Genomic DNA, 72,089 nt, shown 5'->3' with positions numbered 1-72,089 from the left:
TAAAAAAAGGTAATGTTTTCTCCAATCATTATATTTGTCTCTAAAACTCATGCAATCCTATCGTACATAAGTCTCCCACTAATTCTAATAAATAAAAGTTATTGCCATTATTATTATAATTATATTTATTAACTTGTTATTACTAATATTTTTCAAAAATATATTCTGGTTGTTCAAGTATTTTTTTCTCATATCAGTATACAAATATTGTCAACAGTCAGTGTGCACCAAGCAGAAATATTTATAAACATGCTGCAAAATACAAGATATATAAGATACAAATCATATGGGACCTATTTTTGTTCCTTTAACTTGAAACTTAATATTTTTATCCAAACATTTTAAAATTAAGTCATGGGAAACAAAAACGGTGTTTAACTTATTATAACTCAGTTATAATGAATAAGATTATGATTATGATCTATATAATAACTATTAACTTCTTTTAGTTATCGTTATTTATGTTAAAGTTATAACTTTAACTTTGAACTTGATAGCGTTATCAAGTTAATTAAAGTTTGAAAGCAAAAGTTTATAGAGCACTTTGTGCTTTGCACAACAACTCATAGACTAAACTTTGCTCCGTTTTAAAAATCCAGAATTCGTTCAAAAATCAAAAGTGTTTTTTTTTTAATTTTACTGTTATGACAAACATATTAGGATAAAAATTAAAAACAGGAAAACAGGTAGCAAAATACTGCTGTTTCCTGTTTTCCAATTTTCGCTAAAAACCACTGTTTTCCAGTTTCTGTTGACATGACAACTGTTAGAAACCCTACTTTTATTTAATTTATTAAAACTTTTTTCTTTGTAAAACAATCATAACTTTAAAAAATATATATTTAAATTACTGTATATATATATATATATATATATATATATATATATATATATATATATATATATATATATATATATATATATATATATATACGTGTGTGTGTGTGTGTGTGTGTTTCGGAGTTATAGAGATGAGAGAGAGAATTATAACCACAAGTAGCCTCCTCATCTGCAGTGGCGTTTTCGTCCTTGGAGAGAATTATAAATATATATATATATATATATATATATATATATATATATATATATTATATATATGTATATATATATATATATATACATATATCTATATATATATGTATATATAAACATACATACATATATATATATATATATATATATATATATATATATATATATATATATATATATATATTTAGTTTTTATTTATTATATTTCCATAATATAGTTTACATAGTTTACATTTTTATCTTTATAACTTGTTTGTGGTGAAAATGTTTACTTGCAGAACTTGTGTGTCTTATATATTTAATATATTTAAAAAAATAGTTTCCGCTGCCTTTTTTATTAAAATCAATTTATTTATATACATATCGTATAACAAGATATGACTTTTAAAGATACATATATATATATATATATATATATATATATTTTATGCAATTTTTTGGTTGGTATTAGACAGGTATTTGCATTTAAAACTCAATACTAAATACGTCATCTATTGGTCTAAAAAACAAACAAAAACTGTATCAGCTGTTATATGGAGTATATCAATGTTACTAGGAAATATATGTCTATTTTGTGACATAAAGTTCTGGCATATTTTAGTTTGTTATGATATGATTATAATTCGTTTTACCGCATTTGTCTACACTTTGCTTTAATGCTACTTCACAAACAAAAGTCTGGTTCTAATCAACATGGCAGAAAAATAAATAAAGGTTATTTAATTCTAAGTTTTACTTTAACGATTTTTATTACTTTGGTTGCAACACCTGACTTAATATTAATGTTTAATGATTATATACACTTAAATAGAAATTTGCTTGCTTGGTATGTTCACATATCTACTTCTATATCTTTTCGGACTGACGCATTTATCTATATATTTGCGACTCCCAAAGTAAGATTTTTAGTTATAAAAAGATTAAAATTTTTTATTGGCGAACGAAGTGCATCTAAGATAGATATGATTACAATTGGGCAGGGACCAATCTCTACAATTTCTTGAAATGCAATATATAAACTCAGCACAGAAGAAAAATGCATTTAAAAAATAAGCAAACCTGAACATATTCTAAAAACAAATAAGATTGTAAAACAAAAGTTTTATACTTCCATAAATAAAAATGTAATATTGCAGTGTTTTATATAAACAAAGAACAAAATAACTATATAAAGTTTTATTATTTTTATTTATAAAACATTTACAACAGGATTCCTACTTTATCTTGTTTATGATATACATTATATTTAAAAGTTTGTTAAGTTCAAGGGCGATTCTATGAATAAAATGAGGCTGCAAATGCTTAAATAGTGCCGACTGCTTTCTAATAATAAAAAAAAGGCCCTTAAAACTAAAAATCACCTGATTAAAATGTATCAAATGCCCAACTAACCAACTATACTCCTCAAATAACCAACTAAACTTAAAAACCACCTACTTTGGAAGGGCACCCAACACACCCCTGTAGAATTGCCGCTAGTAAAGTTTTTTGTTAAGCATAGGTGTTTGTATCCACTTGTTTTTTAAAAAAGGTTTTTTTTTCTTGGTATTAGTTTTAAACATTATAAGATTAGCATTATAATTTTTATTAGCTATCAGTACATCAAAGAAACATGCAGTTTTTAGCTATAGAAATGTTCAAAATTAAAGATGATCCTAACGAAAGCTCACTAAATGACATTCTATTCGTTAATAAGAAAACCCTCAATACACGAAATAATGTTTACTTTAGTACCCCTCGAATTAAATCGGAATTGTACGGAAAACATTCACTTCGCTATCTAGGGCCATTAATTTGAAGCTTGATCCTAAGAGACATTTCTTCCTCAACCAACATTATAAGTTTAAAAAAAAAATTAGAATGTGTAAAGCAATAAAATGCAAAATACGTCATGAATAAAATTAAAATAGCTATTATAATTAGAACATTTTTACATGTGGTAACCATGGTCACCATCATCGGTTTATATAGTTCTGTATTTTACTGTTACTTAGTTTATACAATATATTTCTAATATCTACCGATGTTAAATAAAGTTAAATAAATAATAAATAAATAAGCATTAAGCATTATTTTATATCAAAATAATGATATAATAAATGGTATGAAAATAATGATATAGTAAATGATTAAAATCGAATCAAAATAAATTAATAAAATTGAAATAAATAAATTAACTTTTTTATAATTATTTGAACACTGCTGTACAAATGTAATATATGAGGCATTGCAAACGAAAGAGGCACACCAACCAAAATCAAGTTTTGAGTAAGCGCGCGAAATTACACTTTTTCCTACCACGTGGTAGAAGGGTTTACACCCCTCCTCCCCCTCTGTGGTAGTTGTGTTGGTTGCTGTGCCTCTTTCGGACGAACGTTTTACTCGTTACAAAGTGTGTTTCTTCAGATTTTATCACGTGTAAATAACAAGGGATTTTCAGTCAGAAAGAGGCCCACTGACACGTTGATCTTGTGTTATATTGTAGATGACAGACTAAAGTAAAAAATGGTTAAAGAAAACGGATTTTCAAAAATTGGTTGGTGTGCCCCTTTCGTTCGCAACGCCTCATATTATCGCACTTTTGTGACACTATAAACACTGGAAAGTGGTCAGAAATGTCAGGTTTAAATATTCCTGTTTTAATTTTGGTATTTATGAATTCATTTGTGATTATTTGATCAATTGCAGTAGCACTTTCTTTGGTAATTCGAGTGGGTTTATTAATTAGTGAAATATAGCCATTCTTTAAAATATAGTTGAATTAATGCCTCAAAAATGAAAAGAACAATTAGAGTAATAAATGAAACTAATATAAATTATTTTCATAACCTATTATCTTTTATAAATTGGAATCGTCTTTAAAAATTATAAACGTTAATAAAGCATATGACATGTTTTTTAACAAGTTTCAAAAAGTTTATGAAAAAGTTTTTTCGGAGACCTTATTCATGACATAATCGACTTTAGATTTGTCCAATACAAAAAAAATAACATATCTAACCCTCACTTATCTTAATATGAAAAAAATCAGAGGTGGGGAAAAGTTGAACCTGGCGGTCTTTATGGCTCACTGTGCTCGACTCTTTATTTGAAACAGTCAATAAGGAACTCATATAAATTTAACTGAATGGTTCAAGTCGAATAAATTATTCTTAAATATAAATAAAACCAAATACATTTTTTTTCATAGACTCCACGAAAAAAAAAAATATTCCATTAAAACTTCCCTTTCTATGTATTAATAATTATAATATTAAAAGAGAACACTCGTGCGCGAGTATTTCTCGAAGAAAATTTTTCATGGCGCGAACACATAAGTATAATAGAAAACAAAATATCAAAAAATATTGGTTTATTATATAAAGCTAAAGTTTAAAAAGTTTAAAAAACAGTTTTAAAAGTTTAAAAAACATATACTTTTCTTTTATTCACAGCTAACTTAAGTATGAGAATATTGCTAGGTGCAGCACCAACGCAACCAAAATAAAAAAGTTACTCAGTAGACTCATATATATGCTTTACTTATTATTTGAAACATAAATAGTTTAACGCCCTTAAAAGGTTTATTTAATAAACTAAATATACTCAATGTTTATCAACTAAACAATTATTAGATACTTACTTTTATGTACAAAATTGATAATAAAATGACACCTGTAATATTTAATACTCTTTTTAACAAAATAATTCATTTTTACTCTACTAGATTTTCAAATCAGAACACCATTCAACCCAAAACCTATTATACGGTCACCAAATTCTCTATTGAAAATAGAGGACCCAAATTATGGAATTCTAAACTTAAAAGCGACATCAAAACTTCTTTTCATACATTTAAAATAAAACAAACAAAAACTTCTAACTATTGACAATGAATAAAGTTATTTCTAAATCTCTAAATTTTCAAAAACTTACGCAAAAACTTACCCAAAATTTAAGGCGAATATTTTACAACTATTTGTATAAAGGAAGTAGTTAGTATTACTTATTCTTTTTTTATTAAGACACACAGGGCAATGTGACCAAGCAGTGAATGTTTCTTTTTTAAAGACAGGGCTCAAAATTACTTAGAATTATTTTTTGCTGTTGTTGTTGCTATATTTAAAAATGTAGCAAAACCATAGAGGGGCTATTCAAATAATACGTGACATTTTTATATAGGGTGGAGGTGTTTGAAAGTGTCACCAAGTATTACATGGGAGAGAGAGTGGTTAGCCACAGTGTGACATGACAAAATTTTTAAAAATTTAAATTCTAATCACAGCGGAATAGTAAACCTTTAGCATAAAAACTCAAAGATATATTTGTTTAAAAATAATGTCACGTCACAAATAGGGCGGGGTGAGATTGTTTAAAATGTTACATATACAAAGAAAGGAGTCTAAAAACAGCAAAAAAGTGTTTCGTATTATTTGAAAGCCCCATATAGCATATACGTGCAATTACTTTTAAAAGTAATAGCATATATAGCATAAACATTCTTTCAATCTATTTTGAGTATCAATTAGCAAAATAATCAAAATTATTAATAATTGGATTAAAAATGGAACAAATAAGAGTCGGTCGGTTTTTTAAATGAGATATCGATTATAAACAAAATGCTACACATCTATTATTTTATATACAAACATTACAAGCACTCATTAAGAATCATATAAACATTACAAGCACTCATTCGGGCATATTTAATCAAATCTAAATGGGTAATATAAAGTGTATTATCCTGGACTTATATAAGATAATTATTCGGCTTCCTGTATGATGTCATCAGTGAATGCCCATTGGTTTTATTTAGCCCTAACTCTAAACCTGCTGCAAACCTTATTTGTAAACATTACTGGCTAAATAAACTAAAATATACAGAAAACTAGCATTTGAAAGAACTTTTTTTTCTATTTTTAATATAAAAAGAAAAAGAAAAACAACATGAAATTATTATTTTGAGCCATTTTTTTGGCGCCCATACCGGTCTTATAGTACCTAAAAAGGTCTGGATTCATACCTGATCAGATCATGCAACTTGTCTTGCATTGCTTCAGGAAGTTAAAACAAAATACTTTAGTTTAGCATAAAATTTCACGTTCATAAAATAATGGAAGTGCTAAACTAAAGTGTTTTAATTTAACTTCTTGTTTTCATTCTTACTTCTCATACCCTAGGGTAAAAGAAAACATCATGATAATTGTTAAATTTTCGTTTCAGTGGTCTTGTTTTATTATATAATTGACTTGAATCAAAAACACTTTTATTTGCAATAGGGAATGACAGTTTCATTAAATAAAGAAACTGCTTCAATAAATTCAAGAAATACATTTGATTGCATTCTAGTATATTTGAAACTATTTATAAACAAACTTCTATTGTCAGAAATGTAACGAACATTTTGAAAACATAAGCAAAAGTTCAACAACTTTTCCATAACATAATATGAAAAATACATTGTATTTTTCATAACATGTTATGGAAAATGTTTCAATTGTATTAACTAATAAAAGTTGAGTTTGAATTAAAACCCACTTGTTTTTTGTACGTTTTTTTTTCAGTGATATTTCAGATTGAATATTTATGGTACCATATTTGCACGAATAAAAACATGATTTTTATATTTAATGGATAGCGTAAAGTTAATTCTGTGAATCAGGTACGTGCAGTATAAAAAGTGACAGAGCAAGTATTGATTAAATCACAACAACAAGTATTGTAGTAGGTTTTTAAGACACCAAATATAGTACAATCTAATAGCTACAACCAGTGTGAACAATATGCTGTCATCTCAAGAGTTGTAATACTATTTTCAACAGCAACAGATAATAATTCTACTGAATTGTGAAAAGCACTTTCAATCCATTTGGACTAACTGGTGGATCAAGGAACTCTTTATGGAATTTCTGCTCTTTGCAATAATAAACTACAACAATGAGATTTCATATAAAATCTACCAAAACAATTTAAACTATTACAGAATATGTCTATTATTTGCAAGTAACAATAATATTTACCAAGAAATTAGGCTTTAAAAAACAATGCTCTTTTTTTGAATAATTTAAATTATACGTAGATATTAATAATATCTCCTGATCAGTGCCGTGGCTTGTGGATTAGGGCCCCCCCCCAAAAAAAAAACCAGCCATTACGGCCCCAATTCTTTTTTTTTTTTAAAAGTGAATAAATTTTTTAGGTTACTTCAAAACAGATGGGTACCTGACATATTTTAACGTCGCCGTTCATAAGACTAAATGCAATCAAATTAACGCTTAAATTCAAAGATATATTTTATAATTGTTAAATTGATATAGAGTTACTAGTGAAAAGTTTCTTTAACTACTGTAAATGCATTACGCAGATAATAGAAGTACGTCGCAAACCATCGAAAAAAGGGTTTGCGACGTGTTTTCATGCTTGCAAACTCATTTATTATGCCTTCATAACTTAATGTTCTTGCAACCTCGTTCTCAATAGACAGCATTGCTAAGGAAGACAAACGTTCATCGACCATTGTTGACCTATTTAAAAATACAAAGAAATAAAGCTACAAAAAAGCTACTTTTTCCTCCTTTATAACTATGACAAAACGTTTTAACTCCGATTCTAAATCCTCAGAATCTATATCAGCAAGCTTTATTCGCAAATTTTTGCAATAAACAGACAGAGAATTTTCATTACAAGCTTTGATAAGACTCTCAGATCGGTAAAGAAAGTCATAAAGCTTTGTGACAATGCTGAACTGCTCAAAACGCTCTTTTACTGATGCAATTGATATATCAATTAGTGGCAAAAAAAAATCTGCTTTATACTGATGTTCAGGTTGCTAAGTGTGATCAACACACTCGTATAAATAAATAGATTTTTTTTTTCGTGAACGCACCATCGAAAAAACCTTTTCAATACCCAATACTTCTGCGATTTCTGATGCCTTAACACGTGCGTCAGAAAATCCATTTTCGCGATACTCATAAAGAAACGCTTTTGTTGCATTTATTTCACTAGCTAATATGTCGAGAGAGGTTGCAGAAGACAGAAGTAGCTTACTTGATTTGTTAATTTGAAATAAAACGTCATACCAAATAATGATTGATAATAAGAAAGGCCATGTTCTAATATATTCTGTCAGCGATCGAACTTCTGTGGCTGTTGCTTCATCTCTATTTTCTAAGGCATGTTCTTCCAATTTTTCAAGTGCCTCTAAGATTTCTTTTAAATAGAAGCGAAGTGGTTTAACACAGTTTATTCTACTTTCCCATCTGGTATCTGATTGTGGCTTGACTGGAACTGCCACGCATGATTTTAAAATTTCCCATCGAGGAGGAGACGATGAAAAGAGCGTGTATAACCTTGAAAGAACACCAAAATAAGAAATTGCACTGATGGATGACAGTGTACCATCAACAATAACAAGATTGATTGAATGATTAGCACATGGAACATGTAAAGCCTTAGGATTCATTTCCAGAAACCTTGTTTGAACACCTTTTACTTTTCCTTTCATATTAGCACCATTATCGTAAGATTGACCTCGACAGTCTAAAATATTTAGATCCCAATTTTTTGCCTGATTTAAAAATGCATTGAAAAGCCCTTTTCCAGTGGTATCATTTACTGTGAGATATCCAAAGAAATTTTCGGAAATGTCGATACCTACTCCATGAGTACATGTTACTGATCGCAGAATAATGCTCATTTGTTCTTTGTGCGAAACGTCTGGCGTACAATCTAAAATAATAGAATAGTATTTTGCTTTTTTTACCTTAGAAAGGTTTTTGGATTCAATCTCCCTCGCTAAAAGTCTAATCAACTCGTTCTGTGTATCAGTGCTCAAGTAGTGCTCCTTGGTTTCTTTGTCCTGAATTCTTTGCATAAGCTCATTGAGAACGGTATCATACTTAGCCAGTAATTCAAACATCCCAAGAAAGTTTCCATTGCTCTTTGAACCGATGGCTGTGTCTGAACCACGGAATGCAAGATTTCTTGCAGAAAGAAATAAGGTAATGTCTAGTATCCTTTCTAACACAGCCCTCCAAAACATCCGCTCTTTATGAAGCAACTTTTGTTGTTTCTCGTCTATGGTAGCTTGATTTGCAATGCCTGCATTACCAAAATTGAGGAAAAAGAAATTAATTAAGAAAAAAAAAGTAACAAAGCAATAAATTGAAGAAAATATCAGTTAACCTTTTCGTAAAGTCATCCATTGTTCAAAGCACTTGAAATGTGCACTGCATGTTTCGTGCTCTTTAAGTTTTTTTGACAAGCCTTCCCAAGTGTTCATTCCTTGCCGGAATGGTGAAGAAGTTATCCCAAAAAGTTTGCAACAAAAACAAAACACTTTATTGCTGTTCAAAGAATATAATATTCGCGTAGTTTATATGACAATGTATAAATGAATAATATAATTGTGTTAACTGGTGTTTACATAATATATTTTTTGCTTTATAGAGAATTCCGATGCATTTAGCGATTTTATTGGAGGTATTATCAATATGATTTCTCCAAGATAGATTCTCATCAATATATACTCCAAGAAACTTAGTAACTTTTTTTCTTTTTATTATTATATTATCAATTAAAAGGTCTGGCACGATATGAGGCAGTTTCTGTTTTTTTGAAGGTGGATAAAAAAGTGTCCATTTAGTTTTTTCTATATTTAGAGACAATCTATTTTGTTTAAACCAAACAGATACTTTTTTTAATTCATTTGTCATATTAGTAAAAAGCATATTAATATCTTTATGAGACAAAAACAAGTTAGTGTCATCTGCAAAGTTTATTGTTGTTAAGTTTGATGATTTATGAAGATCACTTATCATTTATGTATATTAAAAAAATAAGTAAACCAAGTATGGATCCTTGTGGAACACCACATGTTATATTCATTAATAGATGAGATATAGAATCTTTATTGTAAACAAACTGTTTACGGTTAGTAAGATAACTTTCAAAACATAATAGGGTTTTATCTTTAATACCATATGATATTAGTTTTTTTAACAGAATTTGATGATTGACAGTATCAAATGCCTTAGACAAATCAATAAACACTCCTAGTGTAAAACAAGAGTCTTTAAAAGAGTCAGTTATATTGCGCGTTAGTTGAAGAATGGCATGCTCGGTTGAATTATTTTTTTTGAAACCAAATTGGTTTTCGTATAGAATTTTATTTTCAACAAGATATGAGTAGATTCGGTTGTACATTATTCTTTCCAAAATTTTTGAAAAAACTGGAAGAACTGAAATAGGGCGATAATTTGTTATATTTGTACGATCCCCTGTCTTAAAGATTGGAGTTACTTTTGCTATTTTTAGTTTATCTGGAAAAGACCCTTGTGCAATGGATGCTCTGAAGGTTTTATAAAGAATATCTTTTATAACATCGTAGGAATCAATCACAATATTTGTGTTAATATCATCATACCCAGTAGCTTTATTACGTTTTAATGACTTAAAAGCAACCTCAAATTCATTAAAAGTTAACTCGGTAAAATTTAGATTAGAGCTTATTGATGTTTCGAACTCATCAACAAATCTTTAATGAATGAAATACTATCGCTTAATTTTGTACCGATAGTGGTGAAAAGCTTATTAAATTCAAATGCAATATCATTTGAGTCATTTATCAATTTGTTATCAATTTGTATAAAATTTGGGAGTAAATTTTTATTTGGTTTAAGTTTTCCAGACACCTCCTTCATGATTTGCCAGACGCATTTTGAGTTGTGCTGATATTTATTAAGCAAGTTTGAATAGTAGTTTTTTTTTGCATTTTTGCGAAGCTTTTCAAATAAGTTTATAATTTTGTTTATGTTTTTCAGATTTTGATTTTAGGTATTTTATGTAAAGCTATTTAAACAAAAGAAATGCTAGAAAAGATTTTCGAGGTGGCAAAAGTTTATTTAAATTAGACCATCTTTCCAATATTCGGTATCACAATATCAACTCTGACTCTGAGTATTGCTATTTTTTAGCTTATTGTTTACCTGAACAAAAAAGCAATAATCCTGTTTATAATGTTTGGGTATTGATTAAAAAAAATCCAGGTACAATAAAATCTGCAGATTGTGGTTGTGCAGCTGGGTATCTTTATTAAAACTTATTTCAAAGTAATATGTTTTTGCTAAATTAAATTTTTTGGCAATTTTTTGGTTTTATGTCACTCTGAATAACTAACTTTATTTTATTGATAAATAAATATTATTTCAAAATCTTTGTTATTGAAAATTTTGCTTTTGAAAGACCAAAACGATAAGATAAGTCTTCATGGCTACACCCCATTCGAATCTTCATTAAAGTCAAAAGCATAAGATCTTTACCATTCATTTGCTTCAATGGACCAAACATTTTCATGGTGGTTAATTCATTGTTTAGTGTGTTGTTTGAAGAAGAATCACGGTAGTTTGTGAGAAATGGAACTTTATGTTTAAAGTGCTTGTATAACCAATCATACATTAAACCTGTTTGTATACCCGTCATACTTTTCAGTAATGTATCATTTTTACTTATTTCAGAATAGGATAATCTTTGCAACTTTTTAATTTTTTCTTTTAAGCCAATGATTTCTTTATTAAGATGTTTTATTGTTTTATTTGCCGAGTCTAGTTGGTTAAAAAAATTAAGACAATCATCTTGCTTTTTACGTAAAAGTAAACAAAGATCTTCTTGAAACATCCTGCAACAAGCACTGCTTTCCGCATAAGTAACACAATAATTATGAAAATCATTAATCTTTGTAGTCTCTGTACATACTTCTTGTTCGACTGTATCAAAATGAATAGTGCTGACAAAATGGGATGATGTATTGAGTTTTTTTAACTTTTTTTTGGTGGCTCTCTAATAGTCAGTGGTTTACGTTTAACTCTATCATTTGTTTTGTTGTATCCTTGCATGTATAAAGTTGGTACGTTGAATTCAGTCTTGTAATAACCTACAGCGATATGGTTAGAACAGACTTTAGTAGATCCTACACGAGCAACAAAATTGTTTTTTTTGCCGTTTCTATCCACAACAGTTCTATTTATGGATTTGATCCATAATTTTGCATCTTCAAGATTTTTGGGAGAATGTCATCGCAGTATTTCGTAGTATAATAGTTAGAAAACTGATAAGTGTGATTTCATCAAACCATCAAATGTGAAGTCATGATTTCATCATGATTGACATATATATATATATATCTATATATATATATATATATGTTTATATATATATATATATATATATATATATATATATATATATATATATATATATATATATATATACATATATATATATATATGTATATATATATATATATGCATATATGAATATGTATATATATATATATATATATATATATATATACATATATATATGTATATATATATCTATATATATATATATATATATATATATATATATATATATATATATATATATATATATATATATATATATATATATATATATATATATATACATATTTATATGTTTATATTATTAATATTTTATATTATTTGTATAATATAAAATTTTAATAATATTTTAGTGCAACGCAGTAGTTAAAGTAGTAAAGCTAATGGTAGTACTATTGGCTTAACACAAGACGAACACGCATTACGTTATTGGATGATTGCATGGACCAAAGTATCTAGGTTTGTAGAGTAATTTCAATTTGGGATGTATGAGGTCAATGCAGATTATAAATATCGTGATCAATAGGAAAATATTCAGACAGCTTTCAAACATGATGTAAATACTTTAGTTGATACATTAGTTGATATGGGCAACTCATTTCAAGATAACATTGAAAATCTTGTGGTATTACATAACAGGCATATTGTGAGCTGTACTACAGCCAATATTAAATCAGTTCTTGATGTAAGCCAAACTCAGTACAAAGAATTTGTTCAAGATTGATTTGTTAACAGATCTGCTAGTGTATATGCAGCCCTAAAACGCAACAATCTGTCCCCATTTACAATTTGGCATTTAGCAATCGCTTCAAATGTTAACAAACGCTTAAAATCAACGCAAAGCGACTTTGAGTTATTTTCCAGATTATACAATTGTTGTCAAACTAGAGACAGGAGTTTGGAAACATTTTTTGAGCATGAAAATTAGTCATATCCCTCTTCAATCTCTGAATTTGGAACTCTACAATTTGGAACCAAGTCTGATTTAATTACATGCTTAGAAAAAATTACCCAAAGCAACACTGAACTAAGCACTGATCCTTCTACATTTCATATGATGGCTCTTAATGGAGCTGCAATTGTTTAATTATTAAAGCCTGTTACAGCTAAGACATTTGCAACTTATGCGTCAGACATATTTCTGCCTTATCTCCGTTTACAAATCGCTACAACGAAAGGTTAGATTTTGTTTGGGACACTTATAAAGCTCAAAGCTTGAAATCTTCTACACGTGAAAAGTGAGGAACTAGAGTCGGAGTAAATGTTGGACCTTACGTGCCTGTCCCACATTAATGGCAAGAATTTCTGAGGGATGATCACAACAAAACAGAGCTCTTTTAATTTTTATCTGAGAAAGCAGTTTCAATTCAGTTACTCGAGTCAAAAGTTAAAATAGCCACTGTCGAAGAACATGTTCTTTATACAAGCTCTTGTACCTTAGAAAATCTTGAACCATGCTCTCATGAAGAGGCTAATAATCGCCTCATTTTACATCCATATCATGCAGCAAAGGCTGGTTACAAGATTATTGCAATACGCACAGTAGATAGAAATGTTCTTATCATATCAATATCCTTTTGGCACAAAGTGTTATGCAATCAGCTGTGGGTTGCATTTGGCACTGGAAAGAATTTCCGTTATATTGAAACACATGAAATAGCCAACAGTCTTGGACTATTAAAATCAAATGCTTTACCGGCTTTCCATGCACTTACTGGTAGCGATTTAACCTCAGCTTTTTGTAGCAAAGGTAAAAAAGCAGCAGGGTCTACTTGGCTTTCTTTCAATTATGTAAATGATGCCTTTTTGGCACTTTTTGCAGCTCATGATCCAATGACTGAGTAAACAATTTTGTTACTAGAAAGATTTGTCATTTTATTGTATGACCGAACTGCTGAGCAAACAAGTGTAAATTCTGCATAACAGTATTTTTTTACTCAAAAGAACTGGCAGTTGGCAATATTCCACCCAAGTGTGATGCACTAATGAAGCATGTAAAGCGTGCTTCTTGGGGAAAAGGGCCGTGCACCACTCTCCTCCCCCCTCTTTAGCGCTTTTGCAATCAATGTATACTTGTTATAATTTACATTCTCTAAGATTTTGGCGAAGATTAGTTAAACAATTTAAACTTTAAGACAAAGACAAACTTATCAACGAAAAAAGTATCTATAGTTATGGATATTCTAAAAAAAGACGGTTACACAGTTCCAACGCTGTCTCAACCTGGTGTGTATAAAGCTTTATGTAAAGAAGCAGAATTTTTATCCAAACATTTCAAAATTTTTCTTCGTTATTAAAAGTGGTGTTTGCATTTTGATGGTAAACATCTGGAAGAATAAAAGGAAATTGTTGTTTTAAAGAACTCTATGCGTGAAATTCGACTTGGTGTTCTCTCACTAAAAAATGGAAAAGCTGACACAAAATATTGATAGTTTAATGGCTGTTTTAACAACGTATGAAGTATTGGATGCCATTAAGATTATTATATGTGAAACAACGAACACAAATACGGGCTTCAAAAATGGTATTGTTTTGAAAATCCAAAAACATTGCATGCAACAATACATAACCAGTTCCCAGTACGTTGGATTTCATCATCACATTTTAGAGTTTTACGGCTTGCAATAAATGCAGTATTTCAAATTATTCTTCAAATATTTCGTATCCATTCATTTTTTAAATCACCACAAAGTATAAAGATTTAAAAAAAAAAAAATTTTCTCAAATAGATATCCCAGAATTACCAGACGTAAATTTGGGGTGGCGTGATGACATGAAATTCTTGTACAACTTGTCACAAGCGTTCATATATTATGAGAAGTATCATAAATTTCCCAATATTCATTTTCAAAAACTACCAGCAATTAGTAATGCTTGATGGAAATCCCGCGCAATTTTTAAAGTCCTAGCCTTCATATTCCTCCCTTTGACTTGTAGTGATCAATTCATAGAATTATGCAGCTTTAATGGAACGCCTTGGAGTGAAATACGGTTCTTAGGTTTTTTTAAGGGCTCCTTGCTGTCAAATTTTGTTACTTAAATGCTCATATTATTTTATAGAATAACCCAATTTCTATGAAACTTTCACTTTTATAATATTAAATTTATGCACTTTTTAATGATATATAATAATGTAAATTATTTTAAATTTTTACACATATACCTAAAAGTTGGAATTAGTTTCAACAGCATATTATGTCCAAACAAGAGCTTAAAATGGAATTAGTATGATTTTAACAGCATATTATGTCCAAACAAGAGCTTTAAATGTTATAATTTTTTTTCCTTCAGGTTTTTTTTTAATATTTAAAGAAAGTTTTTTTTTTTTTACGAGGGTGGTCTGAAAAGTTTCTGATCTCGACATGAAGATGGCAGCACTCGTAAATAAAAACAAGTGATTTTTGTTTGTTCATATGTTGATAGTTATTCACCAAATATTCAGCCATTTTGAACGCGCAGTTGTTATAAAACAGTTGTTTGAGTGAGTTTATTGAGTAATTTTGTGAAAATGGAAAAAATCGAGTATCGAGCTGTCATTAACTATTTGTTGAAAGGCAATACACCTACGCAAATCAAAGATGAGATGGATTCTGTGTACGGGGACTCTGCACCACCATTTACCACAGTGAAATTTTGGGCAGCTGAATTCAAACGTGGCCGTCAGAGCTTGGGAGACGATGAACGTTCAGGACATCTAAAAACTGCAACTACCGATGAAAACATCGCAAAAGTTCACCAAACGGTGCTAGACGATCGCCGAATTAAAGTGAGAGAGATAGCAGAGGTTATGAACATATCAAAACAACGTATTTGTCATATGTTACATGAAATTTTAGGCATGAGAAAGCTGTCTGCGCGTTGAATGCCACGTTTGCTCACGTTGGATCAAAAACGTGTTCGAATGAACATTTTCAACGCTCTGATGACGCTGTTTAGACGCAATAAATCCGAGTTTTAGCGACGATTAATTACTGTAGATGAAACTTGGGTACACCATTATACGCCCGAAACAAAAATACAGTCCAAACAGTGGGTTGCAAATGGGGAACTGGCTCCAAAAAAAGCAAAAACTGTTTTTTTGGCTGAAAAAGTGATTTTTGAGATCGTGGAGTTATTTTAATTGATTATCTTTAAAAAGGAAAAACCATTACAGAAGCATACTACCCATCATTGTTTGACAAGCTAAAGGAACAACTTGCGGAAAAATGGTCACATTTGCAGAAAAAGAAAATCCTGTTTCACCAAGACAACGCACCGTCTCACACCTCAGCGGTTGCCATGGCGAAAATTCACGAACTACGGTTTGAACTGCTTGACCATCCGCCTTACTCACCAGATCTGGCCCCAAGTGGCTTCTTCTTGTTCCCTAATTTAAAAATACCGCTCGGAGGTCAGAAATTTTTATCAAACGAAGAAACGATCACCTTTGTGAATAATTATTTTGCAGAGAAAATTGCCGAGTACTATTTGGACGGGTTACAGAGATGGGACCATCGCTGGGAAAAGTGTGTAGAATTACAAGGAGATTATGTTAAAAATTAAAAATAAAATTTCTAAAAAATAAAATGCCTCCTATTTTTGTTAGGTTGGAAACTTTTCAGACCACTCTCGTATATATATAATTTTCAAAACCTTTTTACTACTCCTCTTAGTGAATCTAGGAAACACTATTTTGGAGTCTTTAGATCGTTTTCAAAATCCGACCAAGAAAGAGCTTATAATTAAGAAAATTGCCAATAAACAATCAGAATGGGTCGTATTATTTAACTATGATGTTTATTTCACCTAAAAAACTTATTTGTTTAAAATCTTATTCAAATTTGGACAAGCGATTATGAAGATTTTTTGCTATAAACTTTTATTTTATTTTATGATGCCGCAAAGTTTATCTTTTAAATTTTTTTCGTCTTTTGATAATTTACAGACCTGATCATTTAACGGAAATATGTCGTAGTCATACGACATATTTCCGTTAAATATCATACAGACGCTATAATATTTTAAAATTGCCTTAACTACACCGAGTATGTACTTTATGGACGACCCCTAATGTAAAGTAAAAAATTAAGAACTTAATTTTAAATTAAGAAAAAAACTAAAAACTAATTACTGACCAAGCACAATAACTTATTTTGTTTAAAAACAATATTAAGAATATAAATGAAACATTATTATATTATTTAAACTTCATACACAAAGCTCAAAGTTTTATAGTAAACTAACTTGAACAGTAAACGTTCCACAATAAGTTCACATTTTACGGCATTAATCAAGCATTAAAACGAAAAACAGGATATGACAATAACATAATCGGATAAAAAGATTTGAGTCAGTTTAAAGAAACTTAAAGGCAAATACTTTTTAAAAATTCAGTTATTATTATACTTTGTTTTTGTTTGAATTTCATAATGATGACGTATCTATCAGTTGTTAAAATATTTATCCGGATACCAATGTTTATATTTTGAAATGTTTTCAGTAAAATTTATATATACATAGAGAGCGAGATAATATATACATAGAGATACATAGATAATATATACATATACATAGATAATATATACATAGAGAGCGAGATTATTTATACATAGAGAGCGAGATAAGACAATCATTTTATGAATTTAGTTTCTTATAAAGGTCCTTATCTCTAAAAAAGAGTTTTATTAAACTTGATTTTTTACAAAACTGACTAATGCTCTATTCAAACAAAAACATAAAAATTTATCTTTGTTAAAAAAAAATGGAATAGTTTCCACCTGTAGATATACAAAAAAGTTGCTTCGTGAAAGTAGAACTTTGATGCCCGTGATGAGTAAGGCCACTCGCTTCACGTGAAAACTGACGTTAGATAAAATAAGATTGTACTTTTATAATGGTTTTTATATAAGTGAACACTTTAGAACATCCTTAACTCAATATTTATGATGACCAGTTTGATAAGGGGTATTTAAATCTAGCGGAGAAATATTAAAAGTCTTCCACAACACGAGCTTATCTAAATAAGCAATAAGTTTATAACTGTTTTAATAGTTTTTTATGCAACCATCTTTTACTATGAAAAATAACTGCTTTAAATTATATATATATAATTTATATATATATATATATATATATATATATATATATATATATATATATATATATATATATATATTATAGAAATTTTCATAATTTTACATTAAGTAAACTTATGCTGTTTATATAAAACGCATTAGAATATTACTGTTTATTTTAAGATTCAAAAAAAAATTTTAAACACGCATTTTGACCATATTTCATATTTAATAATGTGGTATATATAAAAAAAAAAAGGTCCTAGAAAAAAAGTTAGACACAAGCCCCCCTCCCCGGCGTTGTCGGCCCTGGCGCCAAAATTTCAATGTATTAAAAAAGATAGCCTAACCACTTTAATTTAGTAACTTTGTATTTTACTTTTGTATAAAAACATTCTTAACACACTTAACATGAAAAATACTAGTCGTGGTCAATAAATAGTTCACCTTTATATGTACAACACATTTTGAATTTGAATAATTTTAAATATTGCAACACTTTTAAAAATAAACACACAATGTGTTGCTTGTTCTCACTTTTTATGTGTTTTTTTTCAAAGCCGTTCAAAAAAGGCCTTACTTCAGATAACCTATAAATAAAAGAAAACCAAAGATAATGACTTGAAAACTAATACAAAGATAAAAACTAAAATTAAAAAGTTAAGGTAAATTGATATATTTATGAAAAATTCATAGAAAAATTAAAACTTAAATGTAATAAAGATGACTATAAAGTTATACATTAACAAATAAAAAATCAGCAAAAAATTTAGCAAATGTAAAAAACCTTTTAAACATCCTTTAAGAAAATGTAAGACCAGGCCACATTTTTAGAAACTGCTATGTTTTTACAAGTTTAAAATAACATATATCAGACAATGTCACATTGAAGTTTTGGAAACTGCCCTTAGTAATATTAAACATTGTTTTTTCACCCCATTGCTTTTCCCAAATACCGACTGGTAAATAAACCTGATGCAAGACAACATTTTGATCAAGAACTGGTGTAATCAGAAAATTTTCTCCAAGCATAAATTGTGAGTCTGTAATAATTGCTTCTTTATCATATGGCCAGTACCACCATAGTGGACGAATGATAGGATTACCTGTTGATTTAGCTTCACAAGCAGCTTTGTAAATTTCGTCTGATAAATACTTTCTAATCATTAAAGCATTTTGAACTAATGTAACAACATCATTATCATAATCCCATGGGGTTACAGAAAATTGAATAGCTGGTAAAAAAATACTTAGTTGTGTCCATCGAACATATAACTCACGATTTAGTTTATATTTATAATTACAATCTGGTTTGTAATTACAAGTATTACCACCTACCATATCTGGTAAAATAAATGGATAACCAAGAATGCCTAAAGTAAGAACGGCTGTTAAAACTGATCTTAAACCATTATGAACTTCCCATATAGTTGAACGGTCTAGAATTCTCACAAAAACCGAAAACCTTTGTGATTTATAACCCACTCTAACTTCTGAGAGGTTTCCTGATATAGCTGATGCTATCTTTACATAGTTATAGCTAAAGTAATTTGGATTAACCTGTGGTGTGTTTAGTTTATACATGTATGGCAAGTAGTTCACTTCACCTGCATCAAATTTGAAACCATCAATCCCTAGCTTTTTGAAATCGAGCAATCTGTTAATGAAGTTTTGTCTGGCACTTTCACTTGTTGTATCTATTATTGCACCAATTCCATCCCACCACTCTGTCAGTCCTGGTATTCCTTTCTCTCCAACAACAACAAAATCTTTGTAATGATTCAAACTTTTGGATCCAATATTTGAAAAAGGATAAACCCAAACAGTAACACGGAATCCAGCTTCTTTGATTTGTTCCATAATTTTGTTGATATCTGAAAATTTTTTAGTATCAAAGTCATAATCACCATATGCGCTGGAATATTGGTCATCTATTTCTATTTGACTCCCTTCAAAGTTATGCGCTTTAATTTCATTAACAAATTCCTTTAACTTAACACCATTAATATTTTTTTGATATCGAACCCATGTTGACCAAATTGGTTTAGTAAACATTTCTCTATCAGGAACGCCATCTGGTTTATTAATAAACTGATCAAAAAGTAATTTATGCACGTTCTTGATGTTATCAGCAAAGCAAATTGTGTAATTAAGCTCATTACTTAAGCTATCAGTGTATGCCATATGATAGTTGTTATAGTCAGCTTTAATACAAAACCTAGACAAAGTATTATCATTCATACTAACATGTAATGGAACATAATCAGCAACATAAATTCCGCCACCCAAAGAATTCACTATTAGAGGCTCTAAAACACCTCCAAATAATTTTGGCTGATATTTGTCTAGAAAATCAGATGTTAAAAATGGAGTCATTGGAAAAGTTACTTTATTTAAAGGCCATTTTTGTGAAAATAACTCTCCTAACCCAAACCAATGTGAATTTTTGACATCAAAGCAATCTTGAAGTTTTGTGTGATAATTAGCTTTCCAATGGATTTCATAACATTGTTCACTAAAGTTTTGCTTTGTAATGGTAAATGTGATTAGTTCATCATCATAAAAAGTCATTTCGATAAATCTTTCTTTTTTTATTAGTGTAGAGTTTTGTTTAGCAGCATCTGATAATAATTCTCCGAAAAAAACATTTAATGCAAAATTATGTTGATTATCATATTCTAGTTTTGAAAAGTTATTAGCTAAACTTAAAATCATATCTTTAATGTAGATATTTTTATCCCATACGAAATCCTTTTTATTAGTTTCATCTTTTTTAGTAACATTTTCATACTGCTTTGGCAAATAAAAACTCAGCATAAAAATTGCAGCAACGAGTAATAGTATACCAAGTAGTGCCATTGACACTCTGACTTTTTTGCAAAACTCATAGTTGATTTTTGGAACAATACTCTTAGTTGATAGACGATTTAGTAAAGCATGTTCCGCAGTATTGCTCGAATGTGAATAACTATTTTTAAAACTACTTACATTTGATGAGTTGTTTAAAGAACTAATACTCGTATCGCGAGCGTAACTTGAGTTGTTAGTGAATATCCTGCTAACTGGATTAGTATTACTACTACTTTCGGAAAAAGATGAAAGTAGTCTTTCTGGCATCAATATAGATGACTTCTGTTCGTTTTTTAAAGATTATATTTAAAGTATGTTTAGAAAAAGTACTTATTTAATAAAGTAATTCATTTAACTAAGCAGCCTTTTATGAATAGTCGAATACCAAATGCTCATACTAATGCAACAATAATGCATAATCTAAACTTTAAAAAGAGATAAAATGCAGAATCGACTTTTTTATTTGTCGGGTTAAACAGCATAGCAAATATTTCGAAAATGTTTTTTTTTTATTTCAATGCTTTTATTAACACGTCGCCTCCGTCTGTTTGTTTGTTTTTTTCTTTGTTTGTCTGTGAGCATCAAATCCTGCAATCAATTTTAGAATCACTTCCTGATGATAGATTTTCTTCAAATTTTGCGTACATAATCTTGCTTGATGACAATACAATATTCAATAATTAGTTTAATAATAAGTCATTTAATTTAGTTAATTTTAATTAAGCTTATTTTTTATATGAAAAAAAGAATAAAACTTTTATTAATAACTATATTGATTGTTGAGTTACTTATCCCTGCGTTTAGCAAATTTGGATAAGACGTTGGCTTCGTAAATGAAAGGTTCGAGTCTTGCTTATTCCTGAACTTTTTATTTTTTTCACAGGCATACAGCCGAATGTTAATAAAGTAAAACAGTAATATCAGAAAAAATTAATTACAGAGTTTGTGTTTTCTTAACATATAAAAAATTTGGGTTTTAAAAACTCGTTTTTAATTTTACTTGTTTTAAATACATTTTGATTTATTTACTTATATATACAATACAATAAATAGTTATAAATAAATAGACAAACAAAAACTATGACGCCGATATTATTTGTGTACTAGCTGAGATTGGGCCCGTAAAAATACTGGTCTTTGCTTTCCGGATCCGTAAAATACGGGTCTTTACTAAACCTACCATTTGTATACACATCTATTCCTCACCGATTATATCTATACCTATTCCTTTTTACTTCTATATTTTTTAGTAAAATATTTTGTTCTGAATAAAAACCTTAAGAGCAAAAAAATTAACAAGCGCACTTTTTACGCATACGTAGAGCTTATAAGAGATTTATAATTAGGTTTGGTTTTCTGCTAAATGTATTTCATTGATAACTCAGTGGTTAAGTGCGCTGTCATCAGTGTTGTTTTGGAGGGTTTAAGAACTCCTCTTAATGTCTGCAAATTCAACATATGCTAAAGACGTTTATACTTACAGACGTTTGTACGTAACGCTATACAAATGGAACTAAGAAGGTCTTAGACCACTAAAACATAGTCATAAAAAAAAAGTTCATTCTTATGATTATGATTAAAAACTAAAGAATAATATTAAACGCTAACCTAAATGTTAAGCCAATAAAATTTAGTGCAAATCAAAACAAAACAGCTTGAGCATAAAATCAATACAGCATATAGCAAAAAATCAAGACAAAACAGCAAGAGCAAAAAAGACTTGTAATTATTAGAAAAATTTATTTATATTTCACTTGCAGAAAGCAACCCGTAATACGGGTTATGGTCGGTCTGTTACATAATTGATTTATAGTGGCTGTTTTTCACAATTTAAAAATACGAAGCCTTAACTAATACCCTTTTAGAAAAACGCCTTTAAATTAAAAAAATTAATCCATCCGTAAAATTAGCATAAAAAGTAAGGCATGCTATCGGAAAAATCTGCCCACCTTTCTTGATCAAAAAGGGATGTAAGAAAGCTTAAACGTATTTAAATGAACATATTTCTGAAAAATTAAGACTGTAAAGATTACATATTATTAGGGAAAAAACAAAAAAAATTAAGTTTTACAGAAAATTCTGACTTTCATTTTGATGCCTCCCATAAGTTTCCGGACAGAGTGATTTTTGTAAGTTTTAACAGCGTAATCCCATTTTTTCTTCAAATCTGTAGCTGATTTTACTGTTTTTCCACTTAATTTCAATTTCTTTTTTATGATGGCCCAATATTTTTCAATAGGACGTAATTCGGGGCAGTTTGGAGGATTCATCTTTTTCGGAACCAACATCACTCTATTATCATCGTAAAACTTTTGAGCATCTTTTGAGTAATGTATTATGGCTAAATCAGGCCAAAACAATACTGAAGTACTTCTATGAGCTTTAATTAGTCGTTTTATACGAGAAAGACAACATTTCATGTATTCCGAAGATTTTATTGTGCCCAAACAAACATGAATTGGCGATTTTTTGCCACAAGAGCAAAGTGCCTGCCAAATCATCAATTTTTTCGAAAATTTATCAGTCATTACATACTTGTATTTATCACTCACATTTCCTCTTATTTTAAAAGCATAGTAGCACTGCCCAGGAATTTGTTTAAAATCCATTTTTAAAAAGTTTCGTCATCCATTAAAATGCATCCATTATGTTTTGTTAACAAGTTGTCATACAACTTTTGAGCTCGACTCTTTGCGGTTGAATTTTGTTTATCGTTTCAATTTGGCATTTTAACTACTTTAAAACTTTGATATCCAAGTCTCTGTCGCAATTTGTGTACAAAAAAATTGGAAACCTTCAGTTTTTTTGCTCGATATCTATCAGACCAATCAGGATGTTCTTCCAATGAAGTCTCCAACCGTTCAAGAGCTCTAGGATTTGCTGTGCGTTTTTTTCGAACACTTCCTTGTTTTCTCTAAATAGTTTTCTGTTCTGTAAACCGTTTAAGAACAGCATCTTCAGTTCTTCTTGATATTTTTAATGATTTCGCCAACTTTCTATTCGATAAAGTTGGATTTTTTAAGTGTTTGTCCACAATCAAAAATCTTTGTTTAGTTTGCTCGGTTGACATTTTGAAACTAAATAATATTTTTAAATATTTTTTTCTGCAAAAATGTTCTATTATACAAATACTACCACACACAAAAAAATAATTTCAAAAAACGACCGTTAACTAGCTTAACCACACCGCAAAAGGTGGGCAGATTTTTCCGATAGCATGCCTTATGAGGAGGTAAAATAATTTACCAATTATTATTTAACATTATTTGAGTAATATACAACTAACATAGATCATATCAATGTAAGGCAGAACCATTTTCCTCGACATTCCTAAGTTCAACACAATACGTTTTTAGTTACTGACACAAAATAATAACACTTCATCATGCTTCAAATTGACGAAAAACTAAAACTAAATTCTTGTAATATTTTTTATAACATGAACTTTAATCAATTATTAAGATTATTATGAAGTTAACTTATATTATACAGGACTTAATAATTTTTTGGTATCCCTTTATTAATTTTTCTTTAAAAAAGAAAATTGTCATCTTAAACACGTTAAATGCACACAATTAAATAAATTTATTAAAAATAACTAAGTTTATTATAAATAACTAAGCAATTGAGTACAAATACGTTTCAAACAAAAAAAATGTAATTTACAATCAAACATGTGCATAACAAATTTAAAAAAATATGTAAACTTTGATCTTTTATATTGCATTAATGCGTCTTATGACAAACCTAAAATAGAAATTGTAATAGATAAGTAGACATAAAAGAAAAGAAAAGAAAAAAAAAAAAAAATGGAAAACAATTTACCTGCTTTCGGTTAACCTGTTGTCATACTTCAGTTGCTGTCATGATGCAGCTTGTCGGTGTTGTTTTAATGACGTTATTTCATGTTGGCTTTTAGTGAACTTAAGTTTAATTTAAAAGACATCACAATAGATTTAAAATATTTAAATTAAAAAGCAAAATAGTAAATTGACTTATAGTAAATTTTAAAAGCAGTAAGTTCAATAAATTAAACTACCAATTAATTATTTTTAGCAATAGAATGTAGCATCATTATATTATGATAATTTGATAATGAATCAGTTTAACTATATTTAAGTATAATTGATGAAAAAACAATTAAAATTTTAATTAAAAAAGACAAAAACAAATCAAATGTACAACATAATATATTATTAAAAAAAATTTCTAATTAAAAAAAAAAAAATTAAAAAATTAAAAAAAATTAAAATTAAAAAGATCACTGCAGAAAAAGCGGCAACAAAAAAGTTATAATTATCTTGACTGATGGAAGACATTTACAACCTTTTGGTTGCTGTTTATTTTTCGGTGTCTCCCAACAACCCTCCATTTGAAGGAGGGCTCATCCATTCCGGGGTGGGGAATAGGATGTTAAAAATATTTAAAAGAAAAAATGAGATTAAATTAAAAGGGGTTAAACATGTGAAATATTTTATTTTTAATAAAAATATGAGTAAAACGCGGACAGTTAAAAAATGTCATATTTATTAAATAATTCTTTCACCTATTGCACATATTTCTCCATACAAAATATATAAAATATAAAACACAGCTCTACCAGTTCAGTGGCGGATTCAGCATTTTTTGATCTTTCACTCCAAACATTTATATGTTTATACTTATGTCAAATAATGAGAGTTTGCAAAAAATTGCGATGATTGGAGGCTGGGAACAAAAAAGCCCCAAAATTTTTGCTACACCTGTCCCAAACGTGAGAGCAACAAGTTCATAAAATATTTTTTGTACTATTCTCAACTAGACTTATATTCATCGATAATTTTTAAGTTTCATAGTATTATCTCTAAGCGTTTAAAAATTATGATAATATGAAGTTTAAACCCCCCTCAATTTGAGGGGATTGTATCCAGTTTTTTGTGAAAATGAGTTATGCATGAGACCTTTTAAGTTTTTTCAGTATCTACGCAGAGGTATAAAGACTGTTGTCTTACGACAATATAAAACAAAGTTAGGTCAATATAAAAGGTATGGTGTTTCCACAATGTTCAAAGGAAAAACGTCTGTTGTCTAGAAACGACTTTTTACTTTTTTTATTTAACTTTATTTTTTTTCGTCAAAATTATATTTCATGTGCCTTTAGACAAATTAAATAAAACACGAAAAAAGTTACACAAATTTAGGACTTCCTACATAAGTTGATGGCAAAACTACAACACGTCCTAGTCTAACATTATGATCATTTCCAAGGTTGTTTGCATGTTCGTGTATCGCATCATCCTGCTCGCTTCTCAGTTTGTTTTGATTATTTCTGATGAAAGCAAGGTGCTGGCCTTCAATTTTAACATGCGCATCAACAGCATATTGCTGAAACAGTTTTTGCCATAAAAGAATGAAGAAAATAATTGTCTAACCGAAAGTTTATAATTGTAATACTGAGATAATGTAACATGATTTCAAACCAATGTAGCATATTCAGAGTTGTGAACAAATCAATTAAGCCAACCAGCATAACCTCTTGGAAAAAATAGAGGATAAGCCATAGGATCTAAGTTGGAAGACATACTTGATATAGTTTTAAGAGGATGACCTCTTGGGTAAATAACAACTTCCCTGGAAGCAGGTGGTGCACCATCTTCACCAACAAATGCAACATCGTTATTTAAAGGGAGATTATAGCAACGTCTATCTTCCCCTTCAAGTAAAGACATTTTTACAACTGACACTGAGCGACCTTCTATAGCCGCTTGATGAATTCCTTCATCTTCCACTTCAGCCATGTTTTTAAATGCAAGAGCAAATGGTTTCTCTTCACGAATAATAGTTTGCAATCGAAACATTAAATCATTTAAGCAAAGATCATTACCACGTTGTTGCATTCTAAAATTTACTGCTGAAAGTGGATCATAGATGTATAGTTGACAATATGTCGGCGGAACATCATGATTTGGCCTAAGATTACCTATACTACTATGAAAAACTTGACCACATATTCTAAAACATGGCGGCCCATAATTCATGGGTTGAATTACATTTGCTTTAAATGAAGCAAAAGAAAGACAGGCATTATAATTTCTAATATATTTTAGAAAACTCTGATTGGCTTTTCGATCTGCATAATTTCCATTAAATAAATCTTGTAAATCTTGTGGAAATGGTGAAGTTTGCATTATGTATTTATTCTTTCCATTATGGCAACATAAAAAATGTGTTTCATTAGGAGATTTCTTAGCACCACAATGCTGACAAATATAATTCATTTCTCCTAAATAATTATAATCTGGAATAGTATTACTTCTTGATATACAATACCTTTTTTCGTATCTAGCAGCATATCTAGTATTTTGTTGACTATTAATTTCATCTTGCCGAAGCCTATCTCTTTCATTTCTGCAATGATTATTCTCAACTCGCCTAACCACGCTCTCCTCATCTGGGTTCGAATTATTTGCTGCTTGCCGAGCAGCATACCTAGCATTTTGTCGATTACTAATTTCATTTTGCCTAGTCTCTTTCATTACTGCAACGATTAACTTGTCTATTAACATTTCCATTTTATAAACTAATATCTGCTTCTAGCCTAATATCATCCATTTAAACTTCACTTTTAATTGAAAGTAGTAACAAAAAATCTTAAACGAATCTTGAAGATTGTGATCTTTTATATATACTTTTTTTTTGCAAACTTCAATATTATTTCTTTTAAAAATTATTAGTAAACGTTTTTAAAAAATTAACAAAACTTTATAATATTTTGTTCTTCTATACCACATAAATACATCATTTGATAAATCTAAAATAAAAAATATAACGAATAAGTAAATAAATAAGAAAAACATTACATACAAAAAATAAAAATCAATGTACCATATAGAGAAAAACTGTTGTGATTTACCAGAGTAGTAGTTGTTAAATATTATTATTTCATGTTAGCATTTAGAAAATAATTTATGCAGGTGCATAATGATTCCAAAATATTTATAGCAAAATCATGTAATGAACAGCGCTAAAGACAAAAAATCAAACTCAGATAAAACAAATTGTATAAATGAAAAAACAATTTGTCTTGGCTTTTAATTTATAAAATAAATTGTAACAAAATAATTTGTATTGACTTTAAGTTTTTAGTTTTATAAAACAAATTGTATATATGGCAAAATAATTTGTCTTGGCTTTTAGTGAATGATTAAAAGCAGTAAGATCTAATAATGAAATTACCTATTTATCATTTCTAACAATAGATACCAGCGTGAAGGTAAGCCAAATGTTTATCAACTCAAACGATACCAAAAAAACAACATCACAACAACAACACACAACAATAGCACACCCCATAAGTTAATATAATATGCATATAACATAACTTAAGTAACATAACATTCATATATAAGTAACAACATTACGCAATAAGTAACAACATTACGCAAAATGTTATTAAAATACATTACTATGTATTTTCAGAATGACTAATAATAAAGGCTTGAAAACACCTAGACCTAAAGCAGTAACAGTTTGACACTAAACACTGCCATGTAACCCTCTGCTATAATTACATCACTTGGCTAGTAAGGTTGACAAATCTTACTCTACACGTTTACAAGTCGCAGCACTTTGAAAACATGGAACAAGTCACAGCACTTTGAAAGTGAACAGCACTTTGAAAGTCACAGCACTTTGAAAACATGGAACAAGTCACAGCACTTTGAAAACATGGAAACAATATAATATAAACATATGTACCAACTATAAACACAATATATATATTTAACCTTATATAAACATATTTAAATACATTTATAAAACAATTATATAAACATATTACCACATACACAAACAATAAAAAAACACTTTACATTATTATAAAAACACATTGACAAAACAGCTATAAAGCACACATTACCACATACATATACTTATCAAAAAAGCATATATGCAAACAATAAACATATATAACTCAAATGGTGCAAACAAAAACTTTAAAAATGACATGAGAAAATTTAAAAAGATTCAAAGTGAACAAAATATAAATATTTATAAACAAAATATATATATGCAAACAATACTCTTTACCTTTAGATTTTTTATTTTGTACTTTTTTACTGAAATCCTCATAACAAAATTTAACCTTTACATACAATAACACGTGACATTTCATGTCAGTGTTGGCACAAATTTAAACTTATTTTTCTAAATTTTTCTAAAAAAGAACAAAAATAGTTAATAGCATCATAGAAATTTCAAGGTAGTAATAACCAATTTTATGGAAATAGTGATGGTATAACTTTTTGTATATAAAATGCTTAAAAAATAATTAGGCCTTTGCATACCCTTATTTTCCTTCTAAAAAATTAAATATATAAGCTCAATAAAAATAAAACTGCTTCAAAAAAAAAAATTAAGCTAAAAGAAAAACTAAAACAAACAGAATGTAAACGACTTAAAAAATTAAAAGGAGTGATCCTTTCTACTTTACATTTTATAAAAATATTATATAAATTGCTAAACTATTTTCTATACTAACTTCAATTGTAATATGATCTTAACGATAATTATTTATCTTAATATGATTCTTTATGTAACATTTCTAAACTAATAAATAATAATTAAATTTCAAAAGGTAAAAAGTTTTAACTCGCTTGAGAGATCTTTCTTCAATCTTCTTGTGTAGCCGTGGCGCCGTGGTTAGAGCGCTTGCTTAATAAGCAGGAGATCCAGGTTCAAAACGAGCTCTCGACAAATTTTCGCGTCACGGTAAGGAAGGAGGCGTGAACTACCTGGTTAAATGCACTTCCGCGGTGCTCTGCGACAAAACCGTTGGGAATTCTTGGGGCACCTAAAAAAACAAACAAACAAACAAAAACAAAAACAAAAGACCGCGTGCATTTCGTGAACGCGCTCTTTCAAATTCAGAAAAGCCTTAGTAACTAATTAAAACTACTTTAAAAACGAAAGCAAAACGAAGTTAAACGTTAACTCTAGCAATTATATTAAGATAATGTTTAATAAGGGTAGATGTCAGACTTTAACAGCTTTTCACAGTATCGTATACATTTTTCATACAGGGCTTTAAACATGTTCTAGTTTCTTGCATTCACAGCTTCTTGAATGCTTCAATTTGTTCACTATTTAATTTATAAAAACCCTATGTCAATTTTTAATGTTGTTGTCTACATACAATTTACAAAATTAAGAAATTATTCTATAGAATCTTCTGAAATTGGTTAAAAAAAAAAAATTTTTCTTTACAAAGACCTATTTTATAACTCGGTATCGTATTTTATAACTCGGAGGCGTATCTTAATTTTTTCAACATGCTCTTTTTATGTAATTAATATTCAATCCTTCATATATTATTAAAAAGAATAAAAATATTTTCCTGGATAAATTTTAAGGTCCCCGCAAGGCGTTGAAAAAACCCAATATTTTTGCCCAAAATCGAACTGGGCAATTTTTTTGCTCAAACTTATTTTCATATAAATGGTCAATTTTTAATTCGATTCGCGAGTTTAATTTCAAAAATTGATAAAATATGAAAGACCCTAATATATATATATATATATATATATATATATATATATATATATATATATATATATATATATATATATATATATATAATGCGGTAGTGGTGTAGTGGTAAAGCGCTCGCTTCATAAGCGAGGGGTTCCGAGTTCGATCCCTACCACGTCCCTGGTAGTACCGCGCTCAACTTGTTTCTCCGTGCAGCGGCCTTGTTCCTCAAGGTTCGTGTTTCGGAGTTATAGAGTTGAGAGATGGTTATAACCACTATTAAGTAGCCTCCTCATCTGTCGTGGCCTTCTCGGCCTTGAGGAGGTGAATAACAAAAAACAAAAAACAAAAAAAAACAAAAAAAAACAAAAAAATATCAAAACTTCAAAACACCATAGCTTACTTTGTTAGGCTCACTTTGTTAAGCTTTTTTAATTGTCTCTTTTTTATTATTTACTTGAGTAAGGTCTTTAATAAAAACAAAAGTTTTACCATCAACATTACTTAGCAATGATGTTGTTGTTATTGCTTTACCGATGGCTTACCTTTTTGGTGCTTGATCGTTTTTCCGTTTTATACTTTTTTTTTCAAGATATGTTTGTATAATAGTAAACTAAAATTTTAACTGGTGCAGTGTAGAGTGTATGTATCATTTTGTCTAGAAGAATAACCAATACAATAAATTAAGGAAAACTTAAACTTTATTAACTAGAAATAAGAATTAATAATGGTGATCAGGACAAAATAAAAGGTGATTATTTTTAATCATCAGTGTCCGAGCTACTTCCTTGAGAACCGTCAGTGATGTCTGAAGCTTAGGTTGAAAGGTTGTCAAAGAATGCATGGTTTTCAGGTCAACAAAAGTACTTGAGAGCCTGGTGATCATTATACTCTTCTTTCCTGATCGCTAAATCAGTAGGGTAGAGCAGCATCAGTGTTCGAAGATATCTAAAAATTGATCTCTTCTTCTGGGGTTTCGCTAATACAGCTGTTTCCATTGAGCCATTTCAATTATTTTTATATAAGACCAATTTGGGATGCTGAACCTCAAATCGGATTTCCTGCACTGGCCTTGTGGTAAAGGAGCATGTTGCTTTAAAGTTTAGTTTTATGTGGTCAGTGAAGCTCAAAAACTGGTTGCGAGTTAAACGAATAACATTGTATGGTGTTGATTTAGTTCTGGCTTCTTCTAGGACTCTACACCAGTCTTCTGGCAACTCCACATCAGCCTTTTGGTTTACCAGGCCCATGTCTCTGTCACACTCCATGTAAGAGTGTCCTCTGATAGGAAAAGTCATCTTGACAGTCTCGAAGCGCTTATAGGTGTGGATCATTGTGTGGAAGAAACGAATGATGGTGAAATTTTTGTTGTGTCCAGCACATCCATTAGAAAAAGCCTCTAGGTCAGTGACATTACTCGAAAGATGATTTATAAAAAAATGATACAACATTGACGCAACGTCATCTGCACCCTTCTTTCTTTTGGTTTCGTCGTAGGTATATATTTATACATCATTTGTGGACAGCACGTGAATGTTGAAAGATACGAAAGTAAGTTGGAAGAAAAAAACAGTCAACTGGTATTACTACAGTCTACTGCTAATGTAAGTAATAACAATTTATGATACTACTGTATTATAAAATTATACGTGACTACATCAAGTAACATGAACTGATTGTGATTGCTCGATAATATTTTAATCCAGCAGTACCAGATCTAGACATGATTAACTTTGTAATACAGAAATATCTGTATGTGAAGATGCCTTTTCAACAATTTATAATTATGATAATATAAATTATTATAATAATTATCACAATTATACATTTTTAAATAGGCATACTTTGAATAATAATTTTATTTTGCCACTTACCAGTTGAGGTTAAAGCTTTTTTGATGGTTTGTACTCTTTTGTTTGTAATGCCAAACAAGGCAATAAAGGCTTTGAAGCAGACTTTGTGCTCTACATAGGTTTTCACCACGAAGGACTCGTACATGATGAGAATAGCTAAATTCATAAAACTGGGTTCCCCTTCACGACGAGTAGGTCTTCTCTTCAACACTTTCTTTGTCGTAATTAGAGAAGATAGGAATGAGTCTTGTTTGTCTTTAGAAGGGTAATGATAATTTGAATTCAGAGCAGCTCTTATTAAAGCATTGAATGCTTTAATAAGAGCTGCTCTGACTTCTAAATTTGTTTTTTCGAAGCACTGCAAAAATGTGCACTGGCAGTTAATGCCTATTCTGTGGTTTGGAAGTCGAGCTTTTTTTGCCTGATCAATTTTAGAACCCAATGATTTTCTTTTCTTCGGCTTGTCCATCCAGTGGGCAGATAAACTATAAAGATAAATATCTGTGTAATTTGATCAGTTTTCTAGTTATATAATTAATTATTATATAGTTAAACTGCATCCGAATATTGCAGTTTTTCCAGTGTGGTCTTCATATATATATATATATATATATATATATATATATATATATATATATATATATATATATATATATATATATATATATATATATATATATATATATATATATATATGTGTGTATATATATATATTTATACATATATATATATATATATATATATATATATATATATATATATATATATATATATATACATATATATATATATATATATATATATATATATATATATATATATATATATATATATATATATATATATATAAATTTATATTGTATATTAAAATTGTAAAAAAATAATACAAATTTGAGACGAAAACCTTTAAACAAAATTTGAGACAAAAACCATAAAAATATTTGACAAGTTCAAATCATCAACTTGCTATTTTTTTTTTAATTTTAGTTATTTAAAATGCAAAAAAAAAACAATTTTATAGTTCTAAAGATTTTATATTCTATATATAAACATATTATCCACTTATTTCTCTTGCACGAACTTAACTTAGTTGGAGTTGAAATGTTAAACTAAAATAAAATAAGTATCTCTATCATAACATACACGCGCAACAAATTTCTCCTGGTGTTTTGATGTTTTTAGAAATTCTCTCCCTTTTGTTTGTTATAGTGTATAATACCTTTACATGTGTTATGTATATAATATCTATACAAGTTCAAAACTGTTTTGTTTTGTATTTTAAAAAATTGAGAAACATTGAAATATTAGTTGCCAGTAAGATTCGAACCACGGCATTAATGTTAATAGGCTCTGCACAGTGGGCCAGTAGGTGGACAAAATGGGAAAAACTTTAGTTGTCTAATCTTGAAAACTTATTTAGTTTTAGTATCTATATATATTAGGAGAATTTTATTGGTAATTTATTTATATTAAATCTCTTAGTTACCAGGATTCTAAGCATTTGAATATTGAAATTAAAAAAAAAAATTATAAATAAGTAATTTACGGTGACATCAACGTTGTGTTATACTTCAATTACATCTGCGTTTTTAAAACAAAAATTAGTATATGTTATTCTAGAGTATTTAGAGATAAGAAAAACCAATGTGTGAAATATATTTGTCATAGCATGTTATCTCAGTTATACTTTGAAAATCACAGATTAAAAAAAAATCTTTAAGAAATTTATTCTTTGTCGCACTATAACTAATGAATACCACAATTTGACATGTGCTGTCTTATATTTATTTGAGCTATATGATGCTTCAATTGAGTTTTAATTGATTGCTCGTCCCTTTAAATCCCCGTTCAGATTTTATATATGCTTTAACTTGGTTGATACGTCACAAAATTTTGCATAGCAACAACTCATTTTTACATTAACTTTGTTTTAACAGTATTTTATTTGCGCTATGTACTCAATATTGGGGTATGTATTAAAATGAGATTCACAATTTTTATGAGGTTAATTTTTTTGGTTGCTATGGATACCTTACTTTGCATAGCATATCAACAACATATTTTCGGTAATTGTTAGTAATTTAATTACTAGCACTAACAGTAATTTAATTACTTTTGATTTTAATTTCTAACACTTGTAGTAACTTCCCAGTCGGCATGTCTAGTATTGTAAATACTCGGAGTATTGATCACGTATAACATACCGCCGTTGATACCAGAAAAATTCGCATTTAGTTTTAAGTTTCGAATTCGAGTTCAATACCACTTATTTATCAAAAATACGTATTATTTAATATTTGATCAAAATCGGATACGATATCGTTTCCGATTTTCAGAAAAAAGACAATAAACCAACTGCAAGTAGACGTGGTCAAACATCAATTACATTTGATGATAGTTTTAATAAAATTAAAAAACGGCGTGTAACTTGTTTAATTAAATCTAACTCATCCAATCAATTATTTTTTGCTGCTAATAAAAAATTTAAAGATTAATCTATTGTTATTGCTGCCAAGAACGTTTTAAATATCTCAAATACAGATAAAGCAACTAAATATTCAGCACGAAGCACTGGCTTTAATAATTGATGTCAGTATGACAAAAGCTTCCTATCAATTGATTAGAAGCGGAGCCTTGGAGAAAGAATATAACACCTACCCCGCTTACAATGATGTCCGAGATGCAAAATTGAAATGTTATCTTGCAAATATAACAGTGAAGGACTACTCAGCTTCAATTCCTTTAAAAGATATAATGGTTCATACTTTGCAAAGAATCTGTGCAGTTCAGGAACATGTGCTGAGGCAGTTGATATTGAACGACAAAGCAATAAAAGCAAATACACTCACGTGTAAAGCTGGTTTTGATAATGCTACTGGCTAAAACTTTCATAAGCAAGTTTTATCAGAACCTGACATTAACAGAGATTTAAAGCGTGAAGAATCATTATTTATTACTTGTCTAGTCCCATTGGATTTAACTGGTATTAACAACAGCAACAAAAAGGTGCTTATTTGGAGAAATCAAAAGTTGTCCTCAACAGCCTATTGTAGTCCCATAAGGTTTGCATACAAAACGGAATCCAAGGAACCTGTGATCGAACAAGATCAGTACATTAAAAATGAGATAGAATGCTTGGGTATGATTTTATTAAAGGTTTGCGGATCTTCTACTGAAGTGAGTTGTGTTATTAAACTTACAATGATTGATAGGAAGGTTCAAACAATATTATCTGAAAAAACTCAGACCAATGCTGTTTAGTGAATGGTGTCTCTCCAAAAAATATGAACAGCCTTGATATACTTAATATAGATATACTAACAGAGAGTTCAAATATGATCTTTCCAGTCTTCATGCATGGATTCGATTTTTTGAGATGGTATTGTACATTGCATATAAAAAAAAAACAAGAAAGTGGCAAGCAAAATCTAAAGAACACAAAGAAAAGGCATCTGTAGCTAAACAAAAGATTCAGACTGATTTTATGAACAAAATGAGACTTATTGTTGATTTCGTTAAAAGTAGTGGTTCTGAAATAAGTAATGATGGCAATACCTCAAGGCGTGCTTTTGCCGTAAATGAACAAACAGCTGAAATTCTGGGTATTGATAAAAATCTTATATTCAGATTTTACATTATCTTGGTAACACTCTTTTCAGAATATGATGTGATTTCAGGATATTATGTGTCCCTTTATCCATAGTATTACATGGATTAATCAGTTCACAAAGTATTGATACATGGACATGACATAATTAAAAGCTTTACATTACCCATCGGACTTATGTCAGAGAAAGCTCAAGAGGCTAGAAATAAAGACTTCAAATCTTATGGCAAAAATTTGCCGAAAAACTTCCAGAAGAGCAACAAATACTTATCTTATCAATAGACTCAAAAACAGGTTGTTGCCAAGCAAAATAAAGGTATCCATATTAACGAAATAAAAAAATATTACCTTTATAAAAAGCAGACATTATATTAGTCCTCATGCTAACTTTAGTGAATATAGCTCTAATATTAAACTAGTTATGTTTTTTCTAGATATCCGCTCCTGGATACCCAGGGTATCCAGGAGCGGATATCTAGATCCGCCCCTGGATCTAGATATCTATCATCTCGAGTACCTTTTGTACAGCATCTGTATATTAATGCTCTTGCATATAAAATCTGTGACTTTTGAGATTTTTAAAATTATTTTTGATTATTAAATTTTATTTACAAACAATCTAAATATATTTAGATAGTCAATTTTATATTAAACTTAGTCAATCACGCATTTTAACTGATACACCTGAAATGAAAAGTATTTTACAATCAAAATTTAATACTAAACAATGCAAAAAACTCTCTTTAAACAAATAAATTTTATTTATTTTTTTTTTGTATATTTTTAGATTTATCTTACGTTCACCTATGTGTGGGGAGGGGGGCAAAACATTGTTTTTTCTATGGAAATATTTATATCTTTATTCATTTTATAAACTTAAACAGTTATGTTAAGACCGATATATCTTTAAATAACTTTTATGTTAAGGCCGAAGAAAGTAGTTTCACAACTCTACTACACTCTAAGGTGAATTCAGGGAAATTATGACATGAATTTATTCAGTTAATTTTTCCGCCCTTAAAATCAGGCGAAGTTCCTGATTTTCAGTTGAACGATTCAGGTTATTTCGTGCTCTGATTTATTCAGGCACACAAATTAAGAAAAACGCGTTTACTCCATATTGAAATATTCAGTAGCGAAATTTCTAGCGTGGTATGTACACTCAACTTTTGTTCTAAGTGTTGTAAAATGAAAAGTTTTAAAATATTATACTTATTACGGATTGAAATTACTATAATATTATTATTGTCTTAAAATACTTCATAAATTGTATATGACTTCATAAATTTATAAGTTATTATTTATGATAAATAAAATTTAATTAACTGATTTCTTAAAATGAATTAGTTTTTAATTACTTGACAATTGAGAATGGCTCAATTACCCACTGAATTATTTCATGCGTTTGTCAATGAATTGTCTCTAAAGAAGTTAGAGAATAGTATGCAGGTTCTAGAAGGTATGTTAATTTTCTGTACATTAGACTTGATTAGTACTAGTTATTTTTCTCAATATAAATTCAAAGTTTTTTTTCAATAATAATTTAGATTTTTTAAAGATTAAAAGTGTATTTTCAACTATATATTCTAAGGTATTTTTTAACTAAGCAATTTTTGCTGTTTACAGGTTGACTAATATAAAAAAGTAAATCAATAAAAATGCAGTTAACATGCTTTAAATGTGCACGCAATTTCCCAACAATAAAGTTTTTACTGTGCCATATGAAAGGTATACATGCGCTTTAGGAACCAAGTGAACTTATATGTAGCCAAAAAGGATGCAAAAGATTATTTACATCTTTTCATAGTTTTCAAAAACATGTGCGTTCTCATGTTAAAAAAGAAGTTTGGAAAGTGCCTTTTGTGGCTAATCAAATACTTGATTTATCACAAGGCAATTTTGATACCCAAGATAGCTTTGCGCCAGAAGATTTTGATGATGTTAATGATGCTCCTGATGCACAACCGATTCTAGATGTAGCTGAATGTTTTGACCATAGAGGAATATTTTTACCAGCTGCCAAGTTTCTTCTTAATCTAATATCTGCTGCTATACCATTAAGCAATATCAATGACATCCGTAATGGCTTGGATGAGATGTTTTCTGTTTTTGCTTGTGCTGTACAACCTAAAGTCAGTGAAGTATTTACTATGAATTGTTTAGAGAATAAAAACACAGCAGAAACTTTTCTTGCTGCTCTTGAACACCCATTCCAGAATATTGATACTATGAAAAACCTGAGTACATATCTAGAAAGGGTTGGTGCATTAATTATCCCTACTTAAATTGTATTGGGACATCGGTGGGAAACAAAGATGGGCAAGCAAGTTAAAATAGAAGACACTTTTATGTTTGTGCCCATCAGCAAAACCCTTAAGTATATTTTTAGACACTGATTGCTGGTCAGCCTGCACTTTTAGTGAAAATATAGCTGAAGGTGGAATCTTATGTGACTACCAAGATGGAAGTAATTACCAAGCGCATCGAAATCGCCATCTCTTGCCTTCAGTTAATTTTATCACCCACAAACTTATTGTTCAACTCTATTATGATGATGTAGAAACAGTAAATCCTATAGGATCAAAAGCGTCCATACATAAGCTTGGAACATTTTACTTTATTCTGAAAAATTTTCCAGCTGTTTTTAATTCCAATTTAGCAAATGTACATTTAGTTGCCAATGACATAAAAAAATATGGCATTAATGCAGTTTTAAGAGCCATTGTTTATGATTTAAAGTGTATGGAGGATGGATTTCAAATTAAAGTTGATGGTGAAGCTACTTCAAGACATGTGCGATGCATTCTTGGTCAAATTACAGGGGACAATCTTGGACTTCATACTTGTTTAGGCTATGTAGAGTCTTTTAATAGTGACTTTTGTTGTGATCTTTGCACAGCTGACAAAAAAACAATGCAAAGCATTTTTACAGAAGTTCCAACGCTTTAACGAACTGTAGCACAATATGAGGAAATTGTTAACAAATTAGCTATCCAGCAAGTTTATAAAGCTGAGTTTGGAATAAAAGTTATAAGTATTTTGAAAGAACTTAAGTACTATCATCCGGCTAAAAATGATACTGGGGACATCATGCATGATATTTTAGAAGGTATAGCTCCTTTAGAAATCAAATTGGTTCTTTATAATTTTATTTACGTGCAACATCTTTTTGATTTAAATTTGTTAAATAATCGTCTTAGACATTTTCCTTATGGATTAACATTACAAGACAAAAAACCCAGTCTGATAACTGAAAATCGATTAAAAGATAATAGTTCTCTTCTTGGACAGAGATCTAGTCAAACAATGGCTTTACTAATTGTCCTGCCTTTGTTGATTGGTGATAAAGTACCAAGTAACTCTGAACACTGGAAACTTTTGCTGCTACTGTTAAAAATTTCAAATATTGTATTTTCACCTGCAGTCCACAAATTTGACATGGCATATTTAGCGGCTTTGATTTCTGACCATAACACCCTATTCAAAAATCTTTTTCAAAATAAGAATTTAATGTACAAACACCACAGGCTTACACATTATCCGAGTCTAATCCTAAAAAATGGGCCATTAGCCAGGATGTGGTGCATGCGTTTTGAAGCCAAACACAATTTTTTTAAGAGATTAGCCCACATTGTGTGCAATTTTCGTAACATTGCCTACACTCTTGCATTTTGTCATTAACTTGCATAATGTAGTCAGTGGTGGAAAAAAATAGATTTTAAACGAAGCCTTGTTGTGGGCACATTTACAGAAACACTTTTATATCTTGTGCCGAATGGAGAAACAATATCATCACATTTTGCAGATAAACATGCTATTGTATGTTTAGCAAATTTTATTGAAGCCTATGGTACTGTTTACAAACCTGGAATGTCACTAATAGCAGACATTAATGAACATGGAGAGCCAAACTTTATTTGTATAGACAAGATTGTGATCATGGACAAAAAAGCTCATTTGTTATGCCATAGTTTTAGGCTGATTCAGTTTGATGAGCACCAACACAGCTACACTGTAACTTGTGATGATACCAAAACTGTCAGCTGTTACACACTTGATAGTTTGCTTGACTATCATCCTGTTTTTTCGGGTACTTGCTATAATCCGATCTGTCACTTTATGCACATTTCATTGCGTCACACACTATGTGCAGATAACATATAAATGTGATATAACTTGGTCAAATATTTTGATTTGTAAAACATATATTATGAGTTAAAACATAAATGAGTTGTTTTATTTAGATATCATGTGTATTTGTGTGCTTTTCTTTGACTTTGGATTTTTCGAAATTAAAAAATAGTAAAATTTGAATATTAATTATTCAATTTCGTTAATGTATATATATGTATAGTTTTTATCATATATATATATATATATATATATATATATATATATATATATATATATATATATATATATATATATATATATATAATACTTTTTGTATTTATATTCATATATATATATATATATATATATATATATATATATATATATATATATATATATATATATATATATATATATATATTAGAATAACTAATCAGTAATATTATAAAGTTTTAAAATAAAATGAGTGATGTAATATTGTACTCTTGCAATATTTCTTTGTATGATAGATTTATAGCTTTAACTTTAAGATTGTCTATGATACTTGTCTTAAAACTCTCTCTCTATTATCTCAATAACTTTGTGTAAATTATCAATAACTATGTATAAATCTCTAACTCTCATCTCAATATTGGATGAAAACTTGAACTAAGGTATAAACTTACATTATTCTTAGCATATTTATTTAATAATAGAATGTGCAGCCTCCTTGCCATATCAACTCCGACGAAGCATATATACAACTACAAAGCTCTGCATCTATATATACTGATATAAGACAGCATATTGTACCTACAAAGACAATCATAACGGATCAAATAAATTCCGGTGTTGTTAGCAGTTCTGTTAGAACATCATATCAATGTCAATATAAGTTTGTGAGTGAAATTTGTTTAATAAATAATATTAAATGAAACTTTTAAGCTTTTTTAATAAAATTGTTATATTTATTAATAAGCATAGTAAATGATTATTAGCTTGCATTTGCTACAAAAGATTATTTTTTTCTATAACTTTTGTTAAATGTTGTATTGTGAGTTATGGTTGTTTTTAAATTTATATCATTAATGCATATATATTTATTATTTATAATTTTGTTAGAAGCTTAAACTTTTTTTGAAATTATTTATATAATTGTATATATTTCACTATTTGTAATATTGTAAAAGCGAATTTTAATTTTTAAGGACATTGATGGTATGTTGAAAGATCACCCTAAAGGTGCATTAATCTTGTCTAAGTATGAACGAACCGGGCAGTTAGTTTTGATGAAAGATCTTTTTGTGCGTATCATTGTTGGAAATCTTGTAAAAGATAATAGTTGGTTAGGAAGTCTTTAATATGATATTTTATTCAGATACTTATATTTGTTTGGTATTTGAATGTTTGAATATTGTGTTCGAATATTTAAATCAGTAAATAAAACAAATCTAAAATAAAAGAAATTTTATTTTAGATATAAGTTATTATTTATAAAAAATTTACTGCAAAAAATAAATAGAGCTATAGGAAGGTTATTAAACACAACAGAATTGATTTTCTTTTTTTGCAGCTATCCCAATACAGAGAAAAAAAAGTCTTTGGCAATGGAGGTGATAAACCGCTTTCCAACCTTAAGAAGTGGTAATGGAGATTGTTATGTAAGTGTTGTTATAAGTCTAATTGAAATTTTTGTTTGCATATTTATGGAAATGGGAATATAGTTTAAATTTTATTTAGTTTAGCTTTACGAAACTTTTTTTTTTTACTTAAAGGATGCTTACTTCAGACAGTATGTTGAAGTAATATGAAACGGAAAATTAAGAAAGTATTCCCCGTCAGGCTATATTGAAGAACACTTAAAGACGCTGAGAAAACAACTTCCGGTTATTGAAAAGGCACACAAGCTGCATCAGAAGCGCCTAAGAACAGATGCAGTTGATCTAGTCAATGGACCCATGACAGGTTTTTATTTTAATTGTTTGTTTATAGATTGAACATTTGCATTAAGTATATATTTAAAATATATTTATTTGACTCTATAGTTGAAAAATTTGTATTCAATAATAGTATAACAATTATTGATTTACTTGTAAGTTTTATTTGTTTTTATATATATTATTTCTTGATTTTCATTCTGATTTATTCATAGTTTTATCCTATTTATATGTAATGGTGTATTTAAGTGCTGTATTAAAATATATTTAAAGATATAGTAAAAGATTATAGTTTCTTTAATTGCCTTTTTTTAATATTTTCAATTTTTTTCATCAGAGTATTTAACAGAAGATGAAAAGGCACTTACCCATGAACTTATAAACGAGACACCTAATGAGGATCGCATAAATATTATTATGGGATCAACCTATTCAAGTCGCAGTCTCTGGGTTAGGGAAGGAAGACCTCCAATAAAAACAATTTTTTTATCATTTCCATTAAGAGATATTTTCTCATCTGCGGTAAGCTTTTAATCTGCTTTCAGTAATCATTGTGTAGTTAGTTGATGAAATTATGAGCCACTAGTTATGAGCCACTGTTTGTTAGTTGTTTACATTAATGATTTATCTTATAAACTAATTAAATTATTTAGTTTGAGGAAGAATTCTGTAGAAGTGCACCCAACAGCAAACATCTAGTGGAGGGACTGGGAGACTGTTTTTCCAGGATCCTTTTGTATGCCAAAGGAAAATGCAAAGGGTTGTCAACCGACCTTGCAATATTACTTGATGAAATAGCAGCTGACAACAACCTACTCGAAAGTACATGTTTGTTTAATTTTATTCAAATTTAAATAGAGATCCTATCTACAAATAAGTTAAAATTAACTTATTATAAAAATTATATTATATTGTTTTAGTTACTTTTATTATGTGTATGTAATGTATGTACTTGGCAACATTTTTACAGAAACCAAACAAGAATACGCTCTATTACTACTTCCGCTTATGCTGAGTGTGCCTATGCGAAATCGGCAATGTGCCTCAGTTGTTGAAGTGTGCAAGCGATTTGTTCAGCTTCATCCAGTAAGCAATAGCTACGTTTATCTTATTTTATCAATGTTTTATGTTGAATTTGTTCAAAATGTAAAAATGCATAAACTATATATTTATTAGGGTGGTCCAAAAAAGTCAAGTTTCATATATTGCAGAGGCATGTTGTTTGTTATGTTCATTTTGTTTAAAAAAGCTACTGTGCAAAATATTACATAGCTCGGACTGTATTTAGAGGTTGCTCAATGCTATAAAAGTTTCATAGTTGATGCCACAGTGTAAATACTGTGTAATTTTCATTTATTTTTATTTTCTGGCTCAGCAGTGAAAAATTACAATATAACTATAGATTAAATGAATCATATTATCAAAATAATGCAAATTGCAGGAACAAATAAATGAATTTAAGACAAATTTAAATTTAAAAATCACTGAAAAGTTATTGAAAATCAAAATATGCAAAAAACGTGACAAAACTAGAACACAATCATTTACATTGTTCTTTAATGTCAGAAAAGTCATTTGAGGGGGTGGAGACGACATGGTGCTCCACAATTAGTAGTAGTGCTTGTTTTGTCTTTTCGTCCCTTGTCAAAGAATCATTGAAAGTGGAAATCATTGCAGCTCCCCTCTCTGTCCCCATCATTTACAATTTTCAGTTTCTCAAGCTTTCTGCACCTTTCCTGAAACGATCCACCTTTAAGCCATCTCAATTTCCTGTACAGTCTTAGAGCAACTTGCCATCCCAGTGTAATACTAAAAAGGTATCCTTCTGTTAAACTTCATTGATGAATGAATCCCTCACGGTGGCTGCTGTGATAGCCCTGCTATATATACTAGCACGTCGAACTGAGCTACTGGAGATTGATCTGTTGCTGTTGTGGCATTCAAAATGTGAACAGTGCGCCAGTCTGAAATGTTAATACGGTCCAATGCAGAAACCAACTCTGGAGTCATTTTCAATTTCTTGGAAGGAGTTGATTGCTTTGATCTTGATTACATCTTTAAGGAGAGCCATGTTCTGATGACTCTGAGTCTGAAAAGGATAGTGTCGAGTCAACAAGTTGCACCTTTAAGCTTCCATTTTTTTCTTCTCTTTCTCTATTCGCTTTTTTTTTTTGGCAGTTTGCAATGATTGCATGGGTCTCCATAACTGGAATATGTGCCTTTGTCCACAAGAACAGCACTTCGTCGACGACCTTTTTGTGATTCTCTTGACTGTTGGTTCCAAAGAAGAAACTACGCTTTAGAACATCTTTTTCTGTTGGAAGGAATCACTCACCAAAGTTCTCCAATGTTTGCCCAATCAAATATATTTCTGTTGCTTTTCTTGTTGGTATATTTATTGCAGCTTTAGCCATTGTTTATTTTAAATTATTTAACCTACAATAAATTATGCAAGCAAGTTCTATTAAAATGAATGAAATGTTAATTCAAAAACTTAATTCAGTAATTAATAATTATAGTATTACCAAAAACGGGTGTTTAAAATTGTATGTAATAATTATTCTAGAAGTATATTAAGTATAATGCTGACATCTACTGAATGAATAAGAAATTTCTACAATATTTCTACATTGATAATGAAACACAATGATTAAACACAATAAAAAATACACAGTCTGCACAAAAACTCTAGTTTTGAAAACTTTTTTTGCAAAACCACAAAATATTCTAGACTTTGATATGCTTTAGCAACCCCTAAATATATTTTTTTTCAACCTGAAACTTTTCACAGTTGATTTTTTAGACCAAAAAGAAGAAATAAGGCAACATGCCTCATTAATTTAAACAAAAAAAAAATTTAACATGTTAAAATGGACCTAATATTTATATTACCTTTTTTTAGAATGGAACTTCAACGGATGAAATTCTTGAGAAAATTAAAAGTGAAGGAATTAAGCAACCAATAATTATTGCACTGGGTATAACTGGTAACATTAGCCAATCGTTTGTCGTTATAGAAAACGAAATTATTGAGTCGCGCTGTATGGTCTCTGCTGTTGACAAATGTTTCCAGCTACACTACATCGGTCAGATTGAGTATGACCAAAGTGTAAGCCATGTTTGGCAGTTTTTGCAGGTGCATTTGTATGGGATCTTGGACAATCATCCTATCTCAGAATGTGTACGGGATCTTGTTACTTTTTTAAAAACGCGTTAAATATATTTAACGCTCTTTAAATAAGCAACATCTATTCACATTCTGAGATAGGAACATTGTCAAAAATGTTACACAAATGCATACATCAACGAAATCTTTTTATTTTATTTGAGATGTAATTGTGTTTGAAATATAGTTTTTATTTTTTTCGACTTGTATTTATCCACACAAGTGTACAATATAAATAGTGCTAAATGCATTGTAATGTTGGTAATTATATTAATAAATTTCTTTTAACTTTAATTATTGTAATTATCTCTACCTACAAGTAAGAACTAAATAACATGATAAATGAAATCATAATGAATTCTATCATAAATTTAAGTAATTAATAGTCGAACAATTAAAAATGTGAAGTGCACGAACAACATAGTATAATATAGTTTTTGAATCCCGGTTAAATTAGGCGTGTGCAAATACTTTACTCAATTCAGTAATGGCGAAATTCTTTCAAAATTAATTTTATTCACAATAAAAATGCCGACAATATGATAAATATTATAAAAACGGTATAAAAACCCGAGTTGGTGAAAATTTTTTCCTGAATACACAGTAATACATTTCCTGAATTTCAGTGCAACAAAGATCCCTGATTTTCAGAAGGCTTGGTTTCCCTGATTTTCAGAAAAATATAATTCCCTGAATTTCAGGCGATAACGCCTGAAAATCAATTGTGCCTAAACGCAATGATTAATTCAGTAAGTTATCCCTGAATTTCAGTTGCGATTTCCTGATTTTGTTTAAGCGTGTACGATAATAGTGTAAAATAATGTATGCATTTAAATAAATTGAAAAGCAAAATACTTTACCTATTTTTTAATATCTTCGTTAATATTTGGACAAAAAATTTTTTCCATTATTTTCATCATTGTTCTGTTTGCACCACCATGACCCCTAAAATACTTTTTACAGTAATGTTCTAGAATAAAGGCTTCTAGAATATGGCCAATTACTAAAGTTGTCAAAATCATTGCGAGTGGGAAATGATCTAGACACAACCGTTTTTAATATAATGTTTATTATGGGGTTGACATTTCAATTTTTTCACTTAAAAATGAATGGGTATATTTTTAAAGGCTGACATTATTAAATTTATTTATAGAAATACATGCTTTTAGATCTTTGGTTGCAAAAAACATCCCCCGTAGAAACGTTTTTTTAAAAATTTTTTTTTTTTTTAAACAAGAGAAAAAGGTAACTTATTTTACGTTTTTTATACATTTTTTATTGCTTTACATGATACGAATAATGGTAATATATATATATATAATTTTCAATATATTCCACAAGTAAATATATTTTACTTATATAATAAAGCAAAAATATGTAACTTAGTCATATATGCTTGCTTTTAAACAAAAGAATTTACATGCAGTTGAAATTTTCAAACTATTTAAGCATTAACAATATTTATAAATAGATTATAAATTAGTTCTAATTTTATTTCATATTTGGTAAAAATACTGAAATTTTTCTTGATAAATAAAAAATTCAAAATTAAAATTTAGATTCGTTTGAGGATGTTCTCATCTTGTCCGAAAAGAACTCAAGTACTTTTAATGAAATAAATATGATTTTAATGTAAGCGCCAAATTTCAATCCTTGTAATTTCAAAATCAAAGAAGATAATTCTTTTTTCTCAAGATTATTTAAACATTAGAGGTATGCGTCAAAAATTTTAAAAATCTAAAGAATTTTAAAGTATTTATCTCTGTCAGAGAATTGGCATGAAACAGATTGAAGTCCGATTGAATCGCTTTCTAATTTCAGCTTCCCGACTTACAAATTAGTTCCAAATAAATCATAAAAAAGGTGGAATAAAAAGTGTTTACATACTTGAAAAATTAAAGATAAAAAAATAAATTACGCCTAATAAATGAAAACAACGAACGTCTTTTTATTGAAATAATGTAAAAAATAAAAATGCTGCAATTGGATGTGTTTATCTTGTGGCAAAATCAGATCATTTTAAAACTTTATTAAAAAGTGCTTTGAAAATAAACAATTATATGTCACAAGTGACATAAATTTGAACGCAACGAACTACAACAACTTGCCAAATCATAAAATAGTTTTTGTTGTTTAAATACAACAAAAACTATTTTATGTCTTGCCTTTACTCAATGAACCAACTCGAGTGAATAAAACCTCAAATTCTGCAACTGAAAATTTTCAATGATACTCAGTTCAAATTTACAAATTTAAAAAAATGTGACCGAACAATAATTGTTTGGTTTAGTAGTTGTTAATGTATTGGTAACAATTACTAATACAAATAAACTATTGTATAAATACTGTACGCACTTTTTATTGCCATAGTAAGTATTGTGTTGGTTGTCATAGCAAGTATTGTGTTGGTTATCATAGTAAGTATTGTGTTCTAAAATGAAACGAAATTATATAAGTAGTTAAATTATATAAACGAATTATCATTTTTTGACAATAATTTATGAAATCAGTTCAAATCAAGGTTTTATATAATTTCTCATTTAAAACCCAACATAACACACTATTGAAAAACCTTTAAAATTATTAACACTATTAAAATCCAGTGTTATTTTAATATTAAAAACTTATTAAGGTAGTATGCATAAGTATTTTTAATAATTGTTGTTTTTTGGGACACCCTAATCTCTCTAATATCAGTAAAAATGTCTCATAATCTCCCTAATGTCAGTAAAGAACACGTTACTGTGATGATTAAGATGCTGATTTTGACAAAGAGGTATAGCTTCTTTTTTTTTTAGGAAGTATATAAAACTTCATTTTGGAATTATCAATTATAAATCATCTGGGTCTGTCTACAATGTTCATTTTATTTTGTTTGTATAATGGTTCAGATTGGTGTGAAAGTATTTCCTTTGTCGGAGGCATTGTGCCAATGACGTTAAAAAAATTAAGTTGCCAGGTTTTAAAATAAAAGGCAAAAAAATTATTTTCACCTTCTAGTTATAATATTCTGAAAAGAAACAAACAATCTCTGGTAAAAGCTCACAATGAAAACCTATGGAAACACAACCATGGAAAGATTAGCACAGTAAAAACTTAAGAACTTTAGGTAAGATTCATTATTCAATTATTTTTCATATGATTTTTCTATATAACTTGATAAAATGTTGAGCCTCCTATTTTTGTGAAAAAAAGAATAATTTTTCTGAATTAGGTTTCTTAGTTTTCTTGAAACACTCGCGTGCAGCGCACAGTGGGGCAGAATAGCTTTAAAACTTGGAAAAAGTATTTAATTTTGTTTGTTTTGGATTTTTAAATTAAATAATTATTCCATAAATTTTTAAACATTTATTTACAATTATAAGACGTTTTTAATGTATTTTCGAGTAATTTTGAGTAAGTTTAAAAAAACAACCGGTAAGTGATAATAGAAAAAAGAAGAAAATCTTGCATGAATAATAAATATTATAACGTATTCTAATCGATTCACTAAAATAAACTACAGTAATTTGAATTTAATGTAAAAAGTCACTCAAACAGAGTTACTCGAAAACTCGATTAATTTTATTCGTTTAAATTTGCTAAAAACAAATCTTACAAAAAAAAAAAACGTTCATGCGTTTGTGACCTGGTTTATTTTCCTGGTTTCCTTTTATGTGATCGACACATTTCCACTAATACACACAAAAAGGCTCAATAAGTGCACACAAAAAAAGAAGTTTTACAATCTGAAATCATCAGTAATTTCTTTAAAAAAAAAATTTGAAACTGTATCTAAGTGAGAATTATTACTTTTTTTTTTTTTTATTATTATTATTTATTTATTTTGCCGTTGATAAATATTACAAAAAAGAAATTACAATAAAAGAAAAATCCTGGCCGGAGCAAGAAGAAGACAGGTTGCCTTATCACCGAGCCCCGTCACACAAAAATTTACATGCACAATAAATGATAAAAGACAAAAAGACAGTATAAATACAAAAACAAAAACAAATCAAATACTTCAGCAATAAAATAATTTGTTGCTAACAATCTTCCAGCAGAATAATTTTAAAAATAAAAAAGTAAAAACGACAGAAAATCATGAAAGTTATAAAAACACAATATAATAACAGAATATAAACAAAAAGCGCACTATTTGAAAAAATTAAATAAAAATAAAATGTTATAAATGCACATATTTAAATGACCTATTAATATAGGGGAGAGGAGGGTAATTAGTACCGCTGTGCAATTCGTACCAGCGTCATTGTTCTTTTTCTGATTCGTTGAAATTGGCGGAAACACGATAAAATCAAGCCAGCAGATGAAATATGTATACTGACCAAAAAATGGCGGAATCGAACGTTAAAGAAAGGAGGTAAGTCTATTTCTTTTTTTTACACTATTTGATGTAATAATTACACTGTCCTACTAGTCGTACCTTGCAGGCGTGGATATACGTAACTTATTTATATTTTTTTATGGTGTTAGCCCATCCATTCTTCTTCATTAATAAATAAGTTTTTTTCCGATTCACTTTGCCTATTAAAACACTGAAGTAGAAAACTATGTTTAGTCATAGTCGGGTAAATCGTACCTGTGATGGTGGGGTAAATTGTACCTGTGGTACTAATTACCCCAACCTCTAAAGATAACAAAGGGTAGCGTTGGTACTGCTTCTTGTGTGATGAGGACATTGAGGAGGGTATGATCCAGTGTTTAATTTGTGGAGCATGAGTACATGTTGCATGCTCATCATCTGAGTCTCAAAATGGGTCACATGATAGTTATATATGTGAATTATGTCAATAGATATATTTTACAAGTGTAGAATGAACCAGTAATTGTTTTATTTATTACTTATTATTAGTGCTGAGCTTTTTTTTTCTTCATACCCTTTGGTACTTATTTGCCTCACTAGTGGTACTATTTGAACCTTCTTGTGGGTAATTAGTACCACCTTGTTTATTTTTAGTTTTTATTAGTGTGCTCTTTATTTTAATATTTACATCTTGAAATCATGATTTTGTTTTAGTTTCATCAATGCTTGTTTTTATCTAAAAATAAACTTTTTCCTACATTTAGTTTTATTTTTATTAATTTTTTTCCTTAGGGGGTACTATTTAGCCCCCTTTTCCCTATATTTTAAACACTTTAAAATTATTTTTTTATTAGCAAAAGATAGCTGCTAACCTAAAATTAAAGAATCCCTGAAAAAACTTTAGCTTTAACGCTATAAAAACAAAGTAGTACTAATAACTTGCGCTAGCGAGTTATTTTTTAGGCAAAAGAGTTGAGCTAGATTCTGGGATCTACAGAGTTAAAGGTCAGTCCGATCCTGAAAAAATACGTGGATAAAATGGAACAGAGACTCTTTAATACATCATTAGCAAAAAATGTGTCATAACACACACGCACACACACACACACACACACACACACACACACACACACACACACATATATATATATATACATATAATGTGTTTATAAAATAATACCCTGGAAATGTTCATGTGACATAAATATTTATTCATGGTAAATGTGGCAGCCACTGTGGCACGAAGAGTACTTTTTAATTTTCTCCTCGCTCAAATATTTGCATTTTATGTTTAAGCAGCAAAAAGTCAATGAAACATAAATTAGTGAAACATGAATCGATGAAATATTAAAAAAAAACATTAAGAAAAGAATGTTTTTTTTTAATATTTAACTTGTTTAATATAATATTTAGTTTAATATTTTAATATAAAACTTGTTTGAAAAGATCAAGTTGTGTATTTCAAAATACGTATCGCAACTCGGTGTAATTAAGGCACTATTAAAATTATTATAGCGCCTGTATGATATTTTGTTGGCTACGGCATATTTCCGTTAAATGATCAGATCTGTGAATTATGAAAAGGCGAAAAAAATTAAAATGATAAATTTTACGGTACCATAAAATATTAATGTTTATAGCGAATAAAACCCAGACCGAAGATTCTTTTTTTTTTTTTAAATCTTTTTAAAATCACAATCCTAAAAAAACATAAGGTTTAAAATCATTTTCCAAATTTGAATATGATTTTAAATAAATACGTTTTTTAGATAAAGTGAACATTATAGTTTAACAATATGATCTGTTCTGATTGTTTATTGGCAATTTTTCTTAATTATAAGCTCTTCCTTGGTCGGAATTCTAATATTTTCTGTGAAAATTGATAGAAATACTGTGTTTTGACAACTATATACAGTTAATATACGTCAGAACCAATTAGAACTAGGATCAATAGTAAATTAAGGAACTTTTTCAAAACATTATAACTCATTTTAACACCGATGAGCGAAATTGATCTAGGGACTCCAAAATGGTGTTCTTTAGATTCACTATTACTGGTAGTAAAAAAGTTTTGAAAATTATATAAAAAAAAGAAAAGTTTCTTTAAATATTAAAAAAACCTAAAGCAAAAAAAATTTATACCATTTAAAGCTCTTGTTTGGACATAATACGCTGATAAAACTATGCTAATTCCAAATAAAAGAATTCGAATAATTTGTAAACCACCTTAGCTACACCGAGAACGAATCTTCTTTACTTCAAATTGTTTTCCATCTTTCAATAACTGCAAAAAAAATAAATACATACTTTGATAAAAATTAGATTTGAAAAGAAGGATAGATTGTTTCTAAATCAGATTGCAGTATACTAAACAAACTTCCTTTGCTTTTTACAGCAAATAATTTTTCTCCAATTTTTATTAAGATATCTCAATCTAATGAATGCATAGCAAACAGCATAAAGATTAGGAAATATATGAAGTAATTTCTTTTGTTTCATAGAAAAAAAAGTAAAACAGAGACCCACTTTATGAAAGTTATTGATTGAAAATTTGTTAAGATATTACAAAAAAGAACCTGGTTTTCAAAATATACATTTTAGGAAATGATAAAAAAACAGCAATTAAATGATATCAGCTCCATCATAGTGTTAACACAGTGATCAAAAAAGATATCTTGATTTTTGATTGTGATATAAGAACATCTTCATGTCAACGAGAATAGTTGGTCATTTAGCTGGAATCTCTATCGCTTGGGCGGAATATAATAACCAACATATAAAGGAAAAGTGTATAAAAAGCAATAAAAAGTTTACAGAAGTCTTATAAATTTTAAAAACTAAACATTATTTTTCAGACTTTTCTCTCATGCTAGGATAATTCTCTTTAATACATACTATTTTACTTTTCTGTTGTAAAAATAACTAAAACCAAAATATTCCATTTGTGGCCTTCCCGGGCCCTCAAAAAAAAAAAAAAATTGCGCTAACTTAACCCCACGGAGTAAGTCGGAGCAAACTATAAAAATGGTTAGTAATGTGCCATTAAGTGCAAAATGAATAGAAATTTTTTAAGCCTAAAATTTAATATTAGTTTTAGCTGGTACCAAATATTAGTACGTATAACAGCCACTTTTTATCTATGAAAAAAAACCTGAAAAAAAAATTTTTTAAATACTTTTTGTAAGAGTAAGTTTTTTCAATATTGTTAAAAATTACAAAAAAAAAAAAGTTAATTTTATAAAAATATATATAATTTTTTCCATAGTAAATGCTATGAGCCAACTTACCCCGTGAAAATTTTGTCAACTTACCCCGAAAGCCTATTTTTCAATAAACAGTCTATAGATTCTGAAAAACAGCAACTTTGTAAAAAAGTCTGACTGGATATAGTAAACCAATTATGACCGGAATATTTACAATAATTTTTTTTTCATGCAACCAACTATTTTCTTTGTAAAGTAAAAAGGAAGCGATGCTCCAAAAGTTACGTTTTTGTCCAAAAAACACATAAATTTTAATATCTCCCATGCACATGCGCGAATCCTGACAATACTATAGTGAATGATGAAATGGTCAATAAGGAAGGTTCTGTGTCATTTTATGTCAATTTCTGATGAAAGGCTCTTAGGACAAACGCAGTTCGTCAACTTACCCCTGCGGCCAACTAGCCTCGGTCTCCCGTAAGCATTTTTTTCTAAGTTTTTTTTTTTTCTTTCCAGTTTTACATTTAATTAGTCGTAATACAATAAAATTCGTGATATATGCTCTCGTAATACAATAAAGTCCGTGGTATTTGCTCTCGTAGAACAATAAACCCGAGATATGCTTTCGTGATACAATAAAATCCGTGATATAAATTCTCGTAATACAATAAAATCCGAGATATATGCTTTCGTAATACAATAAAATCAGTAATATACGCTCTCGTGGTACAATAAAAACCGAGATATATACTTTCGTAATACAATAAAACCCGTGATATATAGACTAATTTAAATAAAAACTTGGTATCTGATAGAAGATCTAATGATCTTGTCGCCAGAACCATAAAAAGTTATAATAAAGTATAACTTAAGCCGTTAATAATATAAACAAATAAAAATGACAAAATACAAAAAACAAAAGAGCGTGTTTATATAAATTTCTTATTTCAAAAGTATTTCAAAATATTGTCATTAAAAAGAATAAATTTTTAAAAATTTTTTTTAAAGACTGGGAAGGTAATTGATAAATCAAAATTGGGTAAAACGATTTTGTTCCAGAGATTATGTGCACGATAAACTATACAGAACTCATTGAATTTTGTTCGACAAAAGGGTTCAAAGAGTGAGTTATCATTTCGTAGTGTATACTTATTTTTTGTTTTTAAGGTAATGAAATCTTTAAAAATGTGTAATGACGGATTGATTTTACATTGAAACATGAAACATAATGTTTTATATACATTCACTTAATAAATATTAAGTACTTTCACATTTATAAATAAAAACTTTGAGCGTAAGTCGATTTTCAAAACAAACTAAGCGTATTGCGTGTTTCTGACGATGATAAAGAGTATGCAACTTACTTTTGCTTATACTTCCTCAAGCTATATTTGCATAGTTAATATAGCTATGTATAAATAAGTAATAGAGTTGGATTAAAATGGTTTGTTTAAATAATTTCTTGACTTATAGAGGACTCCTATATTTTTAGAAACTTTAGTACAAATGTAGTCAATATGTGGTTTCCATATAACATTCTCATCAAGATAAATACCAAAAAAACTAGTAAAAGTTTCCTTTTTTATTTCAAGTTCATCAATAAGAATTTTTGGTATGGTTGTTGGTAAAAAACGTATTTTAGATATATGGTGAAGAAGAATGTATTTTGTTTTATCAAGGTTTAAGGTCAATTTGTTACATATAAACCACTCAGATACGCATTTAAGATCTTTGTTCACATCAGAAAACAGCTCATTAAAATTACTGTTTGATAAGAACAAATTCATATCATCAGCAAATATAATACTCCGAAGATTATCTGCTTTGCTTAAATCATTAATATAAATTAAAAATATAAGAGGACCTAGAATAGAGCCTTGTTTTACACCACAGGTTATTTCAATATAGTCACTTTGAAGGCCATCATTGTAGGTAAAAAATTGCTTTCTATTTGATAAGTAACTATGAAACCATTTTAGCATATTGTTATTGATTCCATAGTATTCGAGCTTTTTAAGCAATATTTTATGATCAACGGTATCGAAAGCCTTCGAAAGATCAATAAAGACTCCTAGGGTATATTGTTTTTTTTCGAAAGATTCTGAGATTTCCCCAACAAATTGAATAACTGCGTGCTCAGTTGAAATATTTTTTTTAAGCCAAACTGTTTGAAATGTAGTATATTATTTTGGTCAAAATATATAAATATTCTATTATATATTATTCTTTCTAATAATTTTGAAAAAGTTGAAAGATCCGAAATCGGGCGATAGTTGTTAATATTTGTTTTATCGCCTTGTTTGTAAATTGGTATGACTTTCGCAATTCTCAATTGATCCGGGAAAACTCCTTGTTTTATAGATGCATTAAACACTTTATAAAGAATATCTTTCAGACTTTCATAACAATCTACAACTATGTTACCACTTACTTCAACGGCATCAATAGCTTTATTTCTTTTTAGAGATTTAAAGGCTCTATCGAGCTCACCGTGGGATATTTCTCTTACCATCATACATTTTATAAAAATTGTAAATTTGTATCAGTTATATAGATAGAATCACAACATTGTAAAGATAAAAGAACAAAAAAAAAAAAAAAAAAAAAAAAATTTAAAAGAATATTCATTGTTATAATGAGACTTATTCTCGGTCATAGAAATTTTTTTAGAGAAATTGTTTCCAATTTCAGTATAAAATTTATTAAATATGTTTGCAATTTTGCTCGGTTCACATATATTTACATCTTCAAATTTTATTGTTTGTGGTAAAGAACTTAAGTGATTTTTTGATTTTCCGGTTCTCTCTTTTATTATTTGCTAGGTGCACGTTGAGTTATTTTTAAGATTTTTGCGAATTTTTTCAAATAAATGTTTATATATTTTATTTGCTGAAGATTTAGTTTTTTAAATATTTTATATACAACGATAGTCTTTATAGCAGACTACTGCTGGTCTGTGGTGAGAAATGTCTTAAACGTAGAATATAAGCGACAGGGCAAGTAAAAAAATCTTTTGTTTCAGTCAAATAAATATTTGCGAAATATAAGGAAAACAATCTTAGCAATTTCAATACCCATTAATTTTATTAGGTCTTTTCTTGTCGTAGCATTGATATCATAATTATATATTATAATAATATATTATAAGATATATTATAAAAGAAGCGAAAAAAATCATAAATACAAAAAAAAAAAATTGTTGTTGATATTTGCATATTTACTAAACGTTTATTTAAAAAATTATTTAATTCAACATGATATACCAAGAAGCTTAAATTATTACATTTTTTTGACTTTTTATTTAATCCTCTAAATCCTAAACATTGAAAAGAAAACAGTTTTACAGCAGTTAAAGCATGTTTTACAGCAGTCACAACATGTTTTATTGCTTTTTTCTATTTTATTTTTTTTTATCAAAGTTATTTTATAAATATTGCCAACATGTGGTTTTGATCAATCATGCCCGTACCGTTGGGGGAATGAGGTGGTTGTCGGGTACAATCAACCCCCCTCCCCTCTTTTTTTTTAACCAAATATTCTTTGTTTAACGCAAGTTTTATTATAAAAATCAAGCAAAATTTTTATTTGCTATTCTTAACTCATGCTAATGACTTTTTGTTATTTATCATTAAACAACAAATCTATTTCTTACCAACAATAATATCAAACAACTATATACGGATGTGATTGAACTTTAGAAAGTAAATACTTGATTTAAGGCAAACAAACTATCTCTCAATATTGAGAAAATGAGTTATACTTTGTTCCATAGAAAAAAAAAATTTAACATGCCTCTTAAGTTGCCCATACTTATTTTAAATGATAAACTAATTAAAAAGCAAGTCGTATAAAATTCTTAGAAATTTTTAATGATGAAATATATTATGGCTTCCCCAAATAAAACATATTTAGCTAAATGTTACCAAAAATAGTTTTGCTCATCTGTTAAGAAGCAAAGTCTCAAATTGATATATTTTAGCTTAATTCACTGTTTTAATCAACTATTCTAATATATCCTAAGAAAGCATCCAAAAAAAAAAAACTCCAAAAAATTTATAGGCGGCAAAACTACGTAAAATCATATTCTTTAAACATGAACAAAAACATGCTCAATCTTCTTTGATAAATATGAAAATGATAAATAAATTTGAAATGTATATCTATCAGCATTTTTATATAGAGATATTACAACAACCTTTTACCAACAAACTTTAACACCGTGTCTAAAATAAGTTTAAATAAAAATGTATAATCTAAGATCAAATGCAAGCACCACTTATAAATCGCCTTGGAAATTAAAATATGGAACGCCTGTCAAAAAGAAAACAAATATATGATAACATTTAAAAAAAATTTTCCTTTTCCTTTTTCGTTTCTTTAGTTTAGACTGGTTTTTAACGGGCACTTTTTTGTTATTTTTTATTTGTTTAATTATCTCTTACTATGAGTTTTATTATAAGTTTTTATAAACGGGCTCTATGAAAAGATTGTGATGAAGTTTGTCATCCTAATCTATTTAAGTTCTAATCTGCTTTAGCTTTTTCTTTTCGAACTTTTTTATTTACTTATAAACGTTTTAATTTATTTTAACGTTATATTTGTGAAAATAAAAATGTGAACCTTATTTTATGTTAAACAGGTTAACAAAAAAAAGTAAGAGAGAAAAAAAATGTATATAGATTTTATATAAATAAGCTTATCATGATTTTAAGCTTGTTGATAAGTTTTTTGAGATTTTGCTTGTTGCAAAATCTCAACTTAAAAAGTTTAATTTATTTTGCTGGTCAACCGTGATTATTAGATAGTATGGTACCGTAAATAAAAGCATTTGTCCATAAACTAAACGAAAAAATACATACATTTCTGGCTCGATACAAAAAGTATTTCTCATAATTTGAAATGCATGGTTTAAATTTGTAGAAATTTTGATGGAGAAGCGGATACTTTTTTGTATGTAATTGTATTTAACAGACATTTTGTGTACAAAATGTATTTTAAATATAATTCAGAACTAATCTTGTAAATTACTTGCTCTACATTTTTAAGAAAACCTCTTTTCTTTTAATATCTAAGTTTAATGTGTTTATAAAGTTCAAAAAGTGGACAGAAAATCACTTTTGTGATTTAGACTTCGTTAGATATATTAGAATACTATAAGATATATTAGAACTAGGTATATAAGATATATTAAAATACCACGTTTTATAAAATTTTTTCATAGATTTATAAATTATTTGAAAAGGTTGTTTTTGATTTATATAAGTCGGCCTGCTTCAAATATTTTATTTATGCAATATGCTAAAGTAAACTTATTTATCATCCCAACTAGCACGTAATCAACAAAAACTGACACTTGTGTGTACTTGCCTGTACTAGACAGAGTTTGAATTTATTTACTTTACTGACAAAAATAAAAAATATATCAAATAAAATTAACTTTATAGTTTATTTTGTAAATACGTTAAATATAACAATAATTGCTTTTAATAAATATATCGTTTTAAAAATTAAGTTACGAATAAAAAATAAAAACTTCTAAAAACTGAAGGAACAAATATATCATTTTTGGTGTGGTTTTTCGTGACTAAAATATTTGATAAAAGTTAGTTTTTATTGGATAGTTTTGAATACTCTAAGTTCTAAGAATCAAACAAATGACTACAACGTTTTGTGTTAAGACAGATACTGTTTAGAAAACTAATTTTTTCTGTACTTATACAGGTGCTGTGACGATTCCGATTAAGATTGGTTGGACTTAGTGATACTTGTTTTGAGATATCAAACGAGCTGACGGAGTGTTTCTCGCAAAAAGCGCGTCTCAAAGGAGTAACGCTTTGATAAGGCATAGTTGGGTCGCTTACAATTACTCCCGTATTTGTCAAATCTAAACAGCTCAATGACTTAAGCTTTTCTTTTTCTGGATTGACTAATAAACTAAATCTTTTCTTTTTAGAATTTAAAACAGTATTGTTTTCAGAAACATTGTTTGTAAACTTTGCAGCTAAAACTTGTAAAATGCATGTTAGCCAATCGTTTCTTTCTTCAGCTTCAAACGAAATAAAAGTGAAACACTTCTTGTTCACAGAATTTGTTTTGATTTTTATTAAAAAGCGTTTAATAAAACCTCTTCTACTCTCCTCGACCATTATTGAAACATCGTTTAAACTTATTATATCTTTCGGAACTGAAGTTATTTCTCCGTACCTTTTGAAGCAATATAAATAGTCGTTAGTCAGAATTAAATACATTGCTTTGTACGATCCCCAATGTCTAAACACGGTTGATGTCTGTACAAATAAGTAGCCTTCCTTAATACTACTTTTTTCCTCCATTTTATTTTCTTTTTTTTTTTTTTCTTTTTACTTTAATAATAAAAAAAATGTTTTAAACAAGTAACCTATTTGGTTACCCTAAATAAATATATTGTCAACGTGGATATATCGTGTTGTTGCTTTATTTACGCAATAATTTTTTTAAATTCTTTCTACGTTTGATAGCTTAACATGATTCACTTCCGTCTTTTTCTTTTAAACTAAAAACAAAACAAAAAAAACATTAGAAAAGTTTAAAGTTCAGTTATTTGTATTTTTGTAAAGCCCACTAATCTCAATTAAAGCAGGATTTTGTGGGTATAAATCTGATAAGTTATAACGCACTGCCCAAATTTGTATTCCTTGTTTTCAATCTTTTTTTATTTATTATTATACGATAATTTTACGATTTGCCAACGTAGTAATAATATCGCCAATGTTATTTATGACATAGCGTTAAAGTTAACGTTTAAAGAACGGTGCAGTTATTCTATTACTGCAAAGTAAATCAATTCGTGGTATAAATCGATTAACAAGGTTTCTTATTAATTCATTTGCAAGTTTTCAGCTCTAAGTTAATATTTTCATGCTAATGATATTTTCCCAGTGATGCAGCAGTTAAAAAATATAAATAAATAACATTGCGTACAGTATAATATTTATTAACATTACTTAAAAAAAAAAAAAAGTAAAGAAGTAATATATAACAAAGCGAACTTATAAATTTTAATTAAAAAATTTTTTTTTATAAAGTTTCATTATAAATTTTCATAACATTGAAAATAAAAGTTATAACCCGTAATTTTAAATGAGACGAACGTCTAAAAAAACAATTTTAAATGATTTCTTTTTGTTACGTTATCAATCTAATGTATTTTATTATCTATCTAATCCATTTTCTCAAATCAAGAGTTGATTTAATTGTTCTGTTTTTTTTTTTTGCTTTGTTAACAACTTAGTCCTGAATCATAAAAAAGTTTAACATTTTTATGGATTTTTACTTGCGTAAACTTTTTAATGTAAACAAAATCCTCCCACGTAAAGTAGGTTCACATAAAAGCATATTTTGTTTGGATCAACTGTACATTTGGTGACACCTTTTAAGACAACATCTTTTTAAAAGCAGTTGATTGATTATTTAATTGAACCTCAGAGAATTCTGATAGCATAACCTTTTGGCTAACAGAACTGAATTTTAACAGGGGCGGATCCATTAAAATTATTGTTTGTAACAAAACTTTTATCCGTCATTTTAAAAATTGTCAAATAAAACAAACAAAAAAACATTTCAAAACTTCTAAATAAATTTTAAGTCAGTAATCCTTGTTTAATAATAAATTAAATGACAACAAATAAAAAGCAGAAGAAAATAATCTAATTACTGTTTTCACCCTCTCTGAGATTAATGTATAGATGAATTTTCAAACTAACATTATAAACAGTTCCCCCAGATTTTGATCAGCGACAGTTACTGACTTTAATAAACCAGGTTTTGTTCATTGACAGCCACAGACAATAACAAAACATATTTCAAGCCTTGTTCTCAACTTTTAATAGAATATTGAAAACCAGCGCATCAGTTATAACAAGTACTCTAGGGTGCTTAATATAAGGGAATTATTTTTGGAAAAAATTCCTAAATTAATAAACGTCCCCCACCGTCTATTAGGCACCTAAGAGTAACACTAGACTTCTTTGGTTTAAGAATGCCAAGTTCATAAAAACAGCTTTTTTAGTTCAAAAATTCTTTAATTCAAGAATCACATGTTCATAATAAACACATTTTTATCTAAAGGTAAACTTAAACTAACTAAAAATTGAAAATAGCTTTACACCCAATGCATTTGTAATCAACACAAACTATAATAAAAACATTGCCTGAAAAGCATCAAGGATATATATATATATATATATATATATATATATATATATATATATATATATATATATATATATATATATATATATATATATATATATATATATGGAACATCCCTCCCCCTATACACACACCCGTAAAATTGCCTCTGTGTATATATATATATATATATATATATATATATATATATATATATATATATATATATATATATATATATATATATATATATATATGTATGTATGTATATCAGAGCCGTAATCACAATTTTGATATGAGGGGGGGGGGGGAAGGCCTCAGGTTTCTCCGTTTGAAAAAAAGAGGGGAGGAGAAGAGTTATGATCAAGAAAAAATTTGAAAATAATAACTTATAATAATTAAAACAAACCTTTTTAAATTAGCTTTTTAGTACACTTATTGCAGAGTTCAGAGAAGTAATTCGATATGTGAATAAATTTTTGCTCGACATTACTTAACTATTCTTGTTCTCAACAACTCTTGTTCTCAGCACAACAAACAAACAAACAAACAATTGCCTTCTAATAGAATGCTGATAATAATTCGAAAAAAATGTTGATAATAACATTATTCGATTTGACAATCGAATTACAATAAATACTTAATTTTTTGCAATAAAATGCAGTATGGAGAAAATGTAAGGTTTTCGCAGATTTTACGTTTATCTCAAGAAAATAAATGCTATAGAAATAAAGTCATTATTTTACAATAGGTTTCTTGTTAAAAAATGTATTGGTGGGCCTCAGCCCCCTGGCCCCCCTCCCTGAAAGTCATAAAATGACTTAATGCTTAAAGCAATTACTGTCTCCAATTGTTTTGCGCACCACTTATATGCATATACGAATAAAACAATTTACTAAAAAAAAAAAATGTTTTAAATGCTCTCTTTCAGTTTCTAAGTTTCTCGAGCAGCGTCATTGAAATGATTGAAAATTTTCAAGTAGGTTGTAAAAATGTTTATACTATATTATTAAACAAAGATATTTTAAACAACATACATAGTTTTACTAAGGATCGAAGACGGTACTATTTTTACAAAAAATAAAAAAAGAAAGTGTAAGTTGTAAAAAAAAAAATTTACTTGTTAACTTTAATATGACAAAAGTTATATAATATTTTAGTGTCAATGCTTCACATCAACACCAAAAGCAAAGAAGACTTAGATCTTTAAGTACAATTTACAGACGACAATTCTAATTAAAAAAAAGACAGGAGCAAAAAACGTGAAGTAAGTAAAAAATCAAGCAAAACGCTTTTAATCAAAAAATTCAAAAACCAAAATAAATGTTAAAGAAATGCTCAGTTTGAAAACAAATATGAGGAATGCTTTTGCCAACATGTAAATATTATTTAGGTACACAAGTTGAAATTTTTATATGAAAATTCGAAAACAAATTTAGATTTAGTTACTCCGAACTACTTTTCGTAATAACAAAAACCTTCCAGTTTTATGTGGTTAACTAAAAACATTATTTGCAAACGCAACATGTGGCTAAAAAATAATATTTATTTATAATATTTAAATAAAAAACGCTTTATTTATGGTTTAGAAATAAATCTAAAGATTCTTTAAAGAAGGATCATTATGTGCCTGTATCAACAATCTAAAGGCGTGTTAGACAGACTAAGTACAAGCAAACTTGTTTAAAAAATGTAAATAAATTTATCTCTAACCCTTTAACAATCCCAGAAATATTACAAAAATTGAAAGTGGTTTCCAAGTATCCCTGTCGCAATATTACGAGCTTATCCTTTTTTTTTGTATTTTATTCTTGTTTATCGTTAGATATACGTCTTAACGTCACGTTTTAAATATAGCCGAGAGGCAATTTATTTCAAACGAAATAAATTTGTACTTTTCAAAGCACAAATTATCATATTTTTCAATAGTTTTTAATCAAACCATATTTATATTACTCGGAAAAGATGTGTGTGGGAGTAAACAAGCAAAAAAACAAACAAGAAATACAAAAAATTTCAAGACATGATATTCAATATGTAATTTAGCAACTTCATGTTTTGCCAATAGTGAACACAATGAATAATTTATGATTCTGTAAAAAAAAAACCCTTTTTGTAATTTAATAGCAAAAAAACAGTTTTTTAAAAAATATGCAACGTTTTTGAGACCACTTTAAAACCAAATTTTAGACTCATAGCTGTCGTAATTAAAAAAATCGTCTCTAAGAGATAGAAGGGTGTTGAATCACCAATCCTAAAAGAATGAAAACAGATACGTTCAGCATAAAAAAAAAAGCTCCTCGTTATTTTACATTTTCCGAATAAAGGTCCCAGTTTACCGACAAATTTTTGAATAAGTTTTCGTATTGGCATTATAGACCTCAACGCCCTACATCTTACTAGGGAAGGTCTACATCACTAGGACCCCTAAGCCCTACATCACTAGGGACGGTCATTGATGATTTGTTTTGGTTTTATGGATAACTGAACTTAATATTGATATTTCTTGATTTTCAATTGACAACTTCATATAAAATTAAATAAATAAGACAAAAAACTTGATAAAATAAATAAGACATAAAATTTTTAAATAATAATTTAAAAAGTTATTTTCACATTTTAGTTGAATTTTTTTATTTTTAGATCTAATTTTTGTAAATTAGATAAGATTGTATTTATTAGAAGAAATAAAACATGTTCTTAAGGACATGCAGGTCCATGTTTTTTAACACTAACAGCGTGCCCCAAAATAAGTTATCAGTGTACAACATCGAACAAATAATTTATATAAAAATAAGCATATATGCAATCAACGCCGACATAGCTTTTCAAAATTTAGTGAGTTAACTTTAATCTTGAAAGTGTTGATATTATCGACATTAACAACATCGCAAGACAACTGATTCCAAATGTTAACAATTCGGTAAGAGAGAATAGGTCAAACTCAGGCCCAACAACAAAGGGGAGGGGCACAAGATTCCCCCCCCTCCTCCTTTTTTTTTTCTTTTTTTAAAGGACCTTTATTTATTTTTTCTGGAAAAATTTAGACTTTTTTTAGAAATTGACAATTGTGCCCCTCCACTTCGGAACCCGTGTCGCCGGCCCTGTAACTATTCAACAAAAAAAAACTTTATTGACGCTTGTATATATATACATTAACATATAATATGTATGTATATATATATATATATATATATATATATATATATATATATATATATATATATATATATATATATATATATACATGTTTTAATTTCTTATTTTAAACATTATTGTTAAGTGCAGACAGGATAATACGGTGATATTATCTTATATTTTTCTTTTGAGTTTCCGTAGATTATCATCTTTATTTTGATCGAGCTCTTTTTAGCTTTTTTAAAATATGTAAATATAAAAATCAACGTACACATTATAAGTCTTTAACATTTTGATTAGAAACATTGTAAATGTAATAAAAAAGTTAATATAAGTATAATATATATATAAGTATAATATATATATATTATATAAACAAATAAAATGGAAAGTTTACCTTTTTTTTTTAATACATCATAATGTAAATTACAGAGTAAAAATAATAATTGTAAATTCAACTAAAATAGGAAAGTTTTAAAGTCGGTCAACTGAAATAGTAAAGTTTTAAGGTGGCTTAGCCCCCTTAAGTCTAACTTTTTATTTATAAAAGATCTAAACTTGTTTTTAATTTTTTAAATAAGGAAATTACATTCAAACTTTAACTTTTCAAAATAAAAACAAAATTTGCATTTATTGATGCTGAGTCAGCATAATTTGTCTAAAATCTTACCTTATCTAAAACAATGATATCTTGAGTAAAATTTGCACTTATTACACCATATTTTGATAAATGGTAGCTAATTAGTTGCGTCAGGGCTGGAACTAAATTTTTTTTCAAATGGTGAAAAAAAACTAAAATGACAGCAATAAATGTGCAGAAATTGATTAATTGCCTCTAACATTTTAAGTATAAATAAGTTAGTTTCAAACTGCATTGAAACTAACTTATTTATACTTAAAATGTTAGAGTTCTAGTTCCAGCCCTCATAAATAAGTTAATACACATACTGTGAAAATTTGAAAATAAAACCCCAAACCAAACTGAAGATATTCTATCGTTTTCGGAAGAAAAACATTTAAATAAGAAAGTCCTAAAAAACACACTTAAAAATAAAACAACGTAAAAACGAAAAGTTTTTTTGTGAAAACTTACTAAAAACTTCGACTAGCATAAAAGTTTACATCATCATTCTCCTTCTCAATGTCTAAATAACCTTTTTTTATCGATCTTAAATGTTTTCTTCGTTTTTTATTAATATCAGTCGATTTTCTTGACATACTTGATAGTTAATCGCTTTTTAAAAATATGTAATTTATATATATTACGTCAAATGTAAACAAAAAAAACTTTAAAAAAAAAAAAGAAACATTCATAAACTTTTTAGGTGGTCTTGGATGAAAATTTGTCGTGGAAGCTCCATATAAACACTTTAGAGAGAAAGCTCTCAAGAAATATTTAAATAATGTATAAAACAAAACTTTTCTTAAATATCATTTCTTTAAAAAGTTTATACTTTTCATTAATACATAGTCACCAAAGCTATGGTAACATGGCCTGAGCAAGCACAAATTATACTAAGCTTAAAAAATTCTACAGTAAACAAAAACATGCCTGTAGAATTGTCTTTGGAGTAAGTAAAAAAGTGTCTTGTGAACCTCTCTTATGCAAGCTTGGAGCGTTAAATGTATACAAAATTAACATACATCTTGTTTTACAGTTTATGTACAAAATAAAATATGGACTATCTCCGCCGATATTTCAACCCTATTTTAGCGAAATAAGTCATAAATACCCTACTAGATTTTCATATAACGACTTTGTCAGCCCAAAATTTACATTAAAGTCAAATTCATACTCAATCCAACACCGCGGATCTTATTTGTGGAAATTTCCCCCCCAGATTGTTACTATCAAAAGAAATACACTTAAACAGTTTAAATCTGAATCAAAGCGTTTTTTATTATCTACGGACTTGAATTTTCTTTTTCTTTTTTAGTAAGAAAATATAAACTAGCTCAATATATTTCTTTTATTTGCTTTTACTTTTATTTAAAACGAATTTTTATATAAACAGTTATATCAATTGTGAAGTCACAATAGGGCTCGGTGATAAGACAAATTGATGTTTTCTTCTTGCTCCAGCCATTTGTTTTATTATTTATGTCGTTTTATAAAATTGTAACTTTCTACGGCAAAATTAAAAATATATATATATATAAAAAAAAAAAAAAAGTTGGAGCTCCCATATACATTTAAAATTTTTTTTTATACTTATGTTTATTCGTTAATATTTGGAATTATTTTAAAAGCAAAAAATGTATGTAAAAAATATTAACCTTAAATTCGCCAATTTCAAGTTAAAATGTTTAATATAATTATAAATGCAAATTTTGTTATTGTGAATTAAAAAGATTCATTGAAAATTATTAATATATATAAAAAGTATAATATAATAAATATAAAAACAATATAATATAAATATAATGAATATAAATATAATAAATATAAAAATATAAATATATATAAAAAGAATTAAAAAGATTCATTCAATATAAAAAGAATCAAAAAGATTGAAAATCAATTAATACATTTTTTTTAAATGTTCAATTTCAGTAATAATGCTTAATTTTAAAAATCATTTAAGAAAAATGTTATAACTATAATTTTTCATAATGCAAAGTGGAGGTATATAAATTGATTTTAAGTTTTGCATTATTCAAATATTTAGTTTTCTTAATGAATATTAATTGTATTATTTTATATATAAATTTGGATGGTGACATAAATCATCAAGTTAGATCACATCTTCTCTTTCAGTCCTCATGTTTAGAAACGTAAATTAAGTGTTTTTTAATAAACATACATGGCGAAAATGTCAATTTGTTTAGAACGATTTTAAAATATACTTTTAATAGTACGCTGACTTTAGTAATTTATTTAAATAAGCGTAATATAAAAAATATATAATGTGCTCTTTTTTTACCTTATATTGTCTTTTTTTTAAATTCTTTTTATGTTTCATATGTTTTTCGTTAGCTGAAATAAAAGTTTGTAATGACTATAAATTTAATTGTCATTACAAACTTTTATTTTAGCAAACGACAAACTTGCTTTATAGTAAAGTATATAACGAAATACTTTATAATATTAAATATATACTTTATAAAAAAGTATATAACGAAAAACTTACTTTATAGTATAATATTATTATAACTATTATAATATTATAATAATATATTATTATATTATAATATAATTATATATTATTAACATATAATAATATATTTTGATGTTCAATATACTACTCGAGAAATCTTATATAATATAAGGATAATATAATATATTGTTATTAATAATATTACATTATAAGTTAACATTTTATACAATTATATTGTTAAGACTTAGCAATATAATTTTATAAAATGTTAACTTATAATATTAATAATAATAATATATTATATTATCCTTATATTATATAAGATTTCTTGAGTAGTATATTGAACATTAAAATATATCATTATAACCCAGTTCTATACTTAACTTAAGTATAGAACTGGGTTCTTATATTATCATATAGTGACTATACGATAGTATAAGAACCCAGTTCTATACTTAAAATAATTGTATAATATGTTAACTTATAACATATAATAATATATCTTAATATTCAATATACCACTCAAGAGCTCTTATTTTTGTTTAATATTTTTGTTTTATATTAGCTAAAATAAATAATATGGTACATAAAAAGAATAAAAATGACATGGTATTGAAGCATGAAAATTGCTAAATAATTCACACAAATGCATTTGTGTAAAAGAGCCGTTTATTGCATTTTATTTAAAATAAAGTTTGTAATTGTTATATGTATATATATATATATATATATATATATATATATATATATATATATATATATATATATATATATATATATATATATATATATATATATATATATATATATATATATATATATATATATATATATATGTATATATATATGAGGATTTACAAAACATGCAAAGTCCATGTAAATTGATTTTGAGAAAACAACAAAAAACTGAATTAATCATAGTTGCGCATTAACAGTAATTAATATTTTTTCAACACCAAATGATATTTTCTTTGTCTATTTTTAAGACAAAAAATTTTAATTGTTCTAATATTTATATATAATAGATTTCAGTATATAGAATCAGTAAATATAATTAACTCAAAATTTTTGTGCCTAAGCATGTTTTGCAGCTTGGCTCATATATATATATATATATATATATATATATATATATATATATATATATATATATATATATATATATATATATATATATATATATATATATATATATATATATATATATATATATGTATATATATGTATATATATATATATATATGTATGTATATATATATATATATATATATATATATATATATATATATATATATATATATATATATATATATATACATATATATAAATATATATAGATCTATAGTTTGTTGTCTTTGGGAAGCGCGGAAGGAAAAAAGTGATTCTTATGCCAACACATACGTCACTTTTAATTACTTTTGACTTTCGTCCAACATTTGCGTGTTGTCAGAAAGTAAAAAGCCATTAATTTAATTACAAATTAATCGTTTTTTAAAAAAGCCGCAAAAACGCAAATTTAATTGACCAGAATGTTTTTTAAAACATTCTGAATGTTTTTAACAATATAAACAATGTTTTTATTTTTATTTTTTTTAATAAAATGTTTTTATTTTTATTTTTTTTACTGTAAATCATGCACGGAGTGCTGCTACATCGACTGACAAATAGCCTGACTCGCAAGGGAGTGCTGCTATATCGACTGACAAATAGCCTGACTCGCAATGGAGTGCTGCTACATCTACTATCTTTTAGCCTGACTCGCAAGGGTGTGCTGCTATTTGTCAGTCGATGTAGCAGCACTCCCTTGCGAGTCAGGCTATAAGATAGTCGATGTAGCAGCACTGTGTATATATATGTATATATATATATATATATATATATATATATATATATATATATATATATATATATATATATATATATATATATATATATATATATATATATATATATATATATATATGTATATATATATATATATACAGTGGTGTACACTGGATTTTTACATGTTTGAGTTTTGACATTTACAGACATTGTGTGAACTACAAACTTTTGTATGTTTATGCTTATATCAAAATAGAATGTTTTACAATGAATTGGAGTGATTATAGCTTGTGAACAAAAAAACCCTAATTTTAGGGCCTATCCAGCCCTTAATGTGGGAGCAATGAGTTTATAAAATATTTTCTTTACTATTTTTATCTAAATTTATATTCATCAACAAATTTCAAATTTCATGCAATAATCTCTTATTTTTCAAAAACTATGACCATATAAAATTTTAACCCCCTCAATTTGAGGGGGCTGTAAATATTGCAGGGTCATATAAACTGAACACTATTAGATTATTGCATGAAACTTGAAATTTGTTGATGAATATTGAAATTTGTTGATGAATATGTTTAGATAAAAATAGTAAAGAAAATATTTTACAAACTCGTTACTCCCATGTTAAGGGTTTGGTGGGCCTAAAAATTAGGGTTTTTTGTTCCCAAGCACCAATCACCCCAATTCTTTGCAAAACATTCTTTTTTGATATAAGCATAAACATACAAAAGTTTGGAGTTTTCACAATGCTTGTAAGTGTCAAAACTCAAACATCTAAAAATCCACTGTACACCACTGATATATATATATATATATATATATATATATATATATATATATATATATATATATATATATATATATATATATATATATATATATATATATATATATATATATATATATATATATATTATATATATACATATATATATATATATATATATATATATATATATATATATATATATATATATATATATATATATATATATTATATATATACATATATATATATATATATATATATATATATATATATATATATATATATATAATTATATATATACATATATATATATATATATATATATATATATATATATATATATATATATATATATATATATATATATATATATATATATATATATACATAAACATGCGTACACAATACCATATAAGTAGTATGTCAACTTTTTTGATTAGTTTATTCCCACGACCATTCCTAGTTTTTTTTCAAATTAAAAAAAAAACTAGGAATAATGAAAAAAAAAGATAGCTGTCCTAAATTAAGCCTTTAGTCGATATAGCAGTGCTTGTTGCATGTTCTACCTACTAAGTCAGTTGATATATGTACAAAACCCCCACAGCTACCTATTTCAGTATGACCTAATCAGAATGTATCTAATGCTGCATTCATGCATTCATATATTTATGTATGTATGTGTATATATATATATATATATATATATATATATATATATATATATATTTATATATATATATATGCATACTTATATATTAAATAAATTTATTCTTAAAGATTATAAGAATGGCTGTTACTTCTGCTGTGTCCTACAACAACAACGATGGAATGCAAGCTCTTTCTATTGGTCATTCTATATATCCTACAAGTTCTGTCAGTTCTAGTGCTGCACAATCTGTTGTTTCTTTTATTGCAGGCCATTTTGGAAAAAAGTAATAGATAAATCTAATATATATATATATATATATATATATATATATATATATATATATATATATATATATATATATATATATATATATATATATATATGTCTAATATTTTAATATAAATAACATTGTATAAGTCATTGTTGCATAATGTATGTCTGTTGTTGTCTATCAATATCATAAATATGATTAAAACTTACAAGTTTGTTTTTAAATATATATATATTTTACTAAAATAAAAAATAAATTAGCATTATGAAAAACTATTAAAGTTACCAAACATATTAAACAAAGATAGAAAGCTGAGTTTATAAAAATATAAAAAATAATATCAAGTTTTCTAGAAGTAAACACATGAAAGAAAAATTATGATGAAACATGTTTTGATATCTTTATCAGGTGACAACCATTTGTTTTAGAATAATTCGTTGATGTTCATTCCTTCATTATGTTGTTCTTCATTGAATGAGATTGTTGCAGAGTTTACAACTCTTAAAGAAAAGTTATTATAATTATATTATATTATAATGATAATATTATAATGTTAAAATAAAAATATTATAAATCAAAGGACATAAATAGCTCTGCTCAATTTAAGTCTAAATGAAAAGCATCTGATTGTCATAGTTTTCATAGTTACATTATCACTTCTTATTTATTGTTAACAAGTTTTTTTAAAATTAAGTAAATGTGCAGAGGTAATTAACTGATACTCACTTTCTACTTTCATAAATGGGACGATAATATGAGTCACTTGGTTTGTTAATATTATAATTAAATAAATATGCTAAGATAACATTTTAGTTTTTAGATCATTAAAACAATGTGATAACAAAATGTGTAGGTAATTGGCAATGACACAGGAGAAAGTTTGTTGCAAATGATGATATGAATACTATTTGCAGGCTTGGACAGGAATGGCGTGCCAATCCACTCCTGTAACTGACCACACTAATATTTTGTTTTCTTTACTACTTGACCACGGCTATTTTGATGTTTTAAGAATTTAAATGCAATAAAAAAAGTGTTATGTTATGAATAACTTTTAATCGTTGATCTTTTCTAAAGTTTTTATTTTACGCTAAGGCTTTAAATATAACCATAAAATTAATTATAAGGATTGTTTACATAAACGCATGTGTAAATTAATAAAAAATGTTATATAAAAATCTTAATATTAATAAAAATATTAAAAAAAATTTGGTTATACATTTTATTTTTTGAAAATAAATAAAACATTTTTTCTTTTTTTTAATTACGATAGGAATGAATGAGTTTAAATCTTTTATAATAATTTTTAAATTCGTTGCGTGAAGCGCTTATTAATAAAGTTGTAATGCTCAAATTAAAATTAAAACAATTTGCTTGTTGGCATTTTATTTTTTTTAAATTGCA

At 27.7% G+C, this 72,089-nt stretch overlaps 5 protein-coding genes and 1 long non-coding RNA gene across 9 annotated transcripts in view; 3 read left to right on the top strand and 3 right to left on the bottom strand.

Annotated features, from left to right (window-relative positions):
* The first annotated feature begins 15,701 nt into the window (after positions 1–15,701).
* On the top strand, positions 15,702–16,055 carry LOC136089731 (protein GVQW3-like). The gene has a single exon (XM_065815804.1). It carries the CDS (start codon positions 15,702–15,704, stop codon positions 16,053–16,055), a length of 354 nt encoding a protein of 117 aa, XP_065671876.1.
* A 2,544-nt stretch (positions 16,056–18,599) lies between these two features.
* On the bottom strand, positions 18,600–21,712 carry LOC100201743 (myogenesis-regulating glycosidase). Its single transcript, XM_065816207.1, has one exon. The coding sequence runs from the start codon at positions 21,361–21,363 to the stop codon at positions 19,087–19,089; it is 2,277 nt and encodes a 758-aa protein (XP_065672279.1). The 5' UTR covers positions 21,364–21,712; the 3' UTR covers positions 18,600–19,086.
* A 4,873-nt stretch (positions 21,713–26,585) lies between these two features.
* On the bottom strand, positions 26,586–27,647 carry LOC136089730 (uncharacterized). The gene has a single exon (XM_065815803.1). It carries the CDS (start codon positions 27,645–27,647, stop codon positions 26,586–26,588), a length of 1,062 nt encoding a protein of 353 aa, XP_065671875.1.
* Positions 27,648–34,890: 7,243 nt separating this feature from the next.
* LOC136089278 (uncharacterized) lies at positions 34,891–45,457 on the top strand. 2 transcript variants are annotated; one of them, XM_065815156.1, is made up of 10 exons: positions 34,891–36,379; positions 37,411–37,522; positions 40,872–41,054; positions 41,364–41,500; positions 41,729–41,816; positions 41,931–42,120; positions 42,430–42,614; positions 42,746–42,914; positions 43,063–43,178; positions 44,995–45,457. In XM_065815156.1, the coding sequence occupies exons 6-10, from the start codon at positions 42,114–42,116 to the stop codon at positions 45,307–45,309; spliced, it is 792 nt and encodes a 263-aa protein (XP_065671228.1). In that variant the 5' UTR covers positions 34,891–36,379; positions 37,411–37,522; positions 40,872–41,054; positions 41,364–41,500; positions 41,729–41,816; positions 41,931–42,113; the 3' UTR covers positions 45,310–45,457. The 2 variants fall into 2 exon arrangements, with proteins under 2 accessions (XP_065671228.1, XP_065671227.1); XM_065815155.1 differs by lacking the exon at positions 34,891–36,379 and having other exon boundaries at positions 37,383–37,522.
* Positions 45,458–58,191: 12,734 nt separating this feature from the next.
* LOC124815559 (uncharacterized) lies at positions 58,192–65,297 on the bottom strand. 2 transcript variants are annotated; one of them, XR_010643389.1, is made up of 2 exons: positions 65,165–65,297; positions 58,192–59,296 (listed from the first exon to the last, which is right to left on the bottom strand). It is a non-coding gene; the product is annotated as an uncharacterized LOC124815559 (long non-coding RNA). The 2 variants fall into 2 exon arrangements; XR_010643388.1 differs by lacking the exon at positions 65,165–65,297 and adding an exon at positions 61,343–61,547.
* A 5,240-nt stretch (positions 65,298–70,537) lies between these two features.
* The window catches only part of LOC100207002 (AP-3 complex subunit beta-1), a 66,262-nt gene continuing 64,710 nt past the window's right edge, over positions 70,538–72,089 (top strand). For both annotated transcript variants that reach the window (XM_065816985.1, XM_065816984.1), the window contains exon 1: positions 70,538–70,697. In XM_065816985.1, coding sequence (XP_065673057.1) covers positions 70,552–70,697 — 146 coding nt within the window. In that variant the 5' untranslated portion in view covers positions 70,538–70,551. The remainder of the gene's footprint in view (positions 70,698–72,089) is intronic.

The sequence above is a fragment of the Hydra vulgaris genome, chromosome 13, assembly GCF_038396675.1.
Source record: "Hydra vulgaris chromosome 13, alternate assembly HydraT2T_AEP".
Lineage (NCBI taxonomy): Eukaryota > Metazoa > Cnidaria > Hydrozoa > Anthoathecata > Hydridae > Hydra > Hydra vulgaris.
Note: the sequence above shows the minus strand (reverse complement) of the source record. Positions and strands in the feature narration are given on the sequence as shown.

Coding starts and splice junctions, on each gene's coding strand:
- LOC136089731 (XM_065815804.1), top strand. CDS start 15,702: ATGGAAAAAATCGAGTATCGAGCTGTCATTAACTATTTGTTGAAAGGC.
- LOC100201743 (XM_065816207.1), bottom strand. CDS start 21,363: ATGCCAGAAAGACTACTTTCATCTTTTTCCGAAAGTAGTAGTAATACT.
- LOC136089730 (XM_065815803.1), bottom strand. CDS start 27,647: ATGGAAATGTTAATAGACAAGTTAATCGTTGCAGTAATGAAAGAGACT.
- LOC136089278 (XM_065815156.1), top strand. Junction 42,615..42,745: donor GAGATATTTTCTCATCTGCG/GTAAGCTTTTAA, acceptor TAAATTATTTAG/TTTGAGGAAGAATTCTGTAG. Junction 42,915..43,062: donor TGACAACAACCTACTCGAAA/GTACATGTTTGT, acceptor ACATTTTTACAG/AAACCAAACAAGAATACGCT.